Genomic DNA, 72,089 nt, shown 5'->3' on the forward strand with positions numbered 1-72,089 from the left:
AGTATCGAGTATAAGCTATTAAATTATATCAATATGCATCAAACTGTGTTGGACAATATTGTACCTCATAGCAATAATGCTATTTTCTTTAATAGTATTGATGTGGGACATTATATTATGTCCAATACTATTTGATGTGTCATAAAATAAAAATAATTCTAGTGAATTTTAATATTATGTCTTACATATTTTATTTTAAATTAATATATATATAATCTCATTTAAATTTTACTAATTACACCATACACCGCATCAGATAGTTAAATTATTGGTGTTGGCACTTGGCATGTCAATATTCTTTCTTTAATGGAATTTAATGTAATGGTTACACTTGATTTTTTTATATATGATATTCATTATAACAAGAGTGAATGTCTTTATCAATTTATACATATTATAATCAATCTACAGTCTTTCTTATCTTTTCTTTTTTTAAGGTTGTCTTTTCATGTATAGCCGTGTTAATTAGTTTTCTTTTTCCCTCTAAAAATAATGTATAGTTTACAATTTGGGAAGGAAAAATAAATCATCTAAATTGATGGGAAACTTCAAGTTTTTAGTCTTGTAGTTCTGAAAATAACTATTTCCAAATAATTTTGAGGCAAAAAAAATTATTTCCAATTAATTTCAAAATTAATAAAAATTTGTGGCAGTATTAGGCTTTGGTACCGTGTGTCTTTGTAAAATATCGTGTTGGTTTCTTGTATTTACAATAATGCTCATTTGGTATCTGTATTTTGAAATCGTACATATTTAATATCCTGTTTTTTTAAATTGTACATATTTGGTACTTTAAAATAAAATTTAATTAATAAAATTTTACTAATTTAATCAAACTGCTTTCAATTATTTAAGTTATAAATTCAAATTTAATTACTTAATTCATATAACTAATGATAGTTTGGTCATATTAACAAAATTCTATTTATCAAATCTGAGTCTAGGGTACAAAATATGTATGATTTTAAAATACAGGATATTATATAAACATTATTAAAAAATGAGGATACCAAAACGATACTTTACAAAAATACAAGTTACCAAATGAGTAAATTCTCATTAGATAATTTGCTAACAATATATATTTATTTCAAAATTATATTCAAATAGTTTTTTAATCTAAAACTAGCTAGTGTTACAATATCACCTCATTTTGAAATATTAGGTTACGTTATTATACAACATGAATAGATTTCTAATAAAGCTATATATATATAAGTTATAAATGATGCCTGAGACTATTTCAGTCAATGATTCTTGTATGGTGGCAATTGAATCGTATATATATATATATATATATGCTTGTAATAATAATAATGAAGAAGGCAAACAACAGAAGGACCTTCCTTTACTAATATTATTATTTTCATTTTATTTATTTTTGAAAAAAAAAAAAGAGAAGAAAAGAAAAAGTTTCCCTACTTATCCTTACTTCAGTGGATGTATTACTTTTTTCTACTTTTACTTAGTGAGGAGATCTTTTTATCTCCCTCTTTCCCATACCCTTTTCCTTATTCTCCAATATATAACTTTGGGAAATCCAATAAAAGTTCCTCTTTTTTTTCTACCTAAAAAATATATCAAATGATAGTTACGTTTTTTATTTTATCAAATTTGTAAATAAAAAATGTATATTTTTTATCAATGTATATTTAATAATTATGGTGTGAGTGAGTGACTCCATTGCCCAATATCTTTTTTTCCCTCTCTCCTTCCTCATCGACTAACCCCTCATAAATTTTGTTGTAATTTATGTCAAAACGGCTAAAAGAATAAAAAAAAAGTATATATACAATTTAAATTTAAATTTTAAAAAAATCACATATATATGTGTAAATAAATACAATAAATATGTCAAAAAAACTATATACCACAATTCAATGATCACTACTATTTACAATTTTCTCATTCTAATTATATAAAATTAAACTGAATAAAAATTGATCTCTTAAGATTTTAAATTCATATAATCAATTTGATCTAACTCATGCATGCATGTATGGGTAAGTTTAAAAAATAGAATTTATTTTACTATAGAGCTATATACGATAGGGTGTTCATACATATATATATATATATATTAAAACATGCAACCTATACAGAGATATAGGTATATTATATATCAATCTACATATTAAAGGATATATATATTTGTGCAAGTGAATAATAAATAAACAATTAAAATGGCAAAAAAGATGGGCAACAAAATAACACTGTTTTAGTAATATACATATATATAATTTGACATTTAATATGGTGACACTTTTGTTGCAGAAATCATACATAAATATATATAGTTAATTATTCTTAGAGCTATAACGTTTAGGTGATGATCATCACAGTACTTCTTCTTCTTCTTCTTCATGATCAGTCACTATTAATTAAAGCCTCACATGCTTGTTTCTTGAAAGTTGGAAAACGTATATATATATTTACGTGAAATTTATTGACATTCCTTTTGTATAGACCATGCATGCATATAATATAATATAATATAAATTATATTATATTATATTATATGCAAAAATCAACAAAAAATATTGTATTCAGAAAAACGGTGCAAATTTCGTGGTTCTTGGATGGTGACATGCATGAACAGAGAATTATGGAAGCATGTCTGCTCTGCTCTATATATATATAGCTATGGTACTTGTAGATATATATTATAATATATATATATATAGTGTATGTATAGCTATATCCTTTGTCAAGAACTTTTTACATGAAATGTATCTATCTATTTTCTCCAAAAGTTCTTTCATGATTATTACTGCACTGATTGGCATGTTCAAGGCTCATGGATTGTTGGGAAGACATACATACAATATTAATTGTTCCCGAAGTTGCAATAATCAAAGAAAATATCTCTCTATTATATTTATATATATATAATAAAGAATTAAATGCTATAATATATATTTACTAAATCTACGTAAATGAATTTTGGTGGGAAAAAGTAGTAGAAAGATAAAGAAAAGGAAATGAGTATGGAAAAGCCCTAGGTGTGATGTAATAAGAGCCAATATTTTGGGAAGTTCACTAAAGAATATAATTAATTAATATATTCTTATGGAGTAGTACTAGATAGTAGTACTTCAATATAATTATATATAAATATATAAATATTTAAAGTTTTTATGTTCTAATTAGTGGAATGGTGCTCTTCTAGGGGATTGTCTTGTTTTGCCATATTTGGTAAGAGAGATATTTTTGGGGCATGATAAAATAGCATGTGAATGAACTTCAATATATATTATTCATTATATACATTATTGAGATATGGATAAATGGTGATCATTATGGGATGAGAAATCATATTCATCTTCATCGTGATTAGGGTTTTCCATCAATGCATTAATTAATTCAAGCAATTTATTATTGGAAATTTTTAAACCATGTAATAATTATATTGTACTTCTTTCTGAAAATAATTCATGTAAAATTATTTAGTCGATTTACAAAGTAATGATGATTCATATATTGTTTTCCCGGTTTGGTGAAATGTATGTTTGTAAGGTTTTTAAGGAAAAGTTATTATAAAATTTTGACTATGTATTCGTGAACTTTCTAAACAAATCTCCTTTCTTTAATTTGTAGATATAATCCATATAACTCAAATATTAAAATAGCATAATCTCATTCATCTCTCATTTTGCTTTGTTTGGAACTTGCGGATCATACCAAGAAAAAAATTATGATGAAAGAAAAATACAAGAAAATATTTTATTGAATTTCTATATAATGAACTTTTAAATATTTTCTCTTTTGGATATATTAATAAAATTTCTAAATTAATAAAAAAAAATAGTATTGTTTGATTATTAATCCAAACAAGAGAGAAATTTAAATATTTTAGATTTTTTTTTCCTTTTCAAAATCCAAGTTCTACATAAAAGGTTAAATTTAATAATTAAAGTTTATTTTTGTCTAATTTTTCAGAAATAGCTCTTTTTTTCTGTTGGTCCTTTTTCTTAGAAAGCGACTAATTAGGTTGCATGTCTTTTGGCTAGATAATAAGTTATTTAGATAAAAATGATCCCTTCTCCTTTTTAAAAAAAATAGTTGGATTATATAAATATTTATAGGGGGTTATTCTTAGATAGAGATATCACTTTTGCTCCTACCAGTTGTAGAGCTAAATTTATTTTTGGCATGTAGAGAAATTATAACCCAAATTTTTTTAAATAACAGTGTACATTGTACTTATAGTAGACATCCCACCAGTTTTTGAGAAATTTCGAATAATTTACGATGCCGAAAACAGAGTTCAAAATAATCAATTACACATACAAAAAAAAAAAAAACATGCGTAGAACTGATTATTTGAACTCTATTTTCAACAACATAAATTATTCAGAATTTCTTGAAAAATGAAAAGATGTCTACTATAACTACAATGTATATCGTCATGTGAACAAAATTTAGTTATAATTAATTTTGAGGAAATTACATTTTATATGGGACTTTTAAAAGTGTGCAAAAATATGGTTTTTTTCAAAAAAAAAAAAACAAAAAGTTAATCTATGGCTTTTTTTAAGAATTTTCACTTTTATGGGTTTATTTTCTCTTATATTTGTATAAAAGTTGATTTATGTCATAGTTTTACTCTTAATCAAGTTTTATTAATTTGGAAGGGTGTGTTTGTAATTTGATTATTATTTTTTTAGTTTATTTGTTTTTTTATATAACTAATTTTATATTAAATTTTTCTTTGGTTGATTTGCAAAAAAAAATATTGTAATATGAATTGTTTATTATTTTTTTATTTATTATAAATATATTTTTTTAGATTGTACGTTTCTTTTTTCAAATTCTTGGTAAGGTAACCAGTTACTTGATTGATCTTTGACAATTATATAAAAAAAAAGCATAGAGCTAGGTTAAATAACATGTACTAGGAGGAGTAACCAGTTACCCTGAGAGGAGTAACCTTCTGCCATAAGAGGGGTAATCAGTTACCATAAGAGGGGTGACGAGTTACTTATATTAAATATGAAAAGAAACATCAAATATGAATTAAAAAGAGGAAGAACACTTCATTAAAAAAGGAAGAAGAAGTATCTATGATTTTAGTAACATAGGACCAGTTACCATAAAAAACCCATAAATATACACATACATCAGAATATGAAGGTAACCAATTACTCCCAGAAATATACACAGAAAGAATGGAAAGGTAACCAGTTACCCCTAGAAATATACACACAAAGAACAAGTTTGTGTGGCTGGGGTTTGGACTCAAGTTTTAGCAAATGAGTTTTTGCTATGTTAATTACCATAGTACCCCTCCTTTTGCTAATGTGTTTCTGTTTAATTTTGAGTTCCTATATATGATTAGTTTTCCCATAAATTGAGTTTTTGTTAATTAAATTTTTCCATACAAATTAGGAAAAGTTTAATTCTCATATTTTCTACAAAGTAATGCCTAAAAATACATATTTATGAAAAAATCCCTATAATTTTTCCACATGCCAAAACTCTTACCGTTAGGACAAAAGTGATGCCCCTTTATCTGTTTGTACATTTATTTATATTAGAGATGTTATATTTGGAGTGGTGTTTATACTTCACAACTAGGAATGAATCATTTATATTATCAAACTCAATAATGATTTGTTTTAGTGACATTACTTAGTGATAGCTTTACATGCATCTAATATTACCTTAATACACTAGTAGGTTAAGTACTTAATTATTATGTTATCCATTTGTTGTCTAGTAAAGTTAATGCGTATATTACAAATAAAAATTTGACTTTGTTCTCAATTTTTGGGCTTGCAGTTCACTGGTTGGGCTTTGGGCCCAAGACTGAAGCCCATTTTCACTCAAACGAAACAATCACAGATAAGAAAAGTAAAAAATAATAATTTTTCTATTTTGTTTAAAGCCACTGGTATTGTATCTTTCTTCTTTAAAAGTTGATTTATTTTTAGAGGAACTTTTTTGAGCAACCTAATTATTAAATCTACTAAAGGGGTACCAAGTTACTTTAAGTAAACCTAAAGAGTTAAAACTAATTAGGGTTAGTATGCCTTCTTTTAAATCATTTTATGTAATTTTGAAAATATATAACCAATCTTATGTTTTGTGGTACCTACCTAGCTACATACTTAATATTTTTAAAATGTAACAACTATCGAGATATAAATATTGAACACACTTTCATAAATAAACATATATATTATTAAATGTATATTCGATCAAAGGAAATTAACTTGAAATATATATATCTCGTGAAATATAAACTAATAAATTGAATAAAAACCTTAACATAAATATAAACCACCACTTGTCATGAAATATAAATTGTTTCAAAAATCTTAACATGAAATGTAATTGCTGATGAAACTAGCCATAAATTTATGTAAACCTTTTGATTATATGTATAAAATGTAAATAACTAGAAAATATTAATCATAAAATGTAAATCAAAGCAAAAAATTATGACAAACGAGTTTGTAGTCAGCCTGATTATCTTCTCATTTAATAAGTGTTCCCAAGTTACTTAATTATTTTTTCATGTCATTATTAGCCTATCCAAATAATACGAGTTTGGATAAGGTATCCCAATTTAAGAGTGTTGACTGCGTTTTTAGGCAACGACGTGAGAACGTCAAATGCGACAAGCCTTCAAGAGAAATAAAAACGACACAGACGATTTAAACAAGAAAAGTAAACAACACAGGAGATTTTTATAGTGGTTCAGCCCCGATTGTCGGTAATAGCCTAATCCACTTAGAGTTGTAATTTATAGATCTATACTCAAGATCAGATAGACTGAGCCAACTGAGTTTCTTCAGTACAGATTGTGAAAATACAAGAGTTCTCTCAAATATCAGCACTTTCTCTCTCTAGAATACACAGACCCAATTTTCTCTCTCTAGAAAGAAGAAGTGGAAGAAGCCCCTCTCTCATCCCATAAGCCCCATATTTATAGGCTTAGGGTCATACATACGGTATCCCCAAGAACCGGGATATTTTATTATATTTATTACATTTAAATTACAAAGAAACATTCAAAATTCAAAATGTAACAAACCCCCCATTTGTGGGAAGAATGAGAGATTCCCGCACATGTTGTTGAAGTTGTTTCTGGGGATTTTGACGTAGTCTCACATGCATGTTGGTTACTCCTTCAAGCTTTCCTTGGACCAAGGTGATATGTGCATGCTTGGCTCTCCTCGGACCAAGGTGGTCCGAGCTAACACCCTTGCTTCTCCCCTCGGACAAGTCCGAGCATACCTTCTTCAATCAAGGTCTGACCGGACCTTGTGGCCTTCTCCTCGGACCAAGGTGGTCCGAGGCATCCTCCTCTTGCCTTCTCCTTGGACCAAGGTGGTCCAAGGCATCCTCCTTGACATCTCACTTTGGACAAGCCTGAAGCACTCCCCTTTAGCATCTCCCAACTATGTCCGATCGGACATTGTGTAGGCTCTCCTTGGCAAAATCTAAGTCTCCATTTTTGGCTTGCATGGGACTCCTCCTCCTTAACTACTTACCTTGGACACGTTCGAGCCAACACTTAGGAAACCTTGGGAGGCTTACCTCAACACACCCTTGGGGTCTCCTAGGACCACTTTCTTTCTAGGGGTCTCCTAGGACCACATCCTCCTTGGGGTCTCCTGGGACTACTCCCCTTAGCTCTCCTAGAATGCATTCTCCTTAGCCTCCTAGGATGCATTCTCCAATTTTTTGGTATAACAAAGAGCTCAAAATCTTCATTTGATTTCACCTTGCAAATAGATAGAATAAGTTTGTATTGGTCTAATATTTTCTTTAGGATGACTTTATACGTCCATAATGTGAATTTAAAGAATTGTTGAATCAAACAATTCTAAATTATTATATACTAAAACATCAATTTTTATTTTTGGTGCTTAAAGTAAAATATTACTCCCCACAAAACAAAAATAAAAAAGGTAAAATATTTCTAAATTACTAAAATTCAAAATATCTGATGGACCCAAAATCAGTATGTTTTAAATATTTATACTTGCAAGCGCACGAATCGTATATGGAATATAGTGTTCGTGTAAGCACGAGATCAAACCCAAAGGAGTTGTCTAAAATAAAAAAGAAAACTATTTTAAATCAAAAGTAATAAATTCTAACCTAGCTCCAAAGATTGATGAGTTTTAATGTTATGAATATAAAATAAAAAATTGAAAAATAAAGCTATTTAAGATAATAAAATTAAACCAATAATGATTTGAAAATAAGTGTTAAAAGATAAGATTATTAAGATACTAGAATCTACAAAATGTAAGTTTAATAATATTTATTAGTATATTGATTCCCAAGTTTTAGTGATAGTTAAAATAAATCAAACTATCATTTTCAAAATAGATTTATAATTTTAAGCATAAATTACTTCTAAAAAGATAGGATTTTTCTTCACTTTTCAAAATTATAATTTCAAAGCATTTAGTGTAAATCAATCTAATGAAATAACAAATAAATCAATGAACATTATTTATAAGGCAAAACATAATATTTTTGTTCTAAGCATGGATGTGTACAATTTAATGACACACCTTACACAAAGAATATTATGTTTTTGCAAAATGAAGAACAAAGTGCATATTATCTAACAATCCAAAATATGAGATATTAAAGATGAAAGACAAATATGAAGAAGACATAAACTTGTTGCATTACAAGGGAAATCAACATACAACATAAATATTACCTAGTTACAAGTTGCTTCATCATGATCTTAATCATCTTATGAAAAAGATTAGAAGCGCATAACTAGAGTAGAAATTACAAAATAAATGACATACATACTTGCAAAATGCTCTTGAAACACCCAAAATGGAAGAGAGAATGGTAGAGAGAAAATGGGAGAAAAAGAAGATGGTAACAAAAAATTAAGCACCTCAAATGGTCTTGAAATACCATATTTATAGCCAAAGTAGGGTTATTAAATTAATCAATTTAAATTAATTAAATTGATTAGATTAATTAAATAAAATAAATATAGTATGTAGAGGTAAATTATAGGGTGTAATGATGATGTTGTAGTGAAAAATGTGTAGAAAAATGAGTAAAAAGTTGGCATTTTAGACAAAGGGGACAAAGGTACATTATTGGGCTCACAATGGGGAAAATGGCAGCTTGTGGCTGATGGTGGCAGGTGGCCATTTGGCCTTGGGCCTGGGTGATTTGGAGGCCCAATTGAGCTGGTTGGGTGATTGATGTTGGGCCGGCTGGATTGATGTGGTTAGGCCCACGGTGGGCTGAACTTTGGTGGCATGGTCACTTCCTGGAGAGAAGTGGAGGAGCTGGTTGGATTGAAGGACTTCAGCTGAAGGAATGTGGACAGGTGGCGGCAGCTGGGAAGAGGACACGGCTGAGGAGGAGAGGCGAAAAAGCTGAACGTGGGCCTGCTGGATCCGTGGGCCTGCTTTTGGCTGGGCCTGGGCTGAGGCAGGAGGAAAAATGCCACAATCTCTTTGCTTTTTCCACAAAAATGCCACTTTTATTTTCTTTTCTCTTCTTTTTCAAGCATAAAAAAAATGCAAAAGTACATCCTACAAAATAAGTAAATATTAAATTAGAATCAAATATTTTCAATTATAAAATAACTCATATTAAGTTCATGAAAATACTAATTGAAATTTAATTTACTTTGGCAATTAAGTTCAATAAAATCACATTTTTTAACTTATAATCTAACAACATAAATTTCAAATAAATAAACTACAACATATTATAATTAAAATATCAATAAAAACATATAAAAATCTATAAAACTACAATAAGACTAATAAATTAAAAATTACATAAAAACTTAATAAGTTAATTAAAAACTCAAGAACTAAGCAACAATTAGCATATAAAATATAGTAAAATAACTCTATTTTGTAGAGTTATCAATATCATATGTCGACTTTCGGTGCTTAAATCAAATAATTTCGAATTGTTAAATGATAAATAATCAAATTTCAACTTTCAAAACTTAGAGTCCAACAATTTTGAATCAATATTAAATGATCAAGGGTTAATAGCACTTGGGTTCCCCAAGTTTTACTACTTGTATCACTTAAGTCTCTAATTTTTTTTTTTTTGTAGCAATTAGATCACCAACATTTATATTTTGGCTCACATAGGTCCTCAATGTTATATTTATTAAATAAAACATAATTTATAAAGGTAAAATGAAATTTTTTAACCAAAAAACAAAATGTAGCACCCGTTTATTTTTTTTCTTTTTAAGCAAATTAATTAATTAACCATTACAAAATATATTATTTTAGAAAATTGACCTAAATATTCTTAGCAAATATTAAAAATTTGTATTCTATTATACCTCTAACATATTTAATATCACTTATATATTAATTACTTTATTTATTTTCATAAAAAAAATTACATACTTTAAATTTTAGAAGCATTAAATTTGTTAAAGGTGTTTTATTTATAATATAATTTTTTTTTCTTACAACACACATTCTTCTATTAAACTCATCATGTGTGGAAAGAATTTTTAACAATTTATGAGGAGTTTAAATAGAAATGTGTGTAGTTAGAAAAAAATGATGTTATAGATAGAAGCACCTTTAATAAATTTCATGCTTCTAAAATTTAAAGTATGTAAAAAAAAAATTATTATTATTTCTTAATATTTCAAAAGAATATTTAAGTCCATTACCAAAATAATATATTTGAAAATAATTAATTAACTAATTAAAAAAGGTTTAAGAAAAATAATGGGTGCTATGTTTTTTTTATTTTTATTGTTAAAATCTAATCTTACCTTATAAATTAGAATTTATTTAATAAAATATAACATTGAGACTTATGTGAGCCTAAAAATAAAAGTTGGAAACCTAAATGATACAATTGTTAAAATTCTTTTTATTATTAAGGAATAAAATGGGACCTCAAAGGAAGTTGGGAATATATATCTTACTATTATTAAATATCTTGAATCCTCGATAAGTGATATTTTCAACATGGTTTGCTAATTGTCATTTTAATAAATAAATTTTCCAACATTAGGGGAGAAAATAAGTAGTCAAATAAAGAAATTACATTGAATGTGTCATCTTCATCACATATAGATGTTTGTACAAAAAGAAAATATGAACAAGAAGTTCAAATGATGATTCAGAAAATTCTGGTTTGTTAAAACCTTTATTAAAGTAGTGGTGTGAAAGAAAGATTTTGATCTCTTCAAATCTTTCTTTTGCAAAATAAATAAGATAACATAGGTCTCAATGTGTGTTTTAGGTTACTTCATGGAAATTTCCTTGTGGTTGTAATAAAAAGTTGGCTCTATAAGGCTACTACCTCCTCTCTTGTAAAATATAAAATTTCCTATGAAATAAATTCCGTTGTGTTTTCTTATTGTGTTTTTCTAAAAAAATTCTTCTCAGATTTTGAAGAAGTGATATTGTGCATTATGGATCGTGCATAAGAAATTATTGTTATAAATTAGGTTATCGTACATTAAGATTGATTGGCTTATAGCAGGAATTCTATTGGTATCAAAGCCATAACTATCTTAATTATGACCATATATATTCTTTAGTGGTAGATTTAACAATTTATCAATATGTTATAAGTCTAGCAATGTATTAAAGACTTAACATGGGTGGACGTTACCGTCTATAATTATGGTTCTCATGATATATATGATACAATATTCCGAGTGAATACTCAACAAAGTAAAAGAAGATATAAATCATCCTGTGTGTTCATGTGTTTTCATAAAGATGGTAGAATTTTAATTTATCTGTTGTTCTGTTTGTTGATGATTTGAATAATCTTAGAATTCTTGAAGAATTTGCTTAGTAGGTTATTTGATAGTTTTAAGTATTGAAAGTCATTCATGATTGAGCAACAATAATGAAAATTATAGTTAAGAAAAATCCATTAAAATAAAAATATATTTATTATGTTTGTAATTACTTATTTATATTTATCAATTTCATAGTTTATTAATTTGACTAGATTACGTTTAAAAATCTTAATTCTAATTCATAATAAATAGAATGCATAATATTTTAATACCACTGTTTGTCTAGGTAATAAAATTTATTTGTCTTCAACAAGAATAATTAAATAAAGAGCATCTTCAATTTCATATTAAAACCAATGAACTCTTCATTTTTTTCTCTATTTCACTAAGAATAATAACGATTTCTTTGTTACAATGTCCAATCATATAGTCCTACAGCTTTTAATATTTGGAATGTCTCCATATACTAAAAGAATTTAAACTCTAAATTGATAAATATGTTATAATTACCTCGTACGAAATAAATGACTCTTCTAACACAAAATCGTGAGATTTTACAAGGCAAAATTGTGAAGAAAAAAAAAGCAACAAGAGGCAGAGAAACAAACATTAAAGTTGTACCTTGTGCATCAAATCAAAACATCCAGTACCTCCCTTAACTGGCAATCCAAGACATATCCTAGCAGAAGGAGTATCCAATGTATCCACCTCCCTATGATATGCTGCTTCAACAATAAACTTGGAAGCCGTCTCAAAAGACATTTTACTGAAAGGAGAGACTGAATCTGCAATACCGCCGAGTCTGTTCATTGGCCGATATCCACCGGTATGAGTCATGAAGTCAGCAATGAGTGTCAAGTGCCGAATATTGACAGATATTCCATAGGACTTGAAAACATTTGTTATCTCTCTAATGATGGTTTCTCTGGCAGCTTCTACTCCATATGTACTTAGCATAGCCTGAATGTTGTTGGAATATACGTATCTCACATCAAGAACTTCATTCAACTCCCAAAATGTATTGAAGTCTACCCCAGTAGCCTGCAATGCTGGAATCTTTTCTTTTTCTTTGAGGGGAATATCCTCCCTACTTCTAACGTCCTCCCCATAATAAATAACTTGATTCTCTTTGCAAGAAATTTGTTGACAGTGATCAAATTTTCCAGAGCTTTCAAAGTGTACCTTCTTGGCTACCTTCTGAGCAATCTACATAAGCTCAACCAATATAAAACGGGGTCAGAGAAATGCAAAGAACCTAGAGATAAGGCTTCTGAATAACACTCCACCGCAACCTTATTTATTTTAGTATTTCTGGGTTTGATCAGGGGGAGAAAAAAAACCGAAACACAAACAGATAATTGTCAAGAATGACACATTGTATTGTAGGGGCAACTGTGTTTGTTAAACATCAATTTTCTGGTCCTTGCTCCATGTAAAACTATACATACAAATGTAGAAGTAGCCCGAGCACCAAACCTCGAGTTTTAAAAAAAAAAACAAAATATACACACAAGCTTGCATATTTATATCCCTATAGCTAAAAAAAGTTGACTCGATGTGCATATAAACGACACTTCAAGAAAGCTGGGTTTGAAGAAATAAATAGGAACACGGCTATAAATAGATCACTGAGTACATTGATTGATTGATTGATTGTAAAACCAATAGAAACCATTTTAGAGATGTAAGAATGGTGTAACCTCTATTTTCTAAAGTGGTTTTTATTGGTTTAGGGATTAGCTACAATTTTAAGAATGACAGGTATGTTATTCTTAAAATTTACAGGTATGTCACCAAATTATTATCTTTTTTTAAAAAAAAAAGCAAACACTTTAAACTAAAAGGTAAAAGCAGTGGACAATTTGTAGAAAAATTGAACGCCTCCTTTTGACCCAAAAAAAAAAGAAGAAATTCAGGTTTTGATATTTGGTTATCACATCAGGGTTATTTGCCAAAGAAATGAATAGCTGTGGCAGAGGGAAAATGTGAAAGTACCTGGGCCAGCAGAATATGGGCTTCATTAATTTCTAAATGGATCTTAAAGTCCAGTTTCGTAACCTTCAACTTGATATGTCGGTCCGTCTTAACACGATTTAGAACTTTCCTGTTCTTCTTGGCTTTGGCTCTTGATTTGGTCTTCCCTTTTTTTGATTTTGACTTTGACAAGCTTCCAACTTCTGGTGGACTTCCAGGAGGTCCATCTTCAGATTCCAGAATCCCAATATTATCATCCTTGCTAAATCCAACTTTGTTGTTACCATCATCATTTTCACCCTCAGAATCATCTGATAGATCCTTTTTGTTATCTTCCTCTCCAGAGCCATCTTCGTAATCCATCTCATCTGTAACTTGTCGCTTCCGTTTCTGTGCATCTAAGTCAAAATCGTCTGACCCTTCACCATTTTCACCACCATCATCCTCACCATCATCACCATCCTCTTCCTCACGAGATCTTTTGGAAGAATCTTCATCTCCCTCATTTGGACCCTGGGATTGAGAACTACCTTCGACATCTTTAATTCCCTTAATTTTGTAAAGCAACTTTACATGAGATTCTATTGCATCCTCCAACGCCCTGACATAATCAACCCTTAGGGTGTCTTCCCAGTCATCTGGGCCAATGCCAGCATAATCTGGAGGCTCGTAAAGCTTCATCTTAAGCTTATAAATACGGCAAATGTTATTATCTTTAAGGGAGAATGGCTTAACAGTTACTGTCATACTCTCAATAATGTCTGCCACAGTGACTTTCTTCAGTCCATTAGCAAGACGTTTAGCATCTTCCCTGCAGATAAAAGATAAGTTCAGAAATATCACCTCAAAACAGAAAAAGAGGGACATGAAGTATTTATGACAACTCAAGGCAGGAGTCAGTATCCCTGGTGTATAAACACATCACAGAATATTAACTGAAACTCTGAAAGTTCCAAATTCAAACCATCTGAGTCTGCCACTAGACCAGTCAGCCCAAAAGCAAGTTAAATGCATAAAAAGGAAGAAAGAAAATAGTGTCACACCAGTTAGAATCAAGTGACACATAAACATGCGTCCCTATTGCAGGATATGTTCATATTTAACAAAAGAAGATGAAATGAAGCAATTGGCCCATTACCACAAAATAATTTGATTTTCTTCAAGTTGGACCTTTTTTTTTCTTTTGAACGGTCAACACACATGGTGCCACTGCGATAAAATTAACTAGGAGGTCCCAGGTTCGAACCTGGACCTCCACCCTTACCCCAGTCTTCCCTCATCACTGAGCTAGCCTCAGTGACTTGAGACTACATGAATTCTTAAAAATACTAAATAGCTTGTTCCCTCAATTTCACTTACTCAAGAAATTTCAGCACTGCCTTGTAACTGCCATGCATTAAAATTTAAGAAACATCCATCAAAACCATTTAACAATTTGAATACTTGACATGCACATTGTTCCAAATTAGCAAACACACAAGAAAAAGAAAAACCTCTAATGCCCAACACCGAATAAATTGTAAGCTACTCACTCTGATCTGCCGTTTTGCAGTGGACATGTCATAACTGGAGTCTTGATATCTTTAGAAGCTGTCATCAGGATTTCTTGGAGACGAGGAATTCCAAGGGTCACATTCATCTCACCTCGACCAGCAAGGTGAAAAGTGTTCAGCCTGAAGAAAAAATTCATATTCGAATCAACAAAGAGGAAGCACATCTTATTGGAAGTTTGGAACAATAAATAAAAATTACAATGAGTTCTGTTTAATGGACACCATGACTTAGCATAACATAAGAAGTCAATAATATGCACATAGGCCTCAAAAATAACTATTTACATGTGCCCTAACAACTACATACACAGTACCCTTTTTCATAAAATCAATTTAGTAACGACAAAATAAAACTCACGTCATCTGTGTTGATGGTTCTCCTACAGACTGAGCAGCAAGAACACCAACTGGTTCTCCCGGTTGAGCAAGACTTGAGAGATATTTATGTTCCATTAACTTCATGAAGTCCCTTTGATTTGAGCCATTATGATTTTTCTCTGATGATAACTTTTTTACAAGTTTCATGGCCTTCTTCTCAAGAACAGATGGCAAATCCTTAATGTAAGGATTTGATTTATCAAACTGGCGGCAACATTTCTTGAAGATTGTTTCTTTATTCTGAATAAAATTCAATAAAATAATATTTAACATGAAAATTCATATTATCAGAAAAAATTAGAAACATAAAATGAACAAATTCTCACCACTGCCAGTGCTTCAAAATTTGCAAGAAAGCTTGTTTGATGAACATCTACACCATCTTCTCCATAACGAAATTGAACAATGGAACCATCAGCATCACGAACAGTATGATCGTAGTTCACTTTAAGGCCTTCCATATTTTTTACCAAGCACCTTTGCAGGTATCCACTGCGAGATGTTTTAACTGCTGTATCAACCAACCTACACAACAACAAATTAATAATTAGGAAAATAAAGCTGATAGAGGGTACCAGTTAACTACAAATCAACCTATGAAAGCATTTACCAGCCAAAAAAAGGACATTTCCAAGATGTGGGGTACCAGTAACCAGTTAAATACAAATTAACTGACCAGTTTATATGATCATAACTCATGCCAAAAAAAACTAAGGCTTTTGTTCAATGAGACAATGCTTCTGAACTGCCGCATTACACCAAGGAACAACTCCAATATACAATTTAGACAAAAACAAAACAAAAGGATAGCTTTAACTGCTGAAGAAACTTATGACAAGGTCAAAAACAAATATTACCCTTCACGACCAGCCATGCAATGGAAGTAATATTCCTGAGGGCGAAGACCAGAAAGAAAGCGATCTACAACAAGGCCTCCAGCACGAGATGCCCAATCCCAGGGAGGAAAGCAAGGTAATGTTTTTCCAGAAACCATTCGAGGAACTCGCTTTCCTTCAAGTTCTTGTTGGCCTAAATGTGAAGATATTTGTTGGAAATTGACCTGTTCGAAGCATAAATTGCTAAAGAAAGTAAAAAGTCTATTCACACTGTTTCTACTCTTTATGTCAGGGCAGATACCATATCATGCATCCTGGTCAATTAAAAAGATACTCATAAAAAAAATTCAATTCCCGGTAATATAAGTAAAAACTTCGATAAAGCACATTAAAGTTATTAATAGCATACTCATATAATACATCTGAGATGAAGTATTAAAACCTCAGGCACAATTAGCCCTATACTCAAGTATTTTACATTTCTCATCTTGAAATGCAATATATAATTTACCCTGTTATTATTTTATTGACTCCAGTCTTTTATAATTCTGTGCTGCTGTAATAAGGAAAAAAATTCTACTTATTAAGATAATTGAATGACAAAGAAGAGAGGATTACGTATCCTCTAAGACAGAAAAAAACACAAATAGAAGATCAAAAGTGAAAACTAAACATCACTGAACCAGTGTTTTTCTAACTAGGAGTATTTGTCCAAGAGTCTGTAAAAGGCATCCATACAAAGGCCATTTGGTTGAAGAGAAATGACTGGACTTTTCAAGATAAGAAGACTTTAGTATATTTGGAAAAGAATCAAGTTGTGGGCTATGGCTAAAGAGTGTCAAAGTTTTTGCCATATTTTCCTTTTCTGATTTGTCAACAAGGGATTGGGAATCATTGATGCAATTTTATTCAGTTTTATGTTTGTACTGTTTTGTTTTCTGTTATTGAGCATGGGTTAGTCAGTTTATGGGTTTGGGTAAGTTTAGCCTTTAGTGTTCTTGCCTTAGCTGGCCTCCTTTGGTTGTAATTATTTTATTAGACTTCGCTTATCATCATAAAACACAATCATTTCTTCGAAAGAAAAAATTAAGTTTCTAGCTTCTCTTTAAGATTCTGATGCAAATGAATTTAAGGATTTTCAACTTCTTTGATTACTCTTATCTGGAAAAGCACTCTGCTTAGCAGTGGTTAGTTTCATTTTTGTACTTTCTTCCTGCTTTAGTTTGTATTTTTGCTTCTCTTGAGACCTTATCCTCAAAAACACTGGGACTATTGTCCCTAAAAAAAGGGGACGGGGGGTCATTTTAAGACATTTTCCATGTATAAAAGCCCTTTGAAAATGATAAATGACTAGCAATATCAGCATCCAATACAGCATAATACGCGACTCAAAAAAAATTAAAAGCATCAAATACAACCAGTCATACAATGGACTACATACATAAAAGGACTGTCAAAAGTATATTTATACAGAATGAAAGAAACTTACAGCACCACCTTTAGCCCCAGATGTTGTCATGAGTGAGATACAATTCTTGCTAGGGGGTTTTAGTAATCCTACAGACAACAACCCTTTGATCTCCTCAGATTTGCTAGTTATATCATTAAGTCGACTAATCATTTTACGATCCAAGGACGCCAAGGCAGCTTCTCCATTCATACGAATAGTTTTTTCAATTTTATGTTGCAGGGTAAAGGGATCTGCAACCCATATAGATTAAGATCATTCATCAAATCAAACAAGTAATGTGATGAAAACATTAATAAACACCATTGAGAGAAGACAAATCGGAACAAAAATGTCTTAGAAATTTCAGGCAACAATCAACAGCATTCTCTGAAACAAGGCTCAAGATAACGTAGAGTTCAAAATTACAACCTATAACAAATGCCTATTTGGTGATGTTTCTACTAGTATAAAAGATTAAAGTTTGAAAGTATAATATCCAAATGGCCCTTAGTTAAGTTCTGCCTAAAGAACTCTACTCCTAAACTTCTCATGAAGAAATCAAATTTTGATGTAGCTGTATAAGCCATTTACGCACCTATTTTTTCATTATCTTTGACCCCAACAAAACCACAGTGAACTTCTTCACCAATCTCTTCACACTTTTCAAGTAGACTCTTCCTTTCTCTGTCTTTACTTTCTACTAGCAAAAGATCATCAACTCCACATGTGAATCCATGCATCTGAGTCATAAACATCACATCGAGCAAGCTTATGTAAGTGAATTGCTTTATTTGAAAAACAAGGAATGTAATCCTAGACAAAAATAGCTTTTACAATAAAAAAATGCCTAACCTGTAAGAAAACAGTAAATAACCGACTCAATGCAGAAAGCAAAACACCAGCTGTATTTGAGCCATAAAGTTCATGCACAATATGGACCAGACCATAGTCAGCAAATTGAGCCTTGTCAATGACACCACGGACAAAGTTGTTTCTATAGATATATAATTTGTCCTCCTCGAGCTCTTCCTTCATCTTCAATTCATCTTTATCAGATTTTCTTTCTTTTATCGATTCTTTGTTTCTCTTTGATTCAGAATGATCACCTTTTCTCTTTTTCCTTGATTCCTTTTGTCCATCTTTATCAACTTCTTTTTTTCTATTTGTTTCTTCATCAATTGTTTTACTGTTAAAAAAGTCACGAGGGATTTTCCCACTTTTTTCAACAGTAAACGGAAGAAACCCCTTAGTGATATGGTTTAGCAAGGCAGTAATAACCTGGAAAGAGGCAAATAAGAAAATAAAAACAAATAGTCAAGCATACCTTCTAACAAAATGTGATTAAATACTCCAGTTGAGAAACTAGATAAATTTTTGAGCCAACATCTAAACCAGATATTGTCATACTTCGCATGATCAAAAATTTCCAGATAAACTTTCAATGGTGAAATGAAAAGATCATATCAAATATTAACACTAATTACCTGTTTCCCAGTCCAGAGGGGCTCTGGTTTCCAAATAGCAGGCAGAAGGGATTGAATCTCAACTTCAAAATCTGACCGAGAAACTTTATTCCCAGATTTTTTGGAGGAAGCACTTGAGCTAGTAGTTGAAAGACCAGTACTATAAAGAAGCTGGTTAAACTTATCCCAACATAGAAAAGTATCCTTCTTTGTGAGGAGGACAGCACTTACAATATGATCCTAAAAAATTATAACATAGTTGATAAGCTGATCAAAATCTTTTTCATTTTTTTTTATTATTTTTTAAAATTAGATGTGTAAAATAACCTGGATCAAGGCTCTAATAGGTTCGCCACTGGTAGGCTTGACATATTGATTGTTTGCATTTAAGATGTTGTATCCTTCTGCACGAGAAATTTCATCTTGCGGAAAATGTACATTCATTTCATCACCATCGAAATCAGCATTATAAGTACTGTAATAGCAATGAATATAATAAAAAAAATTACTCGTTGGAATTTGGAAAAAGATAATAAAACTGAAGGGCCCTATTTTAGGAAAAAAATAACTGTATATGTGTAAGGCCTGAGAGTAATTTATTAAATTAATATATAGTATATACACAGACAATCATATAAACGAAATCAAGTATAGAAACATATAAGGTGCTTCTACAGTAATTTTTTTATCATTTTTTCCTAGGTACTAACATTTTAGTGTATTCTGCACTAGTAATTAATAGCATTAAACAAATTTGTACAGCCATCCAAAAAAACCTAAGCATTCGGATTAAAGATCTAAGGATTAAAATTGAAGTCATAACAATTAGTGATTAATTTAGATCACTTCCAAAAAACGTCCATATATATACATATACATATATAGGTGTAGCTACCAGACATATGGATTAAAGATCTAACTTTTAAAATTGAAGTCATTACAATTATTGATTAATTTACATCAATTCCGAATTCCATGTACATAAATATAAAAGTAGGTGTAGCTACCAGACATATGGATAGATACAAGTATAAATGTCGTATATATGCATGTCTATATCTATAACATGTATCATGTATGAGTTACCAACCTGCAGTTTGCATAGTGCATTCGAATTGTTTTCTCTCCCTTCAACACACGAACTACGTGGGCCATTATACTGGGCTTGTGAAGTGTAGGCTGCAACACAAAAATTAATAGTAAAATTGAAATATAACTATCGATTTCCTCCATTAAAAAAAACTCATGCTTCACATCCCATAGAACAACGAAAAACAAAGCAAAAAAAAAAAAAAGCAACCTAATACATTAAATTTCAAGAATCAAACAGAAAGCATTTTTCTGCTGCCCTACCACATTATGTTATTGAAACAAGAATGAAAAAGTTTAACAACTATAGATGCTTTGCAAACGCTGATTCCAGATCTACTACTATTCAAATAGTTATCATCTGCAAAACACCTCCATATATCTACTACTTACTAATAATTATGATCCACAAGTACACTATGCATTTTAATGACAAAGTCTTTGACGACTCCAAATTCTCTGTAACAAGAAATTAAGTTTGAAGCATAAAACCAATAAACACCCAAGCTTTTTTAGTAGATAACAGATGAAAGGCCATAACCCATTGACAATCATGTATAATAGAGACAAGACTTGCACATTTTCTTCTGGAGATAGTTACCGAATAAAGTAAGCACACATCTAACCCGGAGGCACACATCCATAAGAGAAAATATATATATATATCAAGACAAGTTATACCTGTCGATTGACCAGCACAATATCACCATCTTGCAAGTGACGATGCACAAGCTTGCCTTCAGTATCATTATCAAAAGTACCTCCATTTTGCACAATAGCACCTCTAGAAGAAGGTAACTTTCTCGATATTGAAATACGTGCTTTTCTGCTTGGTGCTAATTTGATAGTAGACAACTTATCTACATAGTGTGTAGCCCCAGGATGAATTTCAGGACCATTGACAATAGCATCCCTTAACTTTGCTACATTCCATGGGGTAACTCTCTGCAGGAATTTAAAAATTTATAAATAAATAATAATATAGAAAATACACATCCTGTCCCAATAAAATATAAATACTCCATATTTCTCCTATGTACATTCATTTCAAAATTACCACCTCCCAATAAAGAGATTGTGTCTAAAGGTACTATAATTATGTAATAGAATGATATACAGTCTGTCCTACTTAAGGACACGGCATATATATAGTATATACATAAAAATCTGTGTAACGCCACAAAAATATTAATTTTTTATATATTTAAAAGTAAAGATTGAAAAAAAGGCATATACATCTAGTTGTTCTAACCTATCTTCTAGCACATGACACATCATTGCAGATTGAGTATGTATAGCAAAAAAAAAAAAAATCTTTGAATACAAAAGCTCTCTTGTAAAGCATACCTCAGGATATGTTAATCTTAGTGCAAAGTAAGGAGGAATTCCAATTTCATTGACAGCCAAATAGGGATCTGGTGATATGACAGACCGGCATGCAAAATTAACTCTCTTCCCCATCATTTTCTGACGAAACAAGCCTTCTTTCTTCTCCAGCAACTGACATATTCCTGGAGTAGCATTATTTTTACCTGAAATCAAAAAGAGAACTGCTAAGTCAAAAAATTTAGAGAATTTCATAGCCAAGCAAGTTGGATTTGGACCAATCTTCATGAATTGATACCCCCCAACAAAATGGGAAAGCTGAGAGAAAAAAATACGCACTAGCATGAGTGAAGAGATGCTATCCTAGCAAATACGAAGAGCCCAATTGCTTGCCTCAAAACCTTTTTTGCAAATGAAAGCATTTTCAATGCCCCCCACCGTCCCCAAACAAACAAGATTCTAGAAACTTGCACCCAATTCCCAAAGAAACATTTCCAAATTCATCCTACAAAACCTGGCTAAACATCATTTACTTTTTCTTTATGTTTTCTCACAATAGGTCCGCTTAACTTTCTAAAACAAAGGCAATGGTTGATGGGATTCAACATATAAAAATATAAAACTGCAGATATTCTTAGCAAAAGAAGGGTAAAAAAATGATCTCAAACACGATGACCCAATAACTCAACAATGATAATGTTTCCTAACAAACATTTTTTTTTAATTTAAAAATAGAAAACAAGAAAGAAAAAAATGTCCATGCTATTTTGAAAGTGATGCCAAACAGGGATCAGTGTTTCCAATTTGATTGTTTTAGTCTTTTTTTTTCTTTTTTCTTTTTTCTTCTCTCTTTAATTTCCCTCATGTGTTCGTTTTCTACCGTTCTACACTGCTTTCCACCATCTAGTAAAGCAAAACTGCCAAACTATAGTACATTTATTTAACCCAAAAAAGGGAAAGTTGGGGTATGATAAACCACTTGATAGTAATGCATAGCTTAAACAAAGGAAAATGAAGACCAACAAATCAGAACAGTAAAGAGAAAAATAAATAAACTCACCTGCAGCTGTTTTGCTATCAAACATCACATTTATAGACTGCTGAAGATCCATCCACCTGCGTACAATCTTTGAGTATTCCAACTTATTAACGTGAGCATTTCCCAAATCAATATTGGCCTGGAGCACCCTACTTAACAAAACAGTTTGAGGATGTTCCATCACCTACATTAAACAGAAGCCGCAAGGAAAGATACATTTAATTGTGGTTTCAGAAATGTGAAAAAGCACTGAATGCATGTCTAAGCATTCAAGCAACTTACTCCCATAAGCTATACAAAAAATAGTTATAAAAAAAGGGTCATATGTTAAGGTTGTTTGGAATCTTTTTAAGGAAAGCTTTAATGAAAGCAAATTCTCTTAAACTCAAGAAACTGGTTCTTGAGAGACTAAGACAGAGCTATTTGTATAGAGTTAAATCTACTTACAGAATCACCACCCTTGGACGGGGGGCGGAATTTGATTGGAGGTACAAGAACAGCCTCTAAGAAAAACATCGAGTGATCTGCTTTATTTCCAACTCCCCGACACTGGATGTCACTAATTAATGTAAAGAGTTGCGCCTCATTTTCCCACAAGAGCCTAATAATCTCTTTAACCTGTCACAAAAACAGCACATTTAATTTATCCCCTTGGAAAACAAAAGTAAATATTTAATTATTAACAATAAAGAAATTAAGCAGCTTAAATTCTATTTTGAAGCTTATAAAGAATATCACTAGGACAAAGTGAAGGCTTAATAATTAAGCTAATCATGCAAGGAGCACACCTCTGGTGGCAACAGAGGTCCAGTAAAAGCTTTCTTCTGTTTGATATACTCATCAGGAGCATCGCACCCTTCACTTCTACGACTCTTTGTAGAAGTAGCTTGAGTATTCATGCTGGCATCATTATCCTCATTCGGTAAATTATTAATGATTTCTTCCTCAGGCAATGATTCTTCATCTATGAGTGGCCATTTTAATTTGTGGTCCTTCTCAACATTCTTTCTAATATCTCCTTGTACATAAGGTTCCTACAGCCATCAATAAAATAGGAACCTATTTAGAAACTAAAAATATGTGACAATGATGTGACTTGCCTGCCAGCAAACTACCCAATTCTAGTAAGTCAATGCAAATTTGAGCATATATAAACAAAAAGAAGCAGTCGTGATATATTTTCAAGCGCCAAAGATAAAAAGAGATATACCAGATGTAACCATCCAAACGTAGGTTTGACTATTTTGGGATTAGTTGCACCACAACTTTCACACTTCTTAGATCTAAGTTTCATAAAGTCTTTCAAAACAGTCATTGCTTCAGTGAACTCAAAAGAGGTCCATTTGTGCTGCTTTATATTCTTGACACCAGCACACTTGCTCTTGCTCCCAACATTGTCATCTGGATCTGAGGATTCGCTAGGCAAATCAGAATCTAAGGCCTTTTCCCCAGCATCACCTTTCAAGATAAGTTCCAACTGGGAAACACATTTCTCAACCTAGATTGACAACAAAATGTCAAAAAGAGTGATTTTAGAAAGATATGGAGGCTAAAATATACATAAAACCCCATAAAATAATCAAAGTATACTCATATCTTAATCATTATGTTGCACTTACCGCGACCGGACCCGACCTATAACGATAACAGAAGAAACAAGTTCTCTGTAGATGATTGTAAAGGATATTGAATAGCACGGGATTATAGACAGGAGAAATGAGATCAATATGACCACAATGACCGGGGCAATTAAATGAACGCTGACCACAAGATTTGCATCTGCGTTTAAACAGGGGCAAAACATATTTACTTAGTTAACATCATTAGTAATAAAACCAAACTACAAGTAGATAAAACTACTGCAATATTACAGAATTGCTTCACTTAAACACATCTTTTAAGTCACAATGCACCTTTCTAAAAATTATTAAGAACAAAAACAGAAGTAGCCTAAGATATAAAACAACTCATAGTCTTCACATTAAAACAATTTGCAGCTCCTTCTACTTCCTCCAACACTAGAATCTAAGGCCTTGACGAATTCACAACACCGAGCAGAATTTATAATTGAAACCATAATAATAAGTAATAACAACAACACTAACGTTATAAGAAACAAAATACAATCAAAATCAAATGGCCCATTTAAACCAATATGCATATACAGAAACACTCACGGTGTTCTTTCATCCAAAGGGCCCAAAGCCGGATCGTAGAGTCCACCGGAGATGGGTCTTTCCACATTATCAAGTAAATTTGGGTTTGTAATCTTCACAAAACTCTGCTTACGAACCTCTTCATCTGTATAAAAACTGAACTGAACCGCCTCAACCGACTCCGTCGCACCCTGCAAAGAAACAGAACCCAGAAACCCTCAAAAACGAATTCAACTGATTCATACCTCAAACTGGCTAAAGCATTAATCTTTCATAAGAAACTTGAACCAATGAACAACCATACACGCAACAAAACCAAAAAAAACAAATCATTAATCAATTCTTTGTTTCTGAGAAGAAAAAAGAGACAGTGAGAGAGACCTCAGTGGGGAGAGCCATGAGGACGCTGGAGAGGAGAAAGGCAGTATAGTGCGAAGGTGAGAGCAGAAGAGAAGAAGAGTAAAGGTTTTGGCGGCAGACAAAGGAGAGAAAAACGTTTTGAGGGTTCTTCGAGGTTTAAGGCTGGGTTTTACGTTTCACAACACAGACCCAAAGCTTTCCTATTCGCTGTGTCCTTCTTAAAGTTTTCTTAATTACACTTTTTCCCTAGCTTTTATCATTATTCTACTTTTGGGTCTTTCATTATTTTATCTCTCAAAATAATACAAATGTTGTCATTTTTTTTTTTACAATTGTGAAGGGGATTCGAACTTAGATCATTTTTTTTTATTTTTTTGGCTTTATTTTGTCAAATGGTTGAAAATAATTTAATTTTGATCAAAATACTTTTTAATATGATTAAAATACACTCAAGTTTTATTAAATATTGAGTTTTAAATTATATTTAATTAATTTAAAATATCAAAAATTAAAATATATATTGTGATGTTAGTAGGGAAGTGACTTGTTTTCAGCAATTAGGTAAGTTATAGCCTTAATTTGTTTGTATGATTGTAGATATAGTACATTTTTTACCCGATTTTTAGAAATTTTGAATAATTTATTAAGTTAAAAATAGGATTAAGAACTTCAAACAATTTCTTTTACACACGATCAAAATACTATTAAATCATGTTTTTGGGACAATAAATTATTTATAATTTTTTAAAAATTTGTGGGATGTCAACTATAACTATAATGTATATTGTCATATAAAAAACTTTGAATTATTACTTATCTAAATGTTGAAAACAAGAAAATCTTCCATAGGGACTCTTCAACCGATGTCTTTTCTATAATATTTAATTTAAAAAAATAAAAAATATATATTCATTTAAGCTTAAAAATAATGTTAATGAAAACAAAACAAAATTAAAGTGAAGAAACCAAAAAAAAAAAATCTTAAATCTTTCTTAAATAAAAAACAAAAATTAAACTTTTTTCGCCTTCTCATTTTTTCTTTTGTTCTTTTACTTCCTCGTGGTTCAAACCTCTAAATACATAATCAAAACAAATTCTTCTTTGACCAAAAAAAAATATCTAATTAATAATAATATTAAAAAGAATAATATAATGGGAGCTTCCCTATAAAGTGCTCTCTAAGAAGCTTCCTTGTAAGAGGGCGTAACCACTAGGGTGTAAAGCATCATCTTGCTTTCTGGCGACTCCAGAATCTTCGTTCTGGTGCTTGCCCCAAGTGTTTGTTTGTAATGGAGAAGAAGAAATTGATTTGGACCCAAAAATCATTCAATGTGTCCATGGAAGAGTTAACCCTGGAGCTCCTGCTGAGAATAGCGGACCACGAGCTAATGTTCCTAAGATTTCTGATTGGGAAGATCTATTCAAAGAAAAGAATATCCAAGACTATTATCGAAGGCTCTCTGAGTATGGCTTGGGCCTCCCTCAAGGGATGGGAATGGAAGGAATTGCAACAAGGGCTTCTGGAGTTTGAATTTAAGAAGGAGGAGGATGTCGATTTCGTGGTTGCTCGGAGGCCTTGGGCTATTTGGGGGGGGGGGGGGGGGGGGGGGGGCATTGCTTGTTATTCAATAGTAGCCCATTCACTGTGCTTACACTGAGGTTTCTTTTGACAAGACCCTTGCCTGGATTATTGCTCAGGGTATCCCTCCTGGCTTTTGGATTCCTCACAATCTGCATCAGGTGGCAACCAAAGCCACCCCAGAATATGAAATCCCAGCGAGTGCCATCAGATACAGCATTGGAATGTTGCGATTCAATGTGAAGTTGGACGTCCATAAGCCCCTTGCTTCAGGATTCTTCCTGAAGAGAGAAACTTTGGAGCATCTTTGGCTTCAGTTCAAATGTTTCAGGCTTCCTCGAATCTGTTTCAAATGTGGTGTCTTAGGCCATGATCAAAAGTTTTGCTTCAGGCCCCCCACGGTCGTCTAAGATATCGATGGTGAACTATACCTCTTGTACAAAACGTGGATCCATGTGGAAGCCTGGGAAAGGTCTTGTTTCACTGTCAAGTGTCCAAAATGTTTGTGGATTGGACAAAAGGGAAATCTCCGACAATGTCAATGCATCCTTTGCCTACATCAAAGTTGTAATGCCCTGGTTACCCCAGAACAGTTACGGTGAACCGGAAATTTGACCCGCTACCCGAGTCCTTTGGTTAAAAACGTGTTCTAAGTGTTATTAACAAGCTAAGGTGAAAATCAATAAAAAGGAAATTATATATTTTATTAAATACATAAAACTGTTCATGGGCCCACAAAAACATTTACAAGTTATTTACAATTCAAAATGGTCATTACTGTTTCAAAATTACAAACCCGCCGACCTAAGCGGCAAAAATAGGGTAAACCCCTTAGTTCCTCTGAGAACTCCTTGGCCGTGGTGGTCAAGCGGCCACATATGTACACATCACCACCTAAGCTCTCCACTCAAGGCTGGGTGAGATTTTCTTTCCCTTTACCTGCACCACATAGCACCCATGAGCCAAAGCCCAACAAGAAAACATAGTAATGTATAAATATATTAACAATTGATTATAATTATAATCACGCAGAGCTTATAACTCTTAAATAGATGAGTGAATATCACTTGAGGTTCTAGTAAACCATACTGAGTGACTGACAAGCAAGTCACTAATTTAAACAGAAGAGTGGTTGCTGGGTAAGCCACTAGCCTTTAACAGATGAGAGACTGATGGGTAAGTCTCTAACTTAACAGATGAGTGATTGATGGGTAAGTCACACAAGCGCTTATAATATTCATCGAACTTGAGGTCGGTCCGGCATTAATGCTCTTTGAGCCATCCAATGCAGATATCGATTAGATCTAATCTTTATTGGCTTGCGTTGAACACGCTGAGGTCGTTCCTGACTTATGAGTCAGCACTGTGTGACCAGTGCCCAGTACCACTGTCGAACTTGACTAATGAGTCACAGCTTCACAGTTGATACTGACATCTTTGCCAATTCTGACTAATGAGCCAGTACCATGCACAAGTGAGCAAGATTTGCTAGGCATTCAATATTCAATCCATGTCCACATTTACACAATCAACATGCCTCATGAACAACCATGCATGTCACATATGGGGTGCAGTTTTCTTACCTCTAGTTCGAGCGAGAATTAATATAAGAACGACCCTTGAAAACGACCTGTCTTTTTGTCCCTTAGCGGTTACCTGGTCATAACCAATTATGGGATTCCATCAATAAAATGAATAACAAAGGTTCCCAAACCAAAACCTAGCCTCCGAGACATCGAATCCTACTAAACCGGGTAGTAGGATCGATCCCGAGGCCTAAGGCTAGAATCCCCAAGCCAAAAACCCATTTCTGGCCAAAATGCCACTAAGGGCCGCGGCCCTCCTTGGCCATGTCGTGGCCCGCCCCTCAAACAGAGGCGGTCTCCATCAGTACCCCTCAAGAGCCGCGGCCCTCCTTGGCCATGCAGCGGCCCAACCTACAGTTCAACCTATTCTCTGGTTTTTCCTCCCTTGTGATTTTCCTTGGAACCAACCTTTCAAACCAAGCTCAAACACCACTCAAACATCCAATACAACCCCTAAACTTGATCCATAACACTCCATCAAAACCCAAGTTAAACCCCAACCAAAACTTCCATTAATTCAAACTATCCACAACAAAATCACAAGCTGAAAACTAAAGTCAAAACAGAGCAAACCAGGGAACTAGTGGCTAGAAACTTACCTCAAACTCAGGTTGTGATGCTCTTCAATGGTGGAGCACTCTCCCAAACTCCCAAGGTCTACTTCCCAAGCTTGAATCCTCAACAAGTGCTCAAAAATCACAAAGGAAATGGAGGAGAAGGAAGGTACGTGCAAGCTCAAGAACTTGCTCTGTTTTCCCTCTGTTTCACAGCCAAAAGATAGTTTATACTAATCCTAGGGGTGAAAAGACCATTATACCCCTAGGTCACTTAAGGGTTTCTAAAGGCTCCCAAGGGCAAATTTGTCATTTCCAACCTATCTCGTTAATCATAATTAACGCTCTCCAATTCCCGCTATTCTCGATAATCCCAAACACCAATAATTTATATCCCGTTACCCTTTAATTCCCGGTAACGCTCTAATTATTAAAATCACCCTGAGACTCATCCCGAGCCCCGAACTTAAACCTGTTATGACTAGACCGCTAATCAATATTCTAAGAACATCTCATGTCGAATGGCTTGAACAAACCCACATTATAATGTGGTCTCAACAATATACCACCAACATGCATACAATTATACAATTATGCCCTCAATGGGCCAAATTATCATCACACCCCTGTAATTAAAATGTGGACCAACATGCATGCATTTAACATCATATTATAATGCAATTCACATAAGCATGCATATTATCATTTAATGGCATAATTAAACAAGTATGGCCCTCCCCGCCTACTATTCCCGCCATTAAACCACATCGAAGAATTCAGGGCATTACAAAAGCCCTCCTTGGTGGCATAGGTATGTTCCCTTCCGACTAAGCGACGACTCAGTGAGGCCTCCTCCAGCCTCTCTCAAACGGAACCATACACGATTTTGGAGGGAAAGGACTCATGTACTTCTACGGTGCCAGCTCATTCAAATAATGCTCTACCTTAGGAGAATGTTGGTGGTGCCACTATTTTGGACAATAGGTGGTGTCAGGGGGTACGGTTCACAAACGACAAAGTTTTGGATAAAGAGGTGGGGGCCCGTCTTTGCCCTAACCAATCTCATTCTAATCCTTTGGAACCCCTTTCAAACTAAGTAATCTTGGCCCAAAGCCAACCGAGTCTTGACAAGTGTTGGGCCAATATGTGTAGGCATGATGCCCAGGCCACCGTGCTAACGCGTTGGCCCTCTACATAGGCTCTTTGACAGTTGAAAAATACCAGTCTCAACCCACCTTGCTTAACCCTCCTTGTTCCATTCATTTTAGTGACAGAATGAATATGTTACTTGAGCTATTGTTTGATGAGTTTCTCACAGAGCCATCGATGTTGGTGGATGTGATCTGGAAGGAATGGAATGCCATCCTTTTCGGAAGTAACAAAACTGATATTAGTGTCCTTTGTGAGCTCATTAACCGCTGCTATTTTAAACACTGGTTGGCACTAAGCAATCTGAGGGATGGTTTGTTGGGAAAATATAATTTGCCTCAACGGAAATGGTAAGAAAATGTTACAACTCTATGCAAAATATTACAATAGACAAGGATTGATTAAATAAAGTGTTACAACTCTATAACTGAAAATACAAATAAAACAAAGGAAATGAAGAAGAAGAGAATAGTAAAATACAACTCTAAGCAAAATGTTACAAATAAATAAAAGTGTTTGAAACAAAAGAAAAGAAAAGATTACAACTCTTGAACAAGAAATACAAGTAAAAGGAACAAGAGAATAAGAAGAAAACAATACAATAGAAAGAAAAACAGAAATACAAGAAACTCTAACTTACACAACCTAAGTGAAGAGGGTTGGGGATCACCAACTTGAACAAGGTTTAAAACCTTTGTCCAACAGCTTATTTCCCCCTAACTCAAGCACTAAGGGATCTCTCTCAGATATTGGAAAAACTTTCTGGAATTATCAAGCCTCAAGGTGTTTCTAGCCAAGTGCTCTAATTGATAGAAATGTTGTGTCTTACAAGTGAGCTATAGGCTCCTATTTATAGAGTTTAGAGACACCCTTTGAATTTCAAATTCCACCAACCCCCATGGCTGGTACCAATGTTTAATTGGATTAATATGGAATTAAAAATGAGATTTGGAAGTTATTTGGGTTTTTTGAGCCATTCAACAAAGATTGAAAAAACTGAAAAATTGGTCAGTTTTGGCCTGTGGCTGCGGCCAAAGACATTAGTGGTCGCGGCCACTGGTCTCTGACCCATAGGTCGCGGCCACTGACCAATTTCAGCACAAAAAATGTGTTGTTTTCCAAACGGTTCCAAACCCTCCCAAATGATTTTGTAACTCCCAAAACACATTATTGAGGTTAAGATCATATCTCTAACAGCCATATCACATATGGCTTTATGAAATTCATCTCAATATTGTGTAACAACAATTTTACACAATAAAGGGTAATATTTGGAAGTTACAAATTTGTAACACCAAATATGTTACATTATTTGGATATATCTAAATATTGTAACTCTCTATTATATGTTACAATATGTGACACACTTTGTCACATTTATTTAATCTAAAACATTATATTATAAAATAATATAACTTTCCCCCACTAGATTAAATAGTTATCTATTGTAACACTTATTTAATCAATCATTATATTTTGAAATATAACATATCCCCCAGTTGATTAAATAAGAACTCTCTCTTATAGGAGTCATTGCATTAGTGCATAAAGCAAAGTGTTTTTCAACTTGAACTTTACTATAGTGTAATTATCACAAAATTTGTCGAAAATTAGGTTGCACTAGGCATTGAACCATCTTTTCATGATGACAAATCGGTGATAACACACACACATTTGCGATGTTCACTTGAGACCTCTATGTCTCACTTTGCACCGTTAATGCCCATGTGCACTTTCCATTCATGGACGTTCTTGAGAATACTCCCAATTCTCATGAGAGGCGGCACCACCCCTAGGTCCATATAGGTAGAATTCTTACAGTATTTCTTTACCAAAAATACTTGTCTTTACAAGACTGAATTCTATTAAAAAGCCTTTTGATTTTAACCCTCCACTTGGTAACCCACAAGTACTCAATATCTCAGATGGGACTTGTTTTGAGTACAACTAATATTCACTTGATTGACTTGTTGTTACCTATTGAACCTAACACTAGTTGAATAACTAGTGTTAAGATAGGTTACCATCAATCGTGAATCTCTTTAGGGAGTTTAAGTCCCATCCCTCGATATGATGCAGCCACTAAATCCCTCGTTAGTGGCTTAGTGAAAGGATCCGCCAGATTTTCACTTGTTCTCACATAGGATATTGAGATGACTCCTCTTTGAATCAATTCTCTTACATATACATGTCTTAGACTAATGTGTCTAGACTTCCCATTATACACTCCGCTGTATGCTCTAGCCAATGTCGCTTGGCTATCACAATGTATCGATATAGTAGATACATTCTCTTTGATTAGGGGAATCTCTATCAACAGATCCCTTAACCATTCGGCCTCTTTGCCAGTAGCAGCTAGAGCTATGAACTCTGCTTCCATAGTAGAATGAGATATACAGGTTTGTTTCTTGGAGCCCCAAGAAATTGCACCTCCATCAAGTGTAAATACCCAACCAGTTGTGGACAAGTTGTCCCTGAGATTGGATATCCAACTTGCATCTGTATATCATTCTAATATCGAAGGAAATTTGGAGTAGTGAAAGCTTAGTCCTTTGGTTTTCTTGAGATAACCTAGGACTCTTCCAATTGCCTTCCAATGATCCACACTTGGATTACTTGTAAACCTACTAAGTTTACTTACCGCAAATGCTATATCAGGTCTAGTACACTGGGCAGCGTACATTAGACTCCCTATAGCACTAGCGTACTCCAATTGAGCTACCGCTCTTCCTTCATTCTTCTCTAGTTTTACAATATGATCGAATGGAGTATTGGCATCTTTAAGCTTGATATGGTTAAATTTGTTCAATACTTTCTCAACATAGTGGGCTTGCCCTAACGCAAAACCCCCACTATGTTTCTTTACTTTGATACTGAGTATGGTATCAACTTCTCCAAGATCTTTCATCTTGAAGGTTGATGATAGAAACCTCTTCGTTTCTTCTATCCCTTTCATGCTATTACTTAGAATAAGCATGTCATCCACATATAAGCAAACAATGATCACATATCCCTTACAGGTTTTGGAATACAAACACTTGTCTCCATTGTTATGTCTAAACCCATTGGACATGATGGCTTGATCAAAATTTCTCATGCCATTGCTTAGGAGCTTGTTTCAATCCATATAAGGATTTTACAAGTCTACAAACTTTATGTTCATATTTTGGTAGGACAAACCCTTCGGGTTGTTCCATATAGACCTCCTCATTAAGGTCACTATTAAGGAATGTCGTTTTGACATCCATTTGATGAACATACAAGTTGTGTATAAAAGCTAAAGCGTACAAAATTCTTATAGCAGTTGTTCTTGCAACAGGCGCATAGGTATCGAAATAATCGATACCCTCTTTTTGCCTAAACCCTTTAGCTACTAATCTAGCTTTAAAGGTTTGGATAGTGCTGTCAGTGTGGTATTTTCTCCTAAATACCCACTTACACCTAATTGGCTTGGACCCTGGTGGGAGGTCTACCAATTCCCAAGTGTTATTGGAAAGAATGGAATCTATCTCATCATTGATGGATTCTTTCCAAAATTCACTATCTCTCAATCACATAGCTTCTCTATAAGTCTTAGGATCATCCTCAACGAGAAGTACAATAGGAATTTTCCTAATGACTTCCTCTCTATTTCCTTCTACCATGTAGAATGAAATTCGTTGAGAATCTATCTCATCAACTTCTCTAGATTCAATCACAATATTAGACTCTAAGTCTAATAGCCTATAAGCTTTACTATTGTTGGCATAACCAACAAAAGCACACTTTATGGCTCTTAAACCTAACTTTGTTCTATTAGGTTCGTTTTTCTTGCAATATGCAAGACACCCCCACACTTTGAAGTACCCTATGTTGGGTTTTCTTCCTTTCCATAACTCATATGGAGATATCTCTTTTTTCTTCATCGGTATTCGATTAAGAATGTGACAAGCGGTTAAAAGCGCTTCACCCCATAAGTTGAAGTTCAACTTAGAAAACACCAACATAAAATTTATCATCTCTAGATAAGCCATATTTTTCCTTTCGGCAACACCATTGTGTTGTGGTGTATAAGGTGCAATGCACTCATGAATTATACCATTTTTGTAACGCCCTGGCTACCCCAGAACAGTTACGGTGAACGGTGGACCAGAAATTTGACTCGCTACCCGAGTCCTTTGGTCAAAAACGTGCTCTAAGTGTAATTAACAGGTTAAGGCATAAAACCAATAAAAAGGAAATGGAGATTTTCATTACAAACTGCTCTGCAGAGCTAAACAAAACATTTACAAGTGGTTCTCAGTACAAAATGGTCACTACTGTTGTAAATTTACAATCCCGCCGACCTAAGCGGCAAAAATAGGGTAAACCCCCTAGTTCCTCTGAGAACTCCTTGGCTGTGGTGGTCAAGCGGCCGCATATGTACACATCACCACATTAGCTCTCCACTCAAGGTTAGGTGAGCTTTTCTTTCCCTTTACCTGCACCACATAGCACCCATGAGCCAAAGCCCAGCAAGAAAACATAATTCTTCTCATAAACATTATCAAATGATTATCATTATAATCACACTGAACATAAAGCTTTCAAACAAACGAGTGAACATCACATGATTCTAGCGGGGGAGAGTGACTGCTAGGTAAGCCACTAGCCTCCAAGCGCTTATTTCCTTCATCGACCCTCGGGGTCGGTCTGACATTAATGCTCTTTGAGTCATTCAATGCTAATAGTCGATTAGATCTAATCTCTGTTGGCTTGCGTGATCCACGCTAAGGCCGTTCTGACTAATGAGTCAGCGCTATGTGACCAGTGTCCAGTATCACTGCCGAACCTGACTAATAAGTCACGGCTTCACAGTTGATACTAACACCTTTGCCAATTCTGACTGATGAGCCAGTGCAACGTGACCAGTGCCCAGTACCACTGCCGAACCTGACTAATGAGTCACAGCTTCACAGTTGGTACTAGCACCTTTGCCAAATCTGACTAATTAGTCAGTACCATGCACAAGTAAGCAATATATGCTAAGCATTCTGTATTCAATCCATGTCCATATTTACACAACCAACATGCCTCACGAATATCCATGCATGTCACACTTTGGGTGCAGTTTTCTTACCTCTGGTTCGAGCAAGAATGAATAAAAGAACGACCCTGAGAACGATCAACCTTTTGGTCCTTTAGCAGTTACCTGGTCATAACCAATTATGGGATTCCATCAATAAAATGAACAATAAAAGGTTCCCAAACCAAAACCTAACCTCCGGGACATCAAACACTACTCAACCGGGTAGTAGGTTCAACCCCGAGGCCTTAGGTTTGAATCCCCATGCTAAAAACACTATTCTGGCCAAAATGCCCTGTTGGGTCGCGGCCCTTCTCAGCTGCGCCGCGGCGCGCCTCCAAACAGAGGCGGCCACCCTCCTGATAGGCACCATGGGCCGCGGCTCACCTATGCCAGGCCGCGGCTCATTATGCCCAACAGCCCAGAAATCAGCACGCACCAGCAGCCTCCTCCTACGTTTTTCCTCTCAACTCAGCCCTTCAAATCAACTCAAAACCTCAACCTAACACCCATTTAAACCTCCAAACATCACCCATAACTCTCCCTCATCATAACCCAAGTAAAACACCACAAAAACTCCCCTTGATTCCAACTTTCCATACCAAAATCCAGAGCTGAAATCTTAAAATGAAAACAGAGGATACATAGAAACTAGTGGCTAAAAGCTTACCTCAAGTTCAGGTTATGGTGCTCTTCCATAGTGGAACACTCTCCCAAAGTACCAAGGCCTAGCTCCTAAGCTCAAATCCTCAACAAGATCACAAAAATTCACAAGGAAGATGAAGGAAGGAGAAGGTACGGGAAGGAGAAGAAGAATTGTCTCTGTTTATTCTACAGCCTCCAAACATCATATATATCCAAGCCAAAAGACTAAAATACCCCTAGGTCTTTTAAAGCTTCTAAAACCACTTCAAGGGTAATTTTGGCACTTTCCACCTACACCGTTAATCATAATTAATGCTTCCCAATTCCCGCTAATTTCAAAATTCTCAAACACCAATAATTCACATCCCGTTACCCTTTAATGCCCGGTAACACTCTAGTCATTAAAACACCCCGAGACTCACCCCGAGCCTCGAGCTTAAGCCTGCTATGACCAAACCGATAATTAACATTCCTTGATCGTCTCATGCTAAATGGCTCGAACAAACCCACATCATAATGTGGTCTCAAGATATATCACCAACATGCGTACAAATAATCAATTTACCCTCAACGGGCCAAATTACCATCACACCCCTGTAATAAGAAATATGGACTCACATGCATGCATTTCACATCATATCATAATATAATCAACATATACATGCATTTATCAATTAATAACATAATTAAGCAAGTATGGCCCTCCCGGCCTACTATTCATGTCGTTAAACACATCGGAGAATTCGGGGCATTACAATTTTCTTCACAAAATGTATTGAATTCATTAGAGAAGTACTCTCCTCCTCTATCACTTCTTAATTCATTAGAGAAGTACTATCCTCCTCTATCACTTCTTAGCACCTTAATCTTTTTATTTAGTTGATTTTCAACTTCTAATTTATACAATTTAAAAGCATCAAAAGTTTCATCTTTATGCTTTAAAAGAAACACATAGGTATATCTACTAAAATCATCTATAAAAGTAAGAAATTACCTTTTACCACTTCTAGTTAAAACACCATTCAATTCACAAAGATCACTATGGATTAAATCTAGTAAATTAGATGATCTTTCTACACTAGGAAATGGTTTCTTAATCATTTTCGCCTTAACACATGTTTCACATTTACCATAGTTTTTAATATTGCATGCAATCATACCACATTTTACTACTCTTTTCATGGTTGAAAAACCTATATGCGATAGTCTAAGATGCCACAAAAATAAGGAATCATACACAACAATATAAGCGGAATTAGCATTTTTATTGATAACATTGAAAGTTACATCATTTGTGCACAATTTAACCATTCCCTCACAAGAGTACCATTTTCCCAAGAATACATTTGATTTGGTAAGTATAAGTTTACCGAACTCAAAAACGGCTTTAATGCCAGGCTTACCAAGCAAATCACCACTTATCAAGTTTCTACTCATTTCGGGAACATAAAGTACATTTACTAATGTAACTTTCTTGCCGGAGGTGAAGTAGACATCAATGGTACCTTTGCCAAGTACCTTGGATTTGCCCTCATTGCCCATTTGTATCTCATGGTTGCCCTTTGACTCTTCAAAGGTCTTGAACAATGATTTGTCATAGGTGACATGGACGGTGGCACATATATCATACCACCACCCTTTAACCTTGCCTTGGACCGCATTCACCTCACTAAGGGTAGCAACTATGTTTTCCTCTTGAGTTGCGTTCACCTTAGGTCCTTGTTGGTCTTTTATATGCCTACATTCTCTAGCATAATAACCATTTTTCCCACACACAAAGCAAGGACCTTTCTCGCCCTTAAACTTGTTTGGGTTGGTTTTTGGACCCAAAGGTTTCTCATTACCCTTTTTCCCTTTGTTTTTGGGATGTTTTGGTTGTGACACCGCATTTGCTTTGGAAGTCTCTCCATTAGACCCCTCCACAAGTTTATCTCTACATATCGATTCCTCTTCGATTCGAATATGTTTTTGGATTTCCTCCAAAGAATAATCCTAATTTTTATGAAGGATTCTTTTCCTATAGCTCTTTCAAGTTGGTGGTAATTTAGCCACAATAGCACCAACTTGAAAGGCCTCGGGAAGCTCAATCTTTAACACTTTCAATTTATTAACAATAATTTGCAATTCATGAATTTGAGGAAGAATAGGTTTGTCACCAAAAAATTTGAAATCGAAGTATTGAGATATCAAAAACTTTTTGGTACCTTCCTCTTCCGCCTTAAACTTTTTCTCAAGTGCATTCCATATTTCCTTGGCCGATTTGGTCTCGGTGTAGAGGTCATAGAGCCTATCGGATAGGGCGTTGAGGATATGACCCCTACAAAGAAGGTTGTCCTCCTCCCTCTTCCTTCTCTTCTCCACCTCCTCGGGAGTATCTTTGTCGGATGGCTCAGCTAGAGGTGCCAAGGATGACTCAAGGATGTAGGCGATTTTAAGAGTGGTTAAAAGAAACCTCACCTTGTCTTGCCACCAAGTAAAATTGGATCCATCAAACCTATCCAATCTCACTAGGTCTTGGATTATGATCTTGATTGTCTCCCATTCCATTGAAACAAAAAAGGGGTAAGCTTTTGAATGTTGGGAAAATATAAATTGCCTCAATGGAAATGGTAAGAAAATGTTACAACTCTATGCAAAATATTACAATAGACAAGGATTTATTAAATAAAGTGTTACAACTCTATAACTGAAAATACAAATAAAACAAAGGAAATGAAGAAGATGATGAAGAAGAAGAGAATAGTAAAATACAACTCTAAGCAAAATGTTACAAATAAAGTAAAGTGTTTGAAACAAAAGAAAATAAAAGATTACAACTCTTGAACAAGAAATACAAGTAAAAGGAACAAGAGAATAAGAAGAAAACAATACAATAGAAAGAAGAACAGAAATACAAGAAACTCTAACTTACACAACCTAAGTGAAGAGGGTTGGGGATCACCAACTTGAACAAGGTTTAAAACCTTTGTCCAACAGCTTATTTCCCCCTAACTCAAGCACTAAGGGATCTCTCTCAGATATTGGAAAAACTTTCTGGAATTATCAAGCCTCAAGGTGTTTCTAGCCAAGTGCTCTAATTGATAGAAATGTTGTGTCTTACAAGTGAGCTATAGGCTCCTATTTATAGAGTTTAGAGACACCCTTTAAATTTCAAATTCCACCAACCCCCATAGTTGTTACCAATGTTTAATTGGATTAATATGGAATTAAAAATGAGATTTGGAAGTTATTTGGGTTTTTTGAGCCGTTCAACAAAGATTGAAAAAACTGAAAAATTGGTCAGTTTTGGCCTGTGGCCGCGGCCAAAGACATTAGTGGCCATGGCCACTGGTCTCTGACCCACAGGCCGCGGCCACTGAATGTTGGTGGCCGCGGCCACTGACCAATTTCAGCACAAAAAATGTGTTGTTTTCCAAACGGTTCCAAACCCTCCCAAATGATTTTGTAACTCCCAAAACACATTATTGGGGTTAAAATCATATCTCTAACAGCCATATCACATATGACTTTATGAAATTCATCTCAATATTGTGTAACAACAATTTTACACAATAAAGGGTAATATTTGGAAGTTACAAATTTGCAACACCAAATATGTTACATTATTTGGATATATCTAAATATTGTAACTCTCTATTATATGTTACAATATGTGACACACTTTGTCACATTTATTGAATCTAAAATATTATATTATAATATAATATAATATTACATTATATTATAAAATAATATAACATGGTTCGCTTGTCAAGGTTGGAGTCCTTCTCCTGAAGGTTGGTTAATGATCAACTTGGGTGCCATGAGTGCAAGCTCGGGCTCTTTGATTACTTTGGTGGTGAGAAATTCTTCAGGCTCGGTTATCCTTCTGTCGACAATTTGGGTTCCCCAATCTGACCCCCACATTGTTGAGGGCATGGTAGTTGTGAAAGTAATGGAGTTGGCGGTTGACAACAAGTAGGAGTGGGTCATATTCCAAAGTACTTCAGCTCTGGTGGTTTCCATTTTTGGTTCAAATCCTTTGCCAAACACTCCCTACTCGTTCATCAATCTCAGGTCCTGGTTTCAAGTTAAGGTGGAAAAGCTCACTGCCTGGGGAGTTGAGAAGATTGATCGTCACTGGAATTTCGCATCCCACAACCTTGCCAAATGGGCTTTGTGGCTTAATCTCATAGGGGTTATTGATACCGCCCAGGTGGACTCATGCCTAGTTTGTGATAATGTTGAAGTTGTTTTCTAAGTTTCTATTAGCTATTATTTTCTATTGTTATTCTTGGTACTTTCTTTGTTAGTTTGTTAGTCTCTGTTCTGTTAGTTTCAGTTTGGTTTGTTGCTTGCTGGCTTGCTTTGTTTTTGGTACTCTTTGGTTTGTTTTGTGGTTGTTGTTTGTTCCCTGCCTTGTGGGGTGTCGTTTATAAAAAAAAATTACCAAACTTATTAACACAAAAATCTAAATTTCATAATCGAATCTCATATTCAAGTTCAAATTCAAAGACCCAAAAATCAAAACAAGTTACCACACACTCTTATCATAAAGAACCTAGATTTCATCATCACATTTCATATTCAAAGTAAAAAAATTATACCCCAACACTAGCCTCCCCCATTCCCAAAGATCTACCCACGACGTCTGACTCTCAATCTCAATCTTTGTGGCGCCCAGATATTATAACCCCACTATTGGCTTCCCCCTAGATTTATTTATTGTCATCAAGCTCTTGCTTTTTTCTTATACTCTCTCTTGATCTTCATGGTGCCCATGTCTCCCAGCCTCACCATTAGACAAACCAAAATCTATTCCTCATTGTTGGGCTCTTTCTCACTCGATCTTTACTACGCCTAGATCTTCACATCTCTACCTCCATTTCCCACTTGCCTAGATCTAGTTTTGAGCTTTATAAGTTTTTTTTTTCTCAATTGTTCTTGTTCCTCCTTTAAGTTTATTTTATATATGTTTATCTTAAATTTATTTTATAGTTTACATTATTTTTGTCATTTTTAATATTTAAAATTAATTAAAAATAAAAAAAATCCATTATACGATACAACTTGATGGCATTTTGATTATATTAAAAAATATTTTGACTAAAATCAAGTTCAATTGACTATTTTAGTTATTTGAGAAAACACTCAGTTTAAAAAATAATTTTTAAAAACAGATAATCCAAGACTCCAAATTAGAATTTAGCTAAAATAAAGAAAGCCAAAATGGTATAACTTCTTTAAATTTTAAAAGTACCCAATATTTTAAAAAAACTTATGAATTAGTACTCAATATTTTTTTGTGACAAAGGTACCCAATGTCAATTTCCTTCGAGTTCCATTGGTACCCACTCTAATAGAGTAGTTAATTGTTGACTGGGTATACACGTATCAACTTCTCATTTGTTAACCTCATCATTTTTATAAAAAATTTATTTAAATTGAATTTAAAATACAAATAAATAAATAAATATTTGAATTAATAAAAAATATATAATTTATATAAAAATAGTTAAAAAATAAGAAATTTTTTAAAAATATTAAAAAAAATCCAAGTGAAATATGAAAAAATTCGATTAAACAAAAAAGCAAAATAAAAAACCAGTTTTATATAAAATAAAACCTAAACTAAACATTATCTCTTTCTTTCTCTTCCTCATTTCTTCTTCTTTTTCATGCGACTTGGTTTGAGGGGACCTAGGATCAAAGCTTGGGGGACAATCAGGGGTCGGGATTTGGGTTTATGGGTGGTTAATGTTGGGGTAGTGGTCGATACTGAAGCTTGGGTGGTGGCCAAGGGTTGGGATTTGGGTTTGTGCATGGTTGACTTCGAGCAAGGGTTGGAACTGAAGCTTGGGTGGCTGCCAGAGGTCGATATCTAGTTTTGTGTGTGGTTAACAACTGTCAAGGGCTGGGATTTGGGTTCAGAACTTCTTCGTGGGTGGTTGACGGCGGCAAGGGGTCAAACTCGAAGTCGGAGATGGATCCAAACTCAGGGGTCCAACTCTAAATTTTTTGGTATTTTTGGATAAATTGTTAGAGTTCAAATTCATATGTTCTTGATTTAGTCTCTAATATGGGGTTTAATCGAACCAGGGTGACATTGATGATGTTGGAAGTGCTTTAGTGGAAGCTCTAGTAGTGCTTCAATGGAAGCTGATTAAAATTAAATTTTTTTTTTCATTTAATTAATTTTTTCTTTTAAATTTACTTTAATTTTAAAAAAGTTATGAAAAAGGCCAATGAGGAGCTGACATGTGTGTACACAGTCAGCTTTTAACAGATCTCTTGGACTGGGTGCCAACGAAACCCGACAAAAGTAGACATTGAGTACTTTTCCTACCAATAAAAAAAGACTGCGTACTAATTTACAAGTTTTTCAAAACATTGGATACTTTTTTCGCTAATTCTGCAAGAAAAAAAAAAGAAAGAGTAGCGAGAGAAGTGAGCAAATGAAAAAGGAATAGTGTAAGTGATAAGATGTATAGTGAAATAAGAAATTAATGAAAGAGAAAGTATATTAGTTTTGGTGGTGCTCATTCTATAGTTTTTGCAAGTGTTTGCCCCAGTTATAAACTTGTCTGCCCTTAAATTGGAAAGTGGTATATATCATTGCAGACCTTATATCAAACAATCTAAACAGTCTGCCATCCTAAGAGCTACTTTTTATTTTTAGAATTGTTGTTCAATGCAAGGCATATATATTGAATACTTCAAATCAAACATAGTGAAATTCTTGATGGTGTCTTTTCTCAGTCTGATCTCTGAGTTTTCTTCTTCTGATATGTCAATTAGATACTTAAAATTTTCACTTTCCTAAATTCTAACAGAACCAAATATGATCAGATATACAAGTTATATCTTTCAGCGAGTTGGCTTGTCTCTTTAACCCCTCATTCATCTGTTAACCATGATTATCATCCTTAGAACAGTTTTGGCTCATGTTTCTTGATGTAGTGTTGGGTTACAACGAAATTCTCCTTTCTACTTGTGATTGCTCTAAAACATATTTATGTTGTACTTGTTAAAGTTAATAAATAACACAAACGCACAAATGATATCACGGAGTACGCCTCACACTGTAGAAATCCTATCATGTTAATATTCTTTATAATACTATATATATATATGATATTACCAAAAAAAATAAAAAATAAAAAAGGAAAAACGATACTGATCGACATATATATTTATAAACAAAAACTAAAGTACAGTAGAAAGAGCACAGTGAACTTGACATTTGTTAGGATTGATCACTAAATATAGAAACTAATAAAACTAAAATTATGCTGTGACATTGACACATTTGACCGTAGTAGCACCAAATGAGATGCCGTCTCTTGCCGAGACTGATGATGAGATCAGTCAGTAGCGTCCTCGCCGAGATTGACCATGGCGAAACAAGGGTTTCCGTCCTTGTCTCTAAAAACCCACACTTGAACAATGTCGCCCACTTTGAGTCCATTTTTCTCAACGACACCGAACCAGTTTTTGTTAAACACATAGGAAAAGACAGACATGTTCTTCGTCTTCTTATAGCACCACTTTCTCAGTATTAGTCTGTTTTCTTCCATGCTCGACTCAATGAATCGAACATTCATTCCCTCTTGGCCGACCTTCTTTTTCTCAGCCTCACTCAAAAAACCATCAGAATTGATCTGATTCAAAGGCATCGAAAGGCGATTTTGTTGCGCCTGAATATCAGCATGAAAAAGTTTCTTCTGGATAACCAGAAGTGGAAGGTGATGGTGACCAGTACTACGAATGACATCGCTCATTGCTTGAGGAATAGGCGGTGGTGGATACGGTCCCCCAACTACACCGCCATTTGACTTCCTTCTCTTGATTTGGACTTCGTTCGATTGATCAGTAGTAACAATGCTAGTCGGAAGACGACCTCGTTTTCGTGTGTGCAATTTCAGGTTGCTCTGCCTCTCACGAAAATCCTCAACAACATTTGATACCATATGACCATAGTCATTGATAAGAGCTTCGTAACACACCTGAGCAAGTTCTCTCATTCTTCTATGGCTATGATCCTCCTCATACGTACTTGCATGTAATCGGCTTCTTCGATTGCAACTACATTGAAAAAAGAAAGTAATAAGTAAATGTTTCAATGATCAAATTGATTCAATGAAGGCTGAAGCCTAGTTTCTTTAATTATATACATTACCACATTCAATTAATGTTGAAGCCTAGTTTCCTTATTTCTATTTTGACAATTAGTTACATTTCGGTATTAGTAATCGGTATTTCCTTGTTTCTATTTTTTTTTTATAGATATTGTCATCTACAGATATTTTTTTATTATTTAAAAAAATAAATTATGATAATAATTAGTTATAATAATAATTATTATAACTAATTTAAATGATTTAAATGATTATAACTAATTATTATTATTATTTTAAAAAATAAATTAGAATAATTAATTAATTAATAATTAATAATAAATTAGTCATACGCTCTTGTGCGTATCGTTAGTCAACACCTATGCATATCATATTTATAATTAATTAGTCAAACAAATTATTATATGGGCACTTTACCTTGTACAAACATGACTAAAAGTCAATATTCTTAAATTATTATAACAATAATTATAGCATTTAAGGGAAACCATAGTTTTATATGTCCATATTGGACTTTCCCTTATTATGTCATGAATTTGGCAGTATATACGTACCCCCAATATTGCATGTGTTTGTCTATATATATATATGTATATAAAACATGCTTATAAATCAATTAAGTACCTGCATTTGGTCACCAAGGATAACAACATAGGAATTAGGCACAGCATCCCAGTTGACCCATTTTCCTTTGTGTAGGACTTGAAGACCACCCCTCTGGTTCTGGATGAGAAGGCTCACAAGCCCATGGTCCGTGTGAGGTGGGATTCCAATGGCTCGCTCTGGCTCCGGGCAAGCTGGATAGTAGTTGGCAGCCAAGAGTTGTAACCCTTCATCCCAATTGGTTGCTTTCGCTATGTAATCAGCTTCTAGTCCCAAGGTGTCCGATATGGCCGCTGCCTCACTGAAAATATTGCACCAATTAGAATGATATTGTGATCTTAATCTATATATATATATACCTGAAACCAAGGGGCTTGTGGGGTGAATTAAAGTGAGGGTGAGATATGACCTTGATAAAGTCCCTCCAAAGAAGAACATTATCAATGGCAACATTAGAACTGGTGCCGCACTTGATAGGGTCCAAAACGTTATCAGCGGTCCCTTGAAACTCTTTTTCGTCGTCATCCCTCAAATCGAAGAAGGCTTCACGCATGTGGAGCATCCCTTTCATCACTCTCTCCTCAACACCATGGTTGATCACCTTATCATTATTCATATAAAACAGTACCATAAGTTTATTAATAGATTTATATATATATTTGTGTACACTACACTCTCATGCATGTAATATTATAGCAGCATACCATGAAGAATCCCCAGTCTTCGAAGGCCCTTTTAAGATCATAGAGAATGGTGGAGCGTTGTTGAGGAGAACCACAAGTGAGGAGAGACAAATCAATGATGGGGATTGAATGATCGGGGTCATTCGGATTGGCTAGATCATTAGGTTTTGTAACGAAGGCGTATTCGGAGGGAACTGAGGATATAGCCGCTGGCTCACTTAATGCTTTAATGGTTTGAACATTGGTTGGACCCATGTGAGGAGAAATTTATTGAGGAAAGAAAGAAAGGGAAACTAAAGAGAGACTTGGTGGCTCTACTTGAGAACCATTGGTATTTATAGACAACTAAACGTGTTCATTTTTATGTTGATTGTTGGGGTTAAATTACTATGGATGAAAAATGCACAAATTTATTAACAGATAATTAAATTACTTGATAACGTTAAAATAAGTTAATGGAGCTTTTAATTCTTTCTCTTAAATTAATATTAAATGTAACACTAATATCTGACTTTATTTTCCTTTTTCTCTCTTATATATCTCTTTTATGTATGAGTTGTTTGGCTTTTATTCGTCTATATAAAATTTTCATATTAAATGTTCATTAAAAGACTTAATTGTCCCAAAAAAAAAATCCTTTGTCGATACATGATGTCTCATTGTTTGTCTTATTGCCAAGTCATTTTATTCATTTAAGTACTCTGTTAATTAATGACTTTTCACTTACCTTTTTAATTAATCAACAATGTGATCACTACCTTAGAAAGAGACTTACTTATTATTATAAATGATCACTCTTAAAAGAGTGTTGCTATTTGGCACATTAAGATATCCAATACCATATGAGGTATTGCATCATGATTGGTTATCGATACCCCATAATCCTTATTAAATTCAAATAAGTGGTATTCGATATTGGATTGCACCAATAACGGTATGTCACTTACACCAGTGGTGCCCCTAAGCAATTCTCTTTCAAAAATGACACGCAATGTTTGTCATCATATGGAGGTTGGCTTCTCTTTTAAAAAAATCAATTCTTTTTGCTGATTATGTTTATATTTTTAATTTGTGTGATATATATTTGAATAAATATAAGTTTTGGCCATCGAACTATGATCACTATATGATCGTGTTCCCTGAATAATTTGCGATGTTAAAAATTCCCTTCGAACTATATACGTTACTGAAATATGAGACTTCTATTAGATTTTTTTCTAAGTGGCTAACACATTGATAGTGTTGCATTTTGTCTGTTGATGTGACAGTGTCATATCACTACTACAAATATAAGGTTTCTCTGCGTTTTTTTTCAATCTAAAATAAAAAGCGCAGAGAAAAGGATTGAAGGACACTTTAAAAATATGTTACTGCGGTTTTTTTTAAAAACGCAATGTAAAGTAGGAAAATTGGGAAGTGAAAACTTTTTCTCTGCGGTTTTCGTAAAAAAAACGCAGAGAAAAATTGCACTACTTTTATCTGCGATTTTATAAAACCGCAGAGAAAAGTTTTGTAATTTTTCAAAACTTTTACCAAGCATAACTTTGTGCTCGGTTGTCCGTTTTGGGTATTTTTTTTTAACTTTGATATTTTTTCGAGATCTATCCAAATAAAATACTACTTTCTTTGGATAGATCTCGAAAAAATATCAAAGTTGAAAAAAAAAAATCAAAACGGACAACCGAGCACAAAGTTATGCTTGGTAAAAGTTTTAAAAAATTAGCGGTTTTTTTAAGAAAACCGCAAAGAAAAGTCTTTCTTTCTCTGCGGTTTTCTTAAGAAAACCGCGGATAAAAGGTTCCAGACCTATATATAAACACATTCTTCCCCACAAGGTTCGTAAACCTACTTCATTTCGCGAAAAACTTCTTCAACAGCGGCGGTATGTCTTTCAACCTTAATCTTACTATTTTTTTTCATCATTTTTAGCTAAATCTTAGTTAAAAACTGAAGTAGATACTTGATATTTGTCTATTTTCAAGTTTTTGGTAGTAAAAATGGTTAGGATTTGGTCAAAAAATTGTCAATTTTCACTGTATTTTTTAGCATACATTGTGTTCTTGAGCTTCAAAATAGGTAATGATCTATATATTTTTGTTTGTATAGTTTTTTGTTTTTTTTCATCATTATTTTTAGAGTTTATTTTGTGTGAAATAGACAAATAGAAATCAAAATTTTGAGAGGTTTTTCATAAATCATTAATTTGGTTGCTGAATTTTTTTCTTCACATTTTTCGGTGACAAAACCTGAAAATTTTGTTTTTTTTTTCTTCAGGTTTTCAGATTTTCTTTGTATGCAGCTAGATAGATCTCGAAAAAATACCAAAGTTAAAAAAAACACCAAAAACGGACAACTGAGCACAAAGTTATGCTTCGTCAAAGTTTTGAAAAATTACAGTACTTTCCTTTGCGGTTTTTTCAATAAAACTGCGGAGAAAAGTCTTTCTTTCTCAACGGTTGTTTTAAAAAAACCGCAAAGAAAAGTACATCTTTCTCTGCGGTTGGCTTATTACAACCGCAGAGAAAGATGTTTTTTCTCTGCGATTGGCATACCACTTTTCTCTGCGGTCGAATACACTGCGTTTTTCAGTACTCTCGAAAACCGCAGTGTATTAAGTAAAAAAACCATAGAGAAAAACCTTTTTTGTAGTAGTGTATGTAGAATAATTAGCAGTTTTGTCCCCTGAACTTTGACCACTATTGAATTATGCTATTTTTATTAAAAAAATATAATTTTTTTTTTCTAATTTCATTTATATTTTTAATTTATGTAATGTATATTTAAATAAATAGCTTTTTGCCCTTGAACAATGATCATTATATAATCATGTCCCTCGAATGATTCGCAATATTAAAAATTCCCCTCGAACTATACACATTGTTGAAATATGAACGGCTTACAGATTAATGATGTGACATTTTTGCAATTTCATTCTTGCTACGTAAGGAAAAAAGAAAGTAACAAGTAAATGTTTCAATGATCAAATTGATTCAATGAAGACTGAAGCCTAGTTTCTTTAATTATATACATTAGCACATTCAATTAATGCTGAAGCCCTAGTTTCCTTATTTCTATTTTCACAATTAGTTACATTTCCTTATCAGTAATCGTATTTCCTTGTTTCTGTTTTTTTTATAGATATTGTTATCTATAGATATTTTTTTATTATTTTTTAAAAGTTAAACTCAAATACTTTATATTGAAATTTAAATATATGTTATCTTTGTTTATTATTTTTTAAAATTACATTCAAATAGTATATATTTAAATTTAAATATAGCTTATCTTATTATATAATCAAATAAAAATATCTGACAAAAATGTATTTAAATCATTTTCTAAATAACCGTAAAAAAAATTCTAAATAAATTATTAAATTTAGAAAATTAAATTGAATATAGATGTACATTCCCAAATCACACCCGTTGCTTCAGATTATTTGTTGGATTATTAATTTTAATTTAATAATTTATTCTGCCATGTCGGTTATTAATGCGAAATAACTTATAGAATTTTCACTTTCCTTTAATTATGTCACGTTGGTGAGCAGATATATTCCATCATTTTCCTTAATTAAAAGTGTGTAGATACAATCTTTTTGTTTGTTTTTAACTGTTATTTAATCTTAACATTAATAGAATATTTTTATATTTAACCGAATATTCTTATAGTTAACTATAATTTGTAAACATTACTTAAAACTTAAATAAAATAAAATAATTAAAATATGATCTTTTTAAAATATTTTACAAGATAATTATTTAAAATTAATAAATACTTAAACAAATTAAAATAAGATATTTTTGAGATATTTTACAATAATAATTATTTAAAAATAATAAATAATTAAACAAATTAAAATATAATATTTTTTTAGATATTTTACAATTACAATTATTTAAAAATAATAAAAGCTTATGTTTTATAACTTAAATAAAATTTAATTAAACTCAAACTCATTTATTATAATAATATCATATTAAACATATAGTATAATCTACTGTCAATTAGTAACAAAATATTTTTCTAAAAAAACTAGCAAAAAACTTAAATTTAAAATCTACCTATAATATTTAATATTACATTAAACATATAATATATAATTTCTTGTTGTCACTCCCAAATTAAAAAATTAGAACAAACATAAACTTAAACAAAAATAAATAAATTATTTAATTAAAATAAGATATTTATTTGAAATTTATATGACATTAATATAAATTTAATAAAAATAATTTATAAATTCTATAAATAAAACTAAAAAAATGTGCATTGCACATTACTTGTATCTAGTATATATATATATATATATTAATATACTTTAAATTATATGTGTAAATAGAGATGGAAATTTTCCTTACAGGAATGTGGCCCCGCGATTACTCGTCTAAAGGGTAATGGGGTGGCGACAGGGCCATTTTTCTATCCTCGAATATTAAACGGGGCGGGGATAGGAATAGCACTCCCTGCCCTAACGGGGCCCCGTTTAATTTTTATTTTTTTTTATTTTACATGTTTCTTTATGTGATTTTCCAGTATATTAGTAGATTTTTTTAAAGATTTTTAATTTTATTTTGGACAATATTAATACTTTGAACTATTAATATAGTGTAACCTATAGTAATTTTAGGTAATCTACATCTTTTAGTTTACTTTTTTTATTAAATGGGTACCCATAGGGATTTCCCGCCCAAACGGGGATTCCATGTTGCAAAAACTACATCTTGGCGCAATACTTGTCGGCTCGGCCTTAGTAAAACAATCTGTTTCACTTAAGCCCAAAGAAGTTTTGGCATCACATTTTCCATGGTATAAAAGGTGATTTGTTTTAGTGCCGAAACTTAAAATAGAAAAAAGCTCAAGACATTTTAACCTAACCCTACCCTTCATCACTTTCTCACTCCCTCTCTTTCCCAACCGCACACTACCCCCCTCTCAATCTCAATCTCTCTCTTTCCCTCACTCACAACAACGCTCTCCCTTTCCATTATCTTCCTCTTCGCCTCTTACTCTCTATCTTTCTTTCTCTCACTCTGTCGACGACGTCTTTCTCACACAACTAGAAGATGGGGCTTTAACTTTAGTTCCTACACATAATAATCATTTGGAATAACAAAAACTGAAGTTAAAGCCTTTACATGACTTTTTACTTCAGTTTTGGGTGTCCCCCTTCTAGGTAAATAAGCTACGACTTCAATTTATATAAATAAATGAAGTCATAAGTTCAAATAACAAAGGTCGGGTTTGGTTAAGCAAAATCGAAGACTTTTAACTTCGGTTCTTAGCTAATAACCGAAATTAAAAGTAGCTTTTAACTTCGGTTATTAGCTATAAACCGAAGTTAAAAGTCCTCAATTTTGCTTAACCAAACACAGCCCTTGACTACTTTTAACTTCGATTTTTAGCTAATAACCAAAGTTAAAAGTCTTTAATATTACCCTAACCCTTGTCGCTTCAGGTCTCTTATCCACAATCACAACAGAGGCAAAATCGCAAAACCTCCATTTTCATTGTACGAGAGATGAGGATTTTGCCATTTTCCACCATTCTTTCTTCTCTTTCATCATTTTCATCCATTTTTCTTATTAAAAAAAACTGAAATAGATCATAGGAACTAGTTTATTTTTAGTTTTGAGAGAAAAAAATGGAGTTTGGCCATGTGTTTAAAGGAGGGTCGCTCATGGGTGATTTTTCCGAATTTGACTGGATTTTGAGCATTCAAAGGTGTTCTTGAACTTCATAATAGGTATGGATCACTAAATTTTTGTTTATTTATTTAATTTTTTTTATAATATTATGAATTTATTTGTAATTTCTTTAATATATAATGAGTTTATTAACTATAGAATTTATGAGTTTCTAATCATGATTTTGAGTATTAAAAGAAGTTTGAATTTTTTTTATTTATATATTATTCTAAATTTATTTATAACTTGTTAATAATTTTCTCATTTATTTTATTCATTATATTAGTTTATAATATGTTATTATTTATAATAAGTTTTATCTTAAATCATGTGCGTTTGCCATTGTCACAAGTCAATTTTGCTGGTTAATTAAATTGTATAAGTAAACATTGGTAAAAATTCTTTGGTTTAAATTTGATGCTTACTTTACTATAGAAACTTTGTTGTGTATACTAAAAATTATATGTAATTATAATTTATAATATTTATATATGTAACTAAGTTTGATTGTTTTTTTAAATTTCGAGGAGGGTTGCTATTTTGGTGGTATTTTGCTTTTCAATTGGTGGTGACTATCTTGAAGATCATAATTGGAGGTGAGTGAATTTGTTAATTTTATTTATTAATATTGCAACATTTACTTATAGAATTTGAGTTAAAATCGTTTAGTGTAAATCAGTTTTGAAGATTAGTGAAGTGAAAAATTGCGTTATGCGGTGATGTATGGATGAAATATTATGCATATTTGATTGTTGTGTTTGTATTGAATTTGTAGGTTATTTTGAAATTGGGATATATTGTATATATATATATATAGAGAGAGGGGAAACTCTGCTTAATTTTTTTAGGATTTATTAATTATGTTTTTTTTATATATAATATTGTTTTTTTGTTGATGGAGCCCTCAAAGATAAAGTAGGTTTATTTTTTTTATAGATTATTTTGGTTTAAGATAAATTATAAAGTAATTATATTTATTATTAGACCTATTTTATTTATATGTAAATTTAGTTTTATAGCTACTTTACTCAGTTGAATGTATATATAAAAACTTTAGACTAGGAAACTTGCATGAATGTATAAAGTATTTAATTTTATAAGATTCGTAAACTTTATATAGGTTTGATATATATTAAATGAAAATAAATTTTATAAAATAAAATTATATATATTAAAATTGAGAAATTTGGATAAATAATAGGAAATTTTAGATTTTACAAGGGGACTTTTAACTTAGGTTATTTGGAAAAAACTGAAGTTAAATGTCCCCTTTTAACTTCGGTTATTTGGAAAAAAACTGAAGTTAAAAAAAGACATTTATCTTTTCTTCAAAAAAAAAAGGAGACATTTAACTTTAGTTTTTTCCAAATAACTGAAGTTAAATGTCCAATTTCAACTTCGGTTTTTTCCAAATAACCGAAGTTAAAGGTCTTCTTTCAACTTCGCTTTTTTGTGACTTTTAACTTCGCATGGATAGACTTCGGTTTTGATTTGTGTAAAAATCGAAGTCTATCAAACCTAAAAACTGAAGTTAAAACCTCCGCCCCTAGTAGTGTCACTTTCACTCTCTTTCTTTCTATTGTAAACATATGGGCCAGTGATGGGGGCTTGGCATGGGTCGACAATGGGGGCTGGCATGGGCTGTCAGTAAGCTCCCTTTTTTCTTTTCTTGGTTCGCAACATTAAGGAAAATCCAAACTAGTACGATCTGGTTTGGAGTTTGGGGGACCAGGACAGGTTGATCTAAATGCGGTTTAGGGGTTGGGGTTGGCTGATTTGGTATTAGATTTATTGGATTTGTTATATGATTTGGTATTTTTTTTTGAGTTAGATGCATTGAGATTTCTTATGAGAATTGGAGTTTTTAAATTAGGTATTGTATAATTTTTTAGATTTGCTCTATAATTTTGCATTTCTAAGTGGTGGTGGTGGTGGTGGTAGTGGGGTTGGGAGGCTCGGTTGGGGTTGGGGTCATATTGCCAATTATCTTTTAAGAAATTGAGACTTATGCCATAATTTTGCGCCCGTATCTGTTGTATTGCGTATACGCGTGGTATAATAACTCTGTTTGCGCCACGTAAAATGTGGCATAAAAAATATATTTTTGTAGTAGTGGAAGAAGAGGGTGCCCTAAAACTTCATTGGCTTTGTTGATCATTCATACAAGTCTTTCTTGTATGGTTAATTGCTTTGAGTAGAATATTTCTGAAGGGTTTAATGGCAAGGTCGATGTAATGACCTAACTATTTCTAAGACCTCAAATCATTAGATCTACTATACATAGCTACTATTTTGGGAAAGATACATAAGAAATAATATAAATTTATTAAATCTCGAAATATTGTATCAAATACATAATAATAGAAAATATGGCATGGGTACCCATCGTTTAAAACATAAAACATAATTTTAAACTAAAGAAAATTGTTTACAAAACTAAATGCGGAAAAACATGATTTAAAAGACTAAAAATAAATAACTTCATCCTCGATCGACACGTAGTCCACACATTCCATCCATCCTCAACACACAAGCCAAGCTACCAAGAATCCTTCCGCCTTCCATATTCATTTTCCTGCATCACACTAAAAATAAAGGAATGAGCTTAATGCCCAGCAAGGAAAAACTACTAACACCATAAACATACACATAAAATCGTATCATAACATATGAAAAAAAACATATCATAAACATATACTATAAGCATACCATAAACATATTCCATATAAGACTATTCTAATAATGGCCATTATGACATGTGAGAAACCATCTTCGTCCCCTGTCTAGTATTTGAGGTAGGTTAGATCACATGTGGTGTGTGATAACCCATCTATGTCCCCTGTCTAATATTTGAGGTAAGGTAAATCATAACATATTAAAACATAAATTTATCATAACATATTATACATAACATAACATAAAAACATAACATATCATACAAACATACAAGGTCTAGCCTATTTTTCTTACCAACACCGGGATATTTGAGAACAAAGACGGGATTTGGAACACTCCTAAAACCAACAATACAAATGGTGAGTATTTCTAAAGAATAAAGAATGAAAAGACTAGAATTAAACCACCAAGAGAAAACTTACCGAAAAGACGCCTTAAGTTCAAAAAACTAAAAAACCTAACGACAAAACCATAACAAAAGTTAGAACCTGAATGAAAACTAAAGAAACTAAGAAATCAATCAGGATTGAACTTAAGAATAAGGGTACCGTTGTTGACCTTATAGATTGGCCTAACTCCAATAACGAAATACTCTAATCTTTACTTCCCAAGTGTTTGATAAAGCTTAAGAATGATAAGCTTTTTCCTTTCCCACCCAAGTGTATCACTCTTATGTTCTCACTAACACCTTGGAGTATGATCACAGCTAAAGAGTAAGTGAAAGGGCTGGGTTCTAAGTCATATTTATAGAGTTCTAGGAATAAAGATCTTCTTTTTGACTTTGAATAAAAATAATGAATTTAATTGAAAATATTTGAATATTCTTCAGTCAAAGGCTTAGGACTTGGTCAAATTATTCAGAGAGAGGTTTAAGGAGTCAAAGCTTGATTTTTAAAATTAAAAAATAAAAAATAAAAACAAATAGAATCCTAACTTCTAACTCCCTAAATCTCGTAACTCTAAACTCACCTGAAGTAAAATCAATATAACTGGAGCTATAGAACTCCAATTTAGACCATCTTTATACTGTTAGAAAGCTAATTCAATTATCTACAACTTTTTAGAAATACTATTTTTCTAAATTCATAACATAATTAGGTCAAAAATAGGTCGGAAGTTGCAGTATCCTAAAGTTACGGAAAATCTATTTAATTATCTAAATAACAACCTAATCTACAAATAAATAAAATTGTGACAAATGTCATGTTCCTAACAGATTCTGGTGAAGACTTAGTCTTATATTTCTCTTATTTTATCATTAAAATAATAATTCCTTAATAATCATGTATATGACAAGTGTCATAATCCTATTGGCTCTATCTAAACCTTAGGAATAACCATGCTCATGACAAGTGTCATATTCTTATTAGCTCTATCTAAACCTTAGGTTATAATAAATATCATATTAATAACCAGCAATATTAATCAAACCTTATGTTATAATTAATATTCTTAAACTATAGGTTAAACTTATAAAATCCATAACTATTGCTAGGAGTTTCCAACTAAGTCCCGACTTGAACCAAAATCCACGGAATCTAACATACTACAAACAAATACTAGATATTGCTAGTACTACTACTACTCTCTAACTAGCTAAGTAAAATTTTGGGACTCTACAATTCTCCCCTACTTAAAAGAATTTCGTCCCCGAAATTTATTTATCAAACAATTCCGGATACCGATCTAACATGTCTTCCTCCAACTCCCACATTGCCTCCCATTCAGAACTATTTCTCCATAGGACTTTGACTATCGGAAAACTCTTAGACCGTAATTCTTTCATCCCTCTATCTAGGATGCTAACCGGTCGTTCCTCGTAACTCAAGTCTTTCTAGAGTGCTATCGTACCGTACTTGAGGATGTGAGATGGGTCTGACACATATCTATGCAGCATCGAGATGTGAAATACATTACGACTATCTGCTAAAGCTGGCGATAGGGCTTATCTATATGTAGCTGCTCCCACTTTGTCCAATATCTCAAAAGGACCTATAAACCTAGGACTAAGCTTGCCTTTCTTCCCGAACCGCTTCACACCTTTCATAGGAGATATTCTTAAGAAAACTTGATCTCTGACTTTGAATTCCACATCACGCCGCTTGGCATCTACATAACTTTTCTAACGGCTTTGAGCAGCGAGCATATGCTTTCTAATCAGCGCTACTACATCCTGAGCTCCTCTAACAGCTTCAGGTCCAAGTAGTTGCCTTTCTCTTACCTCTTCCTAATGCAACGACGATCGACCCTTCTTCCATAAAGTAGCTTGTAGGGTGCCATCCTGATTGTTGACTGGTAGCTATTGTTGTAGGAGAATTCTATCAGCGACAAATAATTACTCCAAGATCTCGATGTAAACACCGATCCTCTATCGAGTACTATTGTCGTAGAGATTCTATGCAGTCGTACTATTCCTTGGACTTAAACATTTGCGTATTGTTCTGCTGTGTACGAAGTCTTAACATACAGGAAATGAACTGACTTGGTTAATCTATCTATTACTATCCAAGCTGAATCATGCTGTTTACTTGTTCGTGGCAAATCCGTCACGAAATCTATGGCTATATCATCCCATTTCCATTTTGGAATGTTAAGTGGTTGCAATAAGCTTGCAGGCCACTGATGTTTTGCTTTCACTTGCTGGCATACCAAGAATTTAGACACATACTCCGCTATATCTTTCTTCATTCCTAGCCACCAATATAACACTTTAAGGTCGTGAGTCATCTTGGTTGACCCTGGGTGAACTAAGTATGGTGTATTGTGCGCTTCTTCTAAAATCGTCATCTTAATCCCTTGATTGTTTGGCACGCATACCCAATCGTTATATCTTAATAATCCTTGACTTGATATTGAGAAATCTGTGGCCTTCCCTTTTCTAACTACATCCATATGTGTTACTAACGTGTCATCATGCACTTGCCCATTCCGTATATCTTCTAACAGGCTTGACTGGATGGACTAGTTCGTCAGGTTACCAATGACTACTTCTATTTCCAGCATTGATCAGCTCCTGCTATAGCGGCTTTTCTATTCCAGCTAATGATGCTAGACTTTCGTAATTCTTCCTACTTAGCGCATCAGCAACTACATTTGCCTTGAGGCGTAGGCTATCACCTTGTCATTCTGCATTAGCACACAACCCAATCCTTGCTTCGACGTATCGCAATAGAATACAAACTTATCATTGGGTGTTGGTACACAAAGTATTGGTGCTGAGCATATCCTTAAGCAACTGGAAACTCTCTTCACACTTATCCGTCCAGTTGAACCTTTGCTGCTTCTGGGTCAGGTTGGTAAGTGGAGTGGCTATCTTAGAAAAGCCTTCTACAAACCTCCGATAATAGCCTGCTAGTCCTGGAAAACTTCTTACCTTAGACGCGTTCTTTGGTCTTGGCCAATCTTTACAGCCTCAACCTTAGATGGGTCTACCGCAATCGCATCCTTGGATACTATGTGGCTGAGAAATGCTACTTGTGAAAGCAAAAATTCTCACTTCTTGAACTTGGGGTAAAGCTGATGCTCCTTTAGTCGCAGCAAGATCAACTTTAAATGTTCCTCATGTTCGACTTCGTCCTTTGAGTACACCAAGATATCGTCGATGAACACTACGACGAATTCGTCCAAATAATCCATAAAGGCCCTATTCATTAAATCCATAAACGCGGCTGGAGCGTTGGTAAGACCAATAGACATGTAACGACCTAAATCACTAATATGGCTTAAGGGCCTTGATTAGTGTGCCGGGAGGACATAATTGGTTTATGTGTGAATTTACTGATTTAATACATGATTATATGTTAAGAATGCCTGTGTGATTATATGAATGCTGAATTGTGATTAAATGTTATAAATGTGAGAACCACATTATTATGTGGGTAAATCTGCAGCGAGCGACCTGAGGCGATCCTAGGGAGCTAGATAGTGGGAAAAGTCACAACGGGGCTTAATAGTTGACTTTGGATAAGTCAGGGGTATTTTAGGTATCGGGTATTTATTTAGACTATCGGGTTATGAAAATAAATATATGGAGATATATTTGAGGCTAGGAAGTCTAGGCGGGAATATTGGGGAATTTTATCGTTTTGCCCTCGGGGACGTTTCCGGCACCCCGAGCCTTAGGTTGACCTAAGTGATAAGGATAACTTACTAAAAATAGAAAGTTGTAGACAGAAGAAATAAACTGACTTAGACTTTCTTCTCAGCTCTTCTTTCCTCTCTCTCAAGGAAAGCTCAAGGAAGGGAAAAACAGGGAATTTCTCGGACTTTTGAGCTGGGAATGAGGCTGGATTTTGAGGCTTAGTTCAAGAATCATCCAAGGAATTGAATCAACACTAAGGTAAGCAGTGATTTCTCTCTCTTTGGTTTAAAAATTCTGAGTTTTCAGCTGGGTATTGAGGTGTTTGTACCATTGATGTTTAGGGTGGAATTTGAGCTGGAAAGCTTGGGAATTAACAGAGATTCTGCTTAGAAAAGGAGTTCAGCTGAAGAGGTATGTTATAATTCATGATTTAGAGGCTTAAATTCAAGTTTGGCATGGCTGGGTTTTGAGCTCTTGGGTTAGAAAGTTTCAGAAATTGAAATGGTTTTTTGATGGGTTTCTAGCCTAGGATTCAGCTGGGTTGTGTTGTTGGAATCTTGTGGGAAGTTTTTGGATAATTGAGTTATGGATTTGGGGTGGTTTTGAGTGAGTTTGCACGAGGTTTGGGAGTTAAAAATTGTGGTTTTTCTGGGTTCGAAGGGGTCGGGCCGCAATATAGTTCTTGGTGAGCCGCGACCCTTCGAAGCTGATGGATGCTGAGGAAGGAGGGCGGGCCGCGGCCCTTACCTGTTTTTGGGCATTGGGTGGTCTCTGATTGGGGCCATGCCGTGGCATGGATGGCTAATGCCATGGCCCTTAAGGGATTTTGGGATTTTAAGCTTGGGAATTTAACCTAGGGTGCTCGGGATTGAATCTTTTACCATATTTGGTGAAATTCAATGTTCCGGAGATTAAAACTTTGTCTAGAGGCTCATTTAAGTTTGTTGATGGTATCATTTACCTTGGTTGTGACTAGGTGATAAAGGCTTAGGCTCGGGAACGGATCGTGCCTGAGGAGCGTCGCTCGTAATCCGAAACCGTAAAGATTAAAGGTAAGAAAACTGCACCTGGTTGAATATCTGTAATGGGACTAAGGGCTCCCTATTGTGTATGCTTGAAAAGATGGTATTATGCCATGCAAGCTAATTAGTGAACCAACGGCCTAAGGGTGCCAAGGATTACACTAGCACACAGGGCGTGACTTGGCCACTGGTAGCCAAGGACAGCTTAATATGCACTGAGCTCGGTTTAAGCGGGCCAGAGTCAGTGGGATAAACAGAGGGTGCGGCCTAAGTTGTCGGCCCTGATTATTATGTGATATGAATGTTATAAGTGTTTGATTGCATCCATGATTCTGAATATATGCTGAATGGTTAATGTGGGTTACTTGATGAGAGTTCATGCTTAGTGAGTTTGCTATCTGTTATTACTGTTTGTGTTGCACATGTTTTCTTGCTGGGCCTTGGCTCACGGGTGCTACGTGGTGCAGGTAAAGGCAAGGGCAAGCTTGATCAGCCTTGATTGGATAGCTCTGTGAGCAGAATGTACATGGACAGCTGCTCAGCCGCCACAGTTGAGGTTTAAGCAGGGATGTGAGACCCAAAGATTGTCTATTTTGCCTTAGTATGGCTAATAATTGTTTATGTACCTTTGGAAGTCTGTAAACCAACTTTTAACTCTGTTTCTTTTGGGATCCCATGTAAATAACAATTTAATTGTATAAAATGAAACTTTTGAGACCAAAACCTTTTTAACCCTAGCTCATACATGTTTAGTGACACGTTTTTAAACTAATGACTTGATTAGCAAGTCTTGCACCTTTATAAGTACACAGTGTAGCGGTCTTGGCTATCCAGGGCGTTACAAGACATAACTAGAAACTCGTAATGTCCATAACGAGTTCTAAAAGCCGTCTTGGAAATATCCTTTTCCCGTATCTTGAGCTGATGATACCCGGACCGTAGATCAATCTTTGAAAACACGGTCGCTCCTCAGAGTTGATCAAACAAGTCGTCAATCCGGGGTAGCGGATACTTATTCTTAATTTTCACCATATTCAACTCGCGGTAATCTATACACATCTGCATACTTCCATCCTTCTTCTTCACAAATAGTACCGATGCTCCCCATAGCGAATGGCTCGGTGCCCGGTACTAGTTCGATTGTGAAGTCTATCTCCCGTGTCGGCAGCAATCCTGGCAAGTCGTCAGGAAATACCTCTGGAAATTCCCTTACAATATGTACATCTCTGACCTTTAGTGGTGTTCCCTTTACCACATGCATAACGCTAGCAAAGAATGTGTGACATCCTTTTTCTATCATCCTCTGAGCTTTGAGAGATGAAATAAGCAGCGTATGTAGTCCTAAAACTTTTCCCATATAGCATCGTTTCTGACCGTCATGAGTCTCGAACATCACTTGCTTACATCTACTATCGATGGTTACGCCATGCCTTGCTAGCCAGTCCATTCCTAATATCATGTCGAAATCTTTAATCTCCAGTTCTATCAGGTCTCCTTCTAGTTCTACATCCTCAATTTTGATCGGTACGCCTCGTACTATCCGTGATGGTAGGACTACTTCACCCGAAGGCAACTATGTCACAAACCTAGTTCTACAAGGTTTGTCTAATTTCTCTATCATTCCTAACGAGATATACGAATATATTGCTCCCAAATCAAGCGATACTAGAACATATACTATCGAGGATAGGAATCTGACCTGTAATTGCTTTGTTACTAGCGTCAGCTTCTCCTTGGGTTAAGGAAAATACTCTAGCAGGAACCATCGTATTGTCCATTTTCTCCTCTTTCTTGAGCTGGGGACACTGCCTCCTTCGGTGACCTTCCTGACCACAGTTGAAGCATCCCTTGATGATTGCATGACATTCCCCAAGATGCTTTTGGCACTTAGAGCATTGCGGGTATTCTATATAACTCGACTTATTGCCTTCGTTGTTTATTCGTGCTCTTTTATCACCATTGGCCTGCTTATCATCTGGATGCCTTCTCTTCTGACCATTACTATTACTATTGCTATGCTGACGGCTGTTGTTGTGGTTGTTCCGACCATTCTGAGGTTGACTCTGCTGTTTAGGCAAAGGCTTACTAGCCTTCTCCTTACTAACATTTGCCTGACGCCTTTCTACTTCTATTGACGTTTCTAGAACATTGGCATAGGTAGTATTTCCCGGGTTTTCTAGCTTAACTCCTAGCTCAATCTTTGGTCTAAGTCCTCTAACGAACTTGGTCACCCTCATAAAGTCAGTTGGAACCAACTCTGGTGCAAACTTGGCTAATATGTTGAATTGCCGAGCATATTCTACTACCGTTAAGTTGCCCTGCTTCAAACTAGCGAACTCCTCGACCCTTGTAGCGATGATTGCCGAGTTGTAATACTTCTTGTGGAACAGCTCCACAAATCTTGTCCATATCATGGTGGCGACATTGTTAGTCTGCTGAACTAAGTCCCACCATATTCTAGCATCCTTCTTAAGTAGAGACGAAATGTAGGATATGCGGTCCGCGTTGCCGAGATTCATATGCGCTAGGATCGACTCTACATTTCTGAGCCATTCTTCTGCCTCAAAGAGGTCTGTTGCCCCTTTAAAGTTTGGAACGTGTTGCTTACGAAACCGCTCGTAGATTGATTCTATGTGCTGAGCTGGGTATGGCGCATAGTTCGCCATTGGCCATGCCCCATAAGGACCTACTTGATGGGGTACTTAAGCCATCTGTTGAGGCTGTGGTTGCGGCTGAGGTGGGAATAAGGAGAGAAAAAATGAAGTGGGAATAAGGAGAGAGAAAGTGAGGTATAATTTATTTTATACTTTTTTAACTAACATTTTTTTTTTGTTAATAATTCAATAAAAATTTAAATTGCATATTTGACTTATAATTGTTTTAAAAAACATGGAAGAGGAAAAAAAAGGAGAGTGTGCATACCTTTAGAAAGTCTTATGTCTATGTTGAGTTTTTGAAATCATAAATATGATAGCTTTATAAAATTTTGAGATATATATAATATTTCTTAAAAAAAAAATCTACTACATGATTTTTTAAAAAATATTACAAAAAATTATTAAAAAAAAATATTGCCAAAACAACATCCCATAACAAATGGTGAAAACCCCTTACAAATTAGGTAAAGACAGATGTCTTTTGAAAATACCAAATGTTTTTTTTAAACAATAACATCAAGTGTTTATTAAGGAAAATAATTTGATTTTTATACATTTTTCATTCACTTTGTTTTGAAGGATGATATTTGCACTCTAACAACATACATAAGCCCTTTAAAAATAAAGTATATTAAATTATTATTTTTAACTTATTCTTAACACTTTTTTCTCAAATTTGTTGACATCTTTAATTTCTTTTTCAGTGTTAAATCATAATTTTTTTTATCTTATCTTCTTAATTTTTATAAAAACTAGTAAAAGAGGCACGTGCAATGCAGATTGCACGTGTTAGTATATTTAAGGATTATTCATATATTAATATTATATACCTAAAAAATATATATTAATATTTCATAATCAAAATTTACTTTAATGATTTTTTTAAAATGAAACTTGGTATATTTTAAGATATCAAATCAATAGTCTCATATTTACTTTGTTATTGGAAAATAAAAATATTGGAAAAAAAATTTAAACAACTATAAAAATCAAACACTAAAAATATAAAATAATGAAAATAAATGTCTCTTGAATTTATTATGAATTGACCAAATAGTTTTAAATGCATATTTAAATTTTTTTTAAGAGAGATACATTTTTTTAATTAGGCTATTAAATTTGTATAAAGTAGTAATTAGTTTCCAAGTTGTTATTTTCATATTTAAATTATTTTATGGTATTTAATTTATTAATTTTATAATTAGATTTTATATAATTAATAATGCTTTTGTGTCTTTCTTTCAGTTTTTCAATTTAATTTTTAATTTTTTAATTAAATTAAGTAACTAATTTGTTTAATTGGGTTAAATGGTAAGAATATTGTTTAGGGGCATTTTATGGTCTCCAATATTATTTAATATAGTTTATTATTATTGGTGTAATTTAATATCCAATCTTATATATTTTAATTTAAATTAAATATATATGACTCTGTATTAATCTATACTAAATCATAATAGTGTTGGGTACCACATGATTCCAAACAGCAATGCTTTAATTTTAAAGACAAAAATATTAAAAATACAAAATTCATTTTATCCAGTATCTATTTAATTGCTTAATTGTATAATAAATATACTATTATGAATAAATAAATGAAAATGTAAAAAAGAATTTTAGTATTTATAACACAGATCAATAATTCAATATGTATAGAGCCATATATAAAAGGAAAGTATAGTAATGAAAAAGGAAAAAAAGCGTACTACATGAAAACAAATTTAAGAAAAGTTAAAATTGAATCATAGAAACCCAATATAAATCTATCATTGTTTGAAGGGCACAAATGTGGCAATAGATCTAAATAGAAAAATAGTCCAAAAAAAAGATAGAATAATCCAAAAGGAAACTGCATAACATCAAAAAAAGTAATATTATTAGAGAAATTTCAAGTTATATGCTTAATAACATACTCCATTTTATTTATATGACAAATTTAATAGGTATATATGTTTAACGCCCAAAATGTGACTACCACTAAGCGATAATTATAGTAAAATTGGACAGTTGATCCACAAGGAGGTAACTTAAAACCAAAATATTAGTCGAAAATAACACAAAAAGTTAGTAACATGAAATAAATAATAATAGAAATGAAAATAGATTTGAGACTTTGGTGTTGCTTTTTTGATGAAATGATAAAATGAGATGAGTGAAATAAAAATAAGGTGTAATCAAGAGTTTGAGAAATAGAAAGGTTTTAAGAATCATCCATATGCTTGTTTGGTTACTTAGTTACTTGATTTACAAAAATACACAAGTAAATAGTTCACATCCCATTATTTACTTGGAAAATCTAACATTAAAGTCCATATTCTTTTCTAACAAAAGTTCATTTGAGTTATAAAGTTCTTTACTTTAGGAGCACAATGTTAATCTTATGAAAAATCTAAAAATGACAAAATACCCAAGGGCAATAATGCAATAAAAGATTTGACATAAAATCATGTTTTAATATTACTTTTACTAATTAGAAGCACATAGAAAGAGCATGACTAATCATATATACTATTAGTGAAAGTAAATAAAGATAACAAAATAGAGATGATGATGAAATAAAATAAATAACTCAATTACATTATAATAAGAACATAGTAAATCAAAGTAGCAAAATAACATCACTAGCACATGAAATCATCCCTAACCTTCATAGGAAGATGTTACACCCAGATTTCGAGCCTTAAGAATTGTGATCTCGAAAGCTGGATTCGTTAGGAATGGGCTCGTAATACCTGGAACACGTGTCCACAACCTAGGCACCGGACCTACAAGCAGCGGGCAGCCTCGAAGATGGTAGCCTCGAAACCATTACAAGCTCGAAAGACAGATATCAAGGCACGTCTGTTCTCAGATGGCCTCGGATCAGGGGCTCCGAGCCTGACATAAGTATGAGCTCGGAGTAGCGTGATCTCCAGGAGATGTCATAAGCTCGAAAGTCAGTAAGAGACCTGGGTGGGAACAGTATTTGCGATATAAGATAATAACTTTGAATATCTTAGTGAATCATCAATGAGAGACGCGGTCTACATTGATTGATATAAATCCCCTATAATCAAGGGATATTAATTGTTCAGTTATACGCCCCCTGATCTTCAGGGGACGTTTCCTTGTATATAGGATTGCAGGCATTTAATGCCATTAAATTTATTTGCATATACAGAATAACTTCCCGAAATATGTGGGATAGTATTCTAAAATCTTCTCTATAAATAGAGAGGTCATGCACCATCGTAAATGACCGAAATTTTGTGATCTTGAGAGAAAACTCTGGAGAATTCATTCTTGAAGAATTTTCAGAGATCATCTTAAGTTTAATAACAAAGACTCGTGGACTAGGCAGAGTTAACTGCTGAACCACGTAAAAAATCTCATTTGTGTTATCATATTTTTCTTGGCCATAACCAATTATTGTTTTCGTGCTCTTATTTCACTGTTGACGAAAAACGGCGTCAACAGAAGATTATGCCATTATGCTCATGATTCTCACAAAATTCTAAGAAGAAAATATGAGAAGAAAGTGAGTAGAAATTTTGCTATAGTTTCTTTACTCTAAAAATTACATATCAAATGTGAAAGAAGAATCCTTATTTATAGAAGGAGAAAATGACTAAAAAGAAATTAAATTACAAAATGGGTCTACAAAATAAATTTGAAATATTAATAATAAAATGATGCAAAATCGATGGTACATCGTTGCTATATCGATGCTCTGCGCTGAAATTTGACGAAAATTTTGGTGAGTCATAACTTTTTGCTTAAATGTCTGTTTTAGTTTTTTTTTTTTAATCTAAGTATTTTTTTTCGAGATCTACATGTTTATCATATTTAAAGCCTTAAATTTTTGATGTGGAATGCAAAAATTAATCATGGGTGCACATTAATAGAATGAGCGTTTATAAAAGAGTATGGAAGGAGTGTTTAAGTTGGCATATTAAAAGAATTTCCTTTATGATGCATAGAACCTAAAATTTCCCATTTATTATTACTCATTAATCCTTCTAATATTGAGAATTCAATTTTGTACTGACACATTAATAGATTAAAAAATAAACAAAATAAGGATAAATATGGAAATGAAAATTGGTTGAGGAGCAGCTTTATTCATGCTTATTATCAGTATAGATAATGTACATATATATTCATTAACTTTTACTTAAACACGTTTCATATGTATTTTTTTTTTTAAAAATTATGTCTAAATATTTAAAATATATTTTATTTAAATGTATTGTTTTAGAATATGAAAAAAATAGAGAAAAGATAGAAAAAGGTGAGCACAAGTTAAAGAAAAATATATTTTATGTTAATTTTTTTAAAAAATAAATAGGGTGCCTTAATAAAATTTTAGAATGTCAATATGATGCAACTTTGTTTTTCAGTTTTTTTTTTAATCAACTCTTAAGGGTTGTAGATGAAAAAAATAATAATAATGTAGAGTACTATCTTAGTACAAAAAACTACACTAATATGAGTTTGTGATTGGACCTGATAAAAAAACTCAAGATTAATTTGGAGAGTTTTTTTTCTTCTGTGAATGTGATGTAATACTAACACTAATGAGTGTAAAAATTACAAGCTCACGAAGAGAAAGTTTAAAAACATGAGATAACAAGAGAAAAGACCTGAGCAAATCTATCAGTAAAGAATTATCAAAACATGAGTGAATTCTCTGGAAAGCCCTTGTAGATCAGCATGTACTACTAGTTTGTTGAAGTACTTATTGATCAAAAGGAAGAACCATAAAATGTTTCTCTAACCAAATGGCTGCACAAGAATCAATATCCAAGGTAGCTTGGATCCCCAATATACTCCGCAACCTGCTCTAGGTGAACATTATGCAAAGCACGAGTGTTAGCTTCTCGAACAACACCAGTTTCTCGGTCCAAGTCCTGCTCCACAAGACTCCCATAAACTCCTTTATATGTTTCCCAAACAATATGGGAAGTGCAGTCTCAAGAAGATCTTGTGAGACACCTCGAATGAGCTCATTGCTCTCATCCATGGATATGTCACAGGTACTTGGAGTTACCACATCAACCACCTTTCCCTTCTTTAAATATAGTCCCCCTTCTTTCAAGTCTCTGCTAATGATCTTAACCCAGATATGGCTAGTAAGCCATGAGATTTGCCCCGTGCTACTCGAATTTCTACTTTGACTACTGAGGCTTTTACTATCTCTTCTTCCCTCCTTCAATGGCTTACTTGCCTTAATTTCTGACCTGTCTTGAGTCCTTGAATCTTCTGATCTCTTCAAGTCGCTTTCTTTAATCTTCAATTCCTTCAATCTCTTCAAGCATATTTCCTCTTCCTTAGAACCCAGCTCCGCAACATCTTTGTTGTTTCACCAACTCTTCACTCATCGAAAGCCTCACAGCCAGTCTATCATGACCAAGTTTTTCAACAATCCTTCCTTTCAGACCTGCATCCCTTCCCCCAACTATCCTCACGTCCTACTCTACAAAAGTTCTACCTTCCCTATCCCTCTGTTCTGCCATTTTCTTTCTCTTTCTCTTTCTCCTTAACCTTCTATTTTTCTTTATTGTTTGATTTTAGTGTAGGATTCCCATCACGAATGGGAACATCATTATTCAAAGACCCTAAACCCTGCTTGTCAGTCCTCTTGTGGTACTCTACTACCTTGACAGTGTAGGATTCCCGTCACGAATGGGAACATCATTATTCAAAAACCCTAAACCCTGTTTTCCAGTCCTCTTGTGGTACTCTACTACCTTGACATCCTCTTTCGCATTCTTCCCAATGCCTCTCCCTTCATACTATCCATACCTAGCAAGCAAAGCAGCACCAAATCCCTCCACTGGCACATCTACAAACTCCTTCATGCCCTGATCCTCAGGCAACCTCTGTAGGTCATACTTTAATTTATGAAGCAAAACATCTTCTGAAGGAGCAAATCGTGAGGGTTCCATTCCTGGAGATTTAGTTTCTGAACCATTGACTTGATTATGACTGTCAGTGTCATCACCCTTGGTAGACTTCCTCAAGTTGAGGCCATATGACATCTTTGAATCATTAGCCTCAGCAACAGCTGACAGTGATTCATCCTCAAAATGAAGACCACCGGAACCATCAGATTGCACGATTGGAAGTTAAAAAAATTTCAACCTTTTACAGGGTTCCCATTCATTTTTTATTGGAGGGATTACAAATTTATCTTGCTTGCCCTTGAAAGTTATAATTTCAGATGCGATAAATTCAGTGACATATTTTTTAGAATCATCGACATTGCTACTGTTCTTGCTATCATCCCCAAAGTTATTCGATGGCTTTATGGGGCATGGCTTTGAATTTATCTTAAATGATAGTTTCATGCTTCCTTCGTGCATAGCCTCTTTAAGAAATAATCTGTAGCCACCCTAATACATAAGAAAACAAAAAATAGATAAAAGTGATAAAACTTAATAACTGATAGTTTCAATTTCAAGTAGACCGAATCTTTATAGCGCAAAACAACCTCTCACAAAATAGAATTTTCCAGGTTTCTTTTGTTTACTATTATCAACCATGAAAAGGGAAAAAAAAAACTTCAAATAAACATATTTTTCCATCCATTAACCGTCATATACAGTTGAAACAAATTTAGCTTTGGTATTCTTAGCAATTCATTTTAAACATCTGAGTTAAGTAATTAATTAATTTCAAAGGCATCATCAACCAATGGAACTAAATGGTTATTTGGCATGCAAGATAATAAGTAATTTAAGCACCTTTTTTTCTTCTCATCAATAAGTTGTATTCATTTCGAGTTATAGTGATAAATGACTTAAAAGACTAGTTTATTTTGGTGTAAAAATGTTATACTTATCACATTTAACACTAAAAAAAAGTTACCCTTTAATGATAACTTTTTAACATAATTAGTGACTAAATGTTATTTTTAGTCACAATAAAAAATTGCTTATGACTAAAAAATAATATTTAGACATAAGTTATCACTAATATATAGTTTATAAAGTTTGTTGTACTGAAAATCCGAAGCTTTTCAAAAATTTAGAGAATGGAAAATAATGATTGAAAATCAAACAATGAGAAAGCTAAAGAAACTTAGGACAGATAATGACCTTGAATTTTGTAACAAAGAATTTAATGATTATTGTGCTGAAAATGGTATTGTTAGACACCACACTTGCACAAACACACCTCAGCAAAATGGCCTTGCTGAAAGAATGAATAGGACAATTATGAACAAGGTTAGATGCCTGCTTGCCGACTCTGGTTTGTCAAAAGGTTTCTGGGCTGAAGCGGCTGCCACAGCCTGCTATTGATCTAAACCATCATATAGTCACTTAAAACATTTTGGATGTTCAGCATATGTTCATGTGAATGAAAAGGGAAAAAAAACTTCAAATAAACATATTTTTCCATCCATTAATCGTCATATACAGTTGAAACAAATTTAGCTTTGGTATTCTTAGCAATTCATTTTAAACATCTGAGTTCTTCTTGCTGACTATTGTCATTTACAATCCCAACATTAGGTTATAGAAAGAAAAAGAATGGAAAAAAAAACCTACACATAATTTCTCAATGACCCACAAGCGCAATTGATGATAAATAAAAATCTGAATAACTGATTACTCTAAACAAAATAATTGTCTTGACAAAACTATCAAAGTGAAAGCTATAGGGCCAATAAATCACAGAAATCTTATTCCTATATTTATAATGAGATCAGTTTTGAAACACAAAGATTCATTCCAGAATACTTTCTCTGGTTTGTGTTTGGAAGAGGATTACCTATTATTGAAAGTGCATGGATGCAATTAATGAGTATTGTTATGCACACAGAAATATGATCCACACAAAGATTTATCATCATATATATTAAGAAGTAATATTAGACACAAAATCAATCCTAAATTGATATTGATTTGAGAGCGAGAGAAACTAAGCATGGAAGAATAATGTGCCCTAAAACCAATTTTGATACAAAAATGGCAGAAATTGCAGAAACTGTTAAATAAAAGCTAGAGAGAGAAATGCATAGCCAACCTGATTCGCAATGGAGGAATTTGTCAAAATGACCATGTAACATATTGAAATTTGCAAAATAACATTTCATTTTATTTTTATTTTTATTTTTAATTTATTTAATTTATTAAAAATTAATGAAGTGGCACTCAATTAATTTAAAAAAATCACATTAACAACAAACCCTAAAATCCCTAAACTCACGATATCCTTCACTTCTCTTCTCCTCACCCTTTGCTTTCTTCCATTGCTAAGACCAAAAAGATCAGCCATCTCCAAAAGTCCCTAAAGTCACATACCCTTCTCTTCTCCTCTCCATTTGCTTTCTTCCATTGCTAAGACCAAAAAGACCAGCCCTCCACAAGTCTTTCTCCCTAAAGTCACAATACCCTTCTCTTCTCCTCTCCCTTTACTTTCTTCCATTGCTAAGACCAAAAAGACTAGCCCTCCACTCCATTTCTTTCTTCCTCTGTTAAGACCAAAAAGACCAGCCACAGTCAATATCTTTCTCTTTTCCTTCTTCTTCTTCTTATCTTCTTCATCAACGACCAATCCCCCCCTTCCACTATTTGTAGTAAGACTAAAAAAACTCTTATCTTCTTTTCATTCTTCTTCATTCTCCATTAATATTTTTGGGATTTTGTTCTTCATTCTCTTATTTGCAATAATTATTCTTCCATAATTGTAATGGAATCAACCAATGATGTATTAACTACACTTCCCACACCATCAAACGAATGTGAACAAGTAAGTATTATAATTTTTTTTTTATTCTACATGAAAATTAGTGTTTGAATGTTATCTTTATCATATAGAAATGAAAGAAAAAAATAGATAAAATGCAACAATCAATTTTACACTTTGCATTTCGAAATTTTCATTATTCAATACTTGAAAATTAAAAAAAATGAAGTTGATTCATAGTAACAATTTGCAAAAAATATGAAAATATAGACTATACAGTGCGACTATGTGCGACCCTATGCGACCCACATGGTCGCACATAATTTGCGAAATATATAAAATATACTGTACGACCGTGTGCGACCCTATGCGACCTTGTGCGACCATGTGGGTCGCAAATGGTCGCGCAAGGTCTTTTAGTTAAATTTTTGGTCGCATAAAGTCGCTTAGTTAATAAATTTGGGTTGTTTAGTTAAATTTGTAATTCATGTTATAGTTTTTATATTTATATTCTTATAATTTATATTAATTTATATATTTTTATTCATTTGGCAAATTATTATTGTAGATGCCCAGAACTGTATTAACGACAGAGCTTCCTTGTATACCCCGTGTCATTACTACTAATACAGTTGCAAAATCTAAAGTTACCATCAGATCTTCGCTGAGTGTAATAGACCAAATAAAAGATTGGCTTTCAAATTCTGACAAGATCGTTTTTAAACATTACACCAGTTGGGTCGTTTGTTGGACCTCGACACTCGAGGCTCTTTCCCTGGCACCTTAGCAAACCAGATAGTTTTGAGGATGGTAGATTGCCAAAAGAGGCATGAGTTATGGTTTTTGATTAATGGCAAACCTATGAAGTTTTCTCTCCAAGAGTTTGCAATAGTATCTGGATTGTACACTAGTGGTGGACCAACACCTGAAGAAATGAAGGTTGTTTCTTCTGAGAACAATTTAAAGAAAAAGTACTTCAATGACAAGATGTCTATTAAAATAGAGGACATAGCTAGTGCTCTAGATAGCATATCGAAAGAATATAGGACTAAGGACAGAGTGAAGTTGTGCTTTATCTATTTGCTTAACGCATTTCTAATAATGTCAAGTCCTGGTTCGATAGTAGATCTTAAATGGCTACAACTAGTGGACAAGCTAGCTATATTTGACAAATATTGTTGGGGGAAGCTGGCATATGAGAAACTAATAGAGCAAATCACGAAAAAAGATATGAAGAATAATCCCACTGAGAAGGAGATTAAGTGGAACTTCTTTAGTTGTCCTTGGATATTTCTGGTGAATTTTTTTATTATGATTATATTTTTATTAAGTTTATTTATTTTTGGATATTTTTTATTATATTTTGTGATATGATTTTAATTATTGTTTTGTCTCTTATAGATATGGATTTGTGAAGCAATGCCAAAGTTAGGCGACATGGTAGGACAAAGAATCCCAGGAAACCATATTCCTTGATGGCTTGGTTGGAAAATAAATGATAAGCATAAACTCATAGTTACAAGAATATCAAAAGTAATAGAAAATGATGTTGAGGTATTTATCCACATACAAAATTATTTATTGTCTTGTATTAAAAAAATATGATCAAGGCAACTTATGTTAGTTTATTTTCTTTGTGTATTAGTTTTTTGTGCGACCTACATTAGCTCCAACTTCAAAGGAGAAGGCAGAACTTTTTTATGAAAGGCTTGGTTGCTACGAGGACAATGAAGATGACGTAATTGATCAGATTTCTTCATTTTTAGTGGGTGATATCATTTTACGTGATCCACAGTGTTCTGCGCCACATGTGGAGCCTCCATCTTCGGGTGTGGAACCTCCATCTTCGGATGTGGAGCCTCCATCTTTGGGTGTGGAGGCTCCATCTTCGAATATGGAGCCTTCCCAATTCACTCCAATTCGTCAAATATCATACTTGCATCCATCTTCACAGCCTCCCTCT

At 33.4% G+C, this 72,089-nt stretch overlaps 3 protein-coding genes and 1 pseudogene across 3 annotated transcripts; all 4 read right to left on the minus strand.

Moving 5' to 3' along the window:
• Positions 1-12,093: 12,093 nt before the first annotated feature.
• Positions 12,094-25,688, minus strand: LOC133831391 (DNA-directed RNA polymerase I subunit 1). The gene is made up of 21 exons (XM_062261663.1): positions 25,392-25,688; positions 25,032-25,201; positions 24,474-24,633; positions 24,065-24,352; positions 23,643-23,888; positions 23,302-23,472; positions 22,876-23,038; positions 21,837-22,021; positions 21,171-21,434; positions 20,491-20,579; positions 19,728-19,875; positions 19,422-19,640; positions 18,790-19,215; positions 18,533-18,677; positions 17,977-18,188; positions 16,509-16,711; positions 15,978-16,176; positions 15,632-15,891; positions 15,253-15,393; positions 13,742-14,531; positions 12,094-12,952 (listed from the first exon to the last, which is right to left on the minus strand). Exons 1-21 carry the CDS (start codon positions 25,407-25,409, stop codon positions 12,356-12,358), a joined length of 5,094 nt encoding a protein of 1,697 aa, XP_062117647.1. The 5' UTR covers positions 25,410-25,688; the 3' UTR covers positions 12,094-12,355.
• A 17,197-nt stretch (positions 25,689-42,885) lies between these two features.
• On the minus strand, positions 42,886-44,090 carry LOC133833048 (B3 domain-containing protein At2g31420-like). The gene is made up of 2 exons (XM_062263309.1): positions 44,086-44,090; positions 42,886-43,991 (listed from the first exon to the last, which is right to left on the minus strand). The coding sequence occupies exons 1-2, from the start codon at positions 44,088-44,090 to the stop codon at positions 43,271-43,273; spliced, it is 726 nt and encodes a 241-aa protein (XP_062119293.1). The 3' UTR covers positions 42,886-43,270.
• Positions 44,091-44,370: 280 nt separating this feature from the next.
• On the minus strand, positions 44,371-45,585 carry LOC133833049 (2-oxoglutarate-dependent dioxygenase 19-like). Its single transcript, XM_062263310.1, has 4 exons — positions 45,352-45,585; positions 45,007-45,248; positions 44,669-44,948; positions 44,371-44,403 (listed from the first exon to the last, which is right to left on the minus strand). The coding sequence occupies exons 1-4, from the start codon at positions 45,583-45,585 to the stop codon at positions 44,371-44,373; spliced, it is 789 nt and encodes a 262-aa protein (XP_062119294.1).
• Positions 45,586-66,228: 20,643 nt separating this feature from the next.
• On the minus strand, positions 66,229-69,865 carry LOC133833050 (protein MOS2-like; annotated as a pseudogene).
• Positions 69,866-72,089: the final 2,224 nt, after the last annotated feature.

Source organism: Humulus lupulus, chromosome 4 (assembly GCF_963169125.1).
Source record: "Humulus lupulus chromosome 4, drHumLupu1.1, whole genome shotgun sequence".
Lineage (NCBI taxonomy): Eukaryota > Viridiplantae > Streptophyta > Magnoliopsida > Rosales > Cannabaceae > Humulus > Humulus lupulus.

What these genes read in the sequence shown, in the direction of transcription:
- LOC133831391 (XM_062261663.1), bottom strand. An exon ending in ATTTTGAAGCACTGGCAGTG is followed by an intron (nt 15,892 to 15,977) that starts GTGAGAATTTGT and finishes AATTTTATTCAG; the next exon opens with AATAAAGAAACAATCTTCAA. An exon ending in CCCATATTCTGCTGGCCCAG is followed by an intron (nt 12,953 to 13,741) that starts GTACTTTCACAT and finishes GAGCTTATGTAG; the next exon opens with ATTGCTCAGAAGGTAGCCAA.
- LOC133833049 (XM_062263310.1), bottom strand. Translation starts at nt 45,585, where the DNA reads ATGGGTCCAACCAATGTTCAAACCATTAAAGCATTAAGTGAGCCAGCG. An exon ending in AAGACTGGGGATTCTTCATG is followed by an intron (nt 45,249 to 45,351) that starts GTATGCTGCTAT and finishes AATAATGATAAG; the next exon opens with GTGATCAACCATGGTGTTGA. An exon ending in TCCTTGGTGACCAAATGCAG is followed by an intron (nt 44,404 to 44,668) that starts GTACTTAATTGA and finishes TGATATGCATAG; the next exon opens with GTGTTGACTAACGATACGCA.